The following is a 72089-nucleotide window of genomic DNA, read 5'->3' on the forward strand; positions in this document are numbered from 1 at the left end:
CCAAGAATAAGAAAAGATGATTTAAGAAAGGAAAGGGAAAAGGAAAGGAGGCTAGTGTTGTTGCTGTTAAAAACCAAATCAAGAAGAAAGGAAAGAGATATGGACAAAGACCTATGAGCAAGTTGACTTGCTTCAATTGTGGCAAGAAGGGCCATTTTGCTCAGGAGTGTGTTGAGCCTAAAAAGGTAGATCCAACTTTGTCTTCTTTCCACAAACAATATGTTGCAAGTACAGTGTTGTTAGCTGATTCGTATCCTTTGTGGATTGTAGATTTAGGAGCAACGAACCACGTAGCACGTGATCGAGCTACATATGTGGAGTACCGTCGGGTACCAGCTGGCAACAAATGGATATATGTAGGAAACAATGCAAGAATTGAAGTCAAAGGAATTTACACTTGCAAGCTCAACCTACGTGGTGGATGCACCTTATTTCTACATGATGTCCAGTATGCTCTTGAGATTCGACGAAATCTGGTTTATGTCATTTGTCTTCTTGATTTAGGTTATAATGTAAATTTTTATAGCCGTTGTGTGGAACTTCGAATTAACTCTGTGTTAATTGGGTATGGTTATGTAACAAATAGTTTTATAGTTCTTGATGTAGAACCAAATAATAATAATGAATGTTTTTCAAACATTGCTCTTACTAGTAATGCTGATGTTAATGATGAAATTTGGCATGCTAGGCTAGGACATATAGGACAAGAACGAATGAATATATTAGCTAAGGAGGGCCTTTTAGGCACTCATACTAAGATTAACTTGTCTATATGTGAGCATTGTCTTGTTGGAAAGACGACTAGAAAACCATTTGGTAAGACTATTAGAGCTAAATCACCATTGCAATTAATTCATTCGGATATTTATGGTCCGATGAATATGAAAGCTAGAAATGAGAGTTCTTATTTCATTACATTTATTGATGTCTTCACGCATTTTGGTCATGTGTATTTGATTTCTCACAAATCTGAAACATTGGATTACTTTATTCGTTACTTGAACGAAGTTGAGAATCAATTGGAACGTAAGGTTAAAACCTTGCGCACTGACCGTGGAGGTGAATATTTGTCTGATCAGTTCAAGACAATGTGTAATGAGAAAGGGATTATTAGACTGCTAACTATCCTTGGAACTCCACAGCAAAATGGGGTTGCTGAAAGAAGAAATAAGACTTTTCTTGAAATGGTTAGGTCTATGATGGCGCAGGCTAATTTGCCAATCTCCTATTGGGGAGATGTATTATTAGTTGCGACCTATATATTTAACAAAGTGTCTTCAAAGTTAGTTCCATCTACCCCATATGAATGTTGGACATGCAGAAAGCCGGATTTAAGTAATCTGAGACCTTGGGGGTCAACTGCCTACGTTCATGATAAGACTCACGAACATGAAAAATTAGGATCCAGAGTTAAGAAGTGTATCTTTATAAGGTACTCTAAGACTTCTAAGGGTTATGTGTTTTATTAGTGAGCGACAAGATGGAACTATCTCTGAAATAGAATCAAGAGATGTTACTTTTCTTGAAATTGAGTTCCCAACACGAGGTGAAGTTGATAAAATAATTCCTCTATATGAGATAGAGGAGAAGGATAATGTTCCTTTATCAACATATCAGGAGATGCCTGAATCTAGTCAATCGAGTGAGAGTAATTTGCCACTAAATGAGTCAGTTTCTCAGCAGTATAACCTTCAAAGAAGTAGTCGTCAGATTATTTCTCGGAGAATGTTTGATATTGAGAATGAGGCATTGATGGTTCTCCCAGTTGATGATAAGGAACCTCGAACAGTTGAGGAAGTTTTGAGAAGCTCAATTAGAAAAGAATGGAAAATTACAATGGATGAAGAAATGGAGTCAATGAGAAAGAATCAAGTTTGGGATTTAGTCAATCTACCTTCAGGCCAAAGGGTTATTGAGAATAAGTGAATTTTCAAAGTAAAGAGGAAAGCAGATGGATCGATTAATCGATACAAAGCTCGATTAATTGCAAAAGGATATACCCAAATAGAGGGTATTGACTTTGAAGAAACATTCTCCCCAGTTATGAAGTTTGTGTCAATACGTGTCATCCTAGTTATAGTAGCACAATATGACATGGAATTACATCAGATGGATGTAAAAATGACTTTCCTTAATGGTAATCTTGATGAAGAAATCTATATGGTACAACCAGAAGGTTATGTTGCTGAAGGCCAAGAGAAAAGAGTATGTAGACTTCGGAAGTCTATATATGGGCTAAAGCAAGCATCAAGACAATGGAATATAAGATTCAATGAAGTAATATTGTCTTATGGTTTCAAAATGGTCAATGAGGATCATTGTGTTTACCTAAGAAAGGAGAAAGGAAAGTTTGTCATTTTATCATTATATGTTGATGATATGCTAATAGCTGGAAGCGACATAAAGTGTGTGATAGAAGTCAAAAGTTGGCTTTCATCACAATTTGACATAATAGATATGGGAGAAGCAGAGTACATCTTAGGAGTGAAGATCGTTAGAGACCAATCAAAAATACTTTTAGGTTTGTCTCAAAAAGCTTATATCACTAAGATGCTACGACACTTCAATATATCATATTGCAACATTGAACAGACGTCTATAGCGAAAGGTACTGTTTTAAGCAAAAGTATGTATCCCAAGACTCCTGAGGAAATAGCCGAAATGAAGAAGAAACCATATGTCAGTGCTATTGGTAGTTTGATATACACTATGTTGTGCACTCGTCCTGATATAAGCTATGCTGTTGGCTTAGTTAGTCGTTTCCAGTTAAATCCAGGATTGAGACACTGGAAAGCAGTGAAGAGGATATTTAGATATCTCAAAGGAACAACGGATTATTGCCTCTGCTTCTAAGGATCAGAAATGAGCCTAAGTGGCTACACATATGCAGATTGGACAGGGGACCTTGATGATAGAAAATCCACATCTAGCTATGTCTTCTTGCTGAATGGTAGCGCCATCTCATGGAACAGCAAGAAGCAGGCTTGTGTAGCCTTGTCGACAATGGAAGATGAGTATGTGGCTTGTGCAGCGGCTATGCAAGAGGCTGTTTGGCTAAGAAGGTTCTTGAAGCATCTGAAGATTGTTGAGGATAATGAGAGTCCTATTACAGTGTACTGTGACAGTCAAGCTGCAACAGCTTTTTCCAAGGATCCCAAATATCACAGCAAAGGCAAGCATATAGAAATTAAGTATAATTTTGTAAGGGATATTGTTGACAATAAAAAGATAATTCTTGAGTACAATCCTACATGGAATATGTTTGCTGATCCTTTTACTAAGCCATTGACTAAATAGTCATTTCATGGACATGTGAAGTCTTTAGGACTTCGAATAATGTAACTAATTGTAAAGACATTTTGATAAATGAAAAATGTCATGATCTATTCAGTGTATATGTCTTTGTTACATTCGAATAAAAGTCTCGATAAGCATGTTGGCAGATTGAGATTGGTTCACTCACATGGACAATCATCTTTATTTGTTAAGTACAAATAGAGGTAAGGCCGTTGCTTATGGGATAGCTTATGTAGCTGTGAATAGAGACATACCCATAAGTTAAGGCCACCTTGATAATTGTGTTAAGATGAGATCATTTGTGTTAAGATGAGATCATTTCTGTAATGGTTGGAGTAAATGCACCCACCATTTACTGAATCTGCTTAAAGGCCAGATTAGAATTCATATGTTGAATTCAGGATTAGACATTAGGTATGTCTAGATCAAAATATGTATGATGTTAAATTTGGAAAAAACATGTGCTCTTTTTAGTAAAGAGGATAACATCGTAGCATGTTATTCATACCACATGTGTTATGGCGACAAGAAGGGTAGTAGAAGAATGGATCCCTACTTCTCTACTATGTGAGACCCTTGAGATTATAAGTTAATCTCAATCTTATCTTAAGTGACTATTTAGCTGTCTACTTGAAGTTTTGATCAGTGTCTGCTACTTTAGCATGTTTCCTATTGGTTATGGATGATTCGGTCTATAGAGCATAACTAGGAAAGCGACTGATCATAATGAATAGATTCTAGCTAAAAAGGAAGATTAAGATTGATTTACATCTATAACATTTATTCACTGGTACCAGTTACATTTTTAGTTCAGTACATAAAATGTAATTGTGAATAATTTGTTTGATTGGAGATGTTGAACATGCTCTTGACATATAGTCAATATGAGGGATTAGAGATGTTCATAATGATGTAAATAATTTAATCTGGGATAAAGACAAGTCATTTATGTCTATGATTCATCCTATGGACATTTATGTCTCTGATTCGTTATATGGAGCAGCTAAGTAAGGTGTGACAATCTTCTTAGCAGTTGAATGCTCAGTGTGCTTGCTGTCGCACGAACCATTTTCCCTAATGTATGGAATGGATGTTCTTATTTGGTCTTTGTGACTAATTAATTTTGCTCTGATCTTCGTGACATGATCACCTTGTAGTCTATGTGACTGACATGGTATATGTGACCATATAACCTTATGGATTGACTTAGACGAGTGGGAGATGTTGGATGTTACAGGAGATGAAGGGAAACGAAGTCCTTTCGTCTCTCTCGTTGCTGCAAACTGCTGCAAACGCCAAGGAGACGAAGGGGCGTCATTTCCCCTTCGTCTTCCTTAGTCTTCTTATAAAGGTGCGTCCAAGCCTTTGAGAAGAGGGCGAGGGTGCAAAGGTTTTGAAAGGTGATTAAAGAGGAGCGCAGCGAAGTGTGAGGTGATCAGCGAGCAAAGGTGAACGTCTAGAGGTTGGGATTTGGCTCGTGAGCTTTGAAGTGTTTTCCGGTTGCCCCGTGATCGTGCTTCCGACAGCGGCAACCTCTTCGTTGGCCGACGTCTTCAGTTGCAATTTCTTCGGGAGATCATTGTGAGTGATTACCGCTTTCGTTTCATTTTATTTCATGCTCTCAAAAAGATACAACATTTCAATAGTTTGGTTTCAGCAATAGCCAACTAAAGAGTTTTTATTCAACTAGAGTCGAGTGACAGTTTTTTCCCACCATTAGTCTTAAATGTCCATATTTGAGTTATCCAATCAATTAGAGTAGGGTTTCCAATTGATCAGAGGTCTAGTCATTTCAAATGTGCACGTTAACATTGGGCCATATATATATTGTTAGGTTGATGGTTGTAAATAAAATTTTATATTTTGAATATAACAAAAGATGATGTACTTAACAAAAAGATATTTTTATTGATATAAATTTTTTTTAATAAAATTTAAAAAAAAAATCATTAAGATTTATGTTATCTTTATGGAAATATTTAAATTGTTTTTATTCTAATAATTAGCATAGAGTCCGGACTACTAGAATGATTAACTATCGACTACGCATAAGAGAGACGACCAAACACCAGACAGAGAAGTCCTAATTGTAGCTATAGGCAACAAGTCCTAGTAGGTCGGCTGAGGGGTAGGAAAATCCTGGTAGGTCAAGGATTAAATGATATCAAGCGGGTAGGCTTAAGTGGACGACCCTTTGTTTGAAGAGAGATTGTTGGGTTGTAATGGTTGCAAATAAAATCCCACGTTAAAAATATATAAAAAGGATCATGAACTTATAAGAGAAAGATATCTCTATTAGTATGAGACATTTTTAGTAGAGTCTAAAAATAAAATCACAAAGGATTAAATTCAAAGTGAACAATATCATATAATTATCGAGATATCTATATATATTTTGATCCTAACATATATAAGCTCTTTGTATTTGTTGTACTCAAGTTGATTGAGTATCCAAAGTAATCTAAGATCTTTCTCTTAGTAATATCCCTTGGACAAGGTTAGAAGGCTTCAACTTTATTAATCTCTTGGTATATCTTCTCCTGCTTTCACTTCTGTCTTTTAAGGAGAGGTAAGAGTTGTTGTATTGAGAAAAATCACACTTAGGTTAAATCTTGCTAATTGTTTGTGGAAATTCCATTAATTAGGTTAAGGTAGCTTGCGACTCGTAGAGGTTTGCCCCACTGCATCTTGTGAAGGGGTGTATTAGTGGAATCCTCGCAAGCAGTGATGCATCACATTCATCCTAGGCAAGAGAGTAAGTAGATGAGTGAATCTAAGACGAGAAGTTCAAAGCGGATAAATGGGCAAAGGTAATCTTAAAGTGTGGATTTAATTTCTAAAGGAGGAATTGAGCAAGGTTAGGGACTTCATGGATGCAAAGGATCTTTGGAATAAAGCCGTGAATCTTCATGACAAACCTTTGCAAGAATAAGTTGAAGTTGTTAAAGTTGATGAACCCAAAGAATTACAAGTTGAGATAGAGAAATTGAAGACCAATGCTCAATCGTGAGCTTATAGAATAATAAAAATTAGAGACTATCCTCCCCTTTGATTTCTTGTACAGTGAAGACTTCTTCACATAATTTAGGGATAGAATAATCATCTTTGCTATAATTGTACACATGAAGAAAAAAAATGCCTTCAACCTCTACAACATTAAATTGTGTAAAAAGATCTAAGAAAAATGTGACAAGTTTTACTAGTAAGAAGAATGGATACCAAGAACAAATTCAAACCTCAAGAAGGGAAAAAAAAGAAATCAACAATGAAAAATATCGTCATGGAAAGGGAAGAATATGGAGAAATGAAGAAAATGAAAGTAAACAAATAAAGATAAAACGAAAAGGAATCCACATAGGCTACCACTAGTTATTCACCAAATGACGACTAACTATGCCTCTCCATGAGCGAGAAATACATGAAAAAAGAATGAGTTTATTAGTATGAGATCATTTAAGTAGAGCTTAAAAATAAATTCATAAGGATTTATATCAAAAGTGAATAATATCATATCATTATGTAGATATACGAATTTTTTTGTCTCAATCGTGCAGGACCAGACAAAAAAAATAAAATGCATCCATTTATTGATGTTTATATAAATAAAAAAAACTTGGCTCTTGTATCATAAAGAAAAATAAAGATAAAATAATAATAATAATAATAATAGTAATAATAATAATAATCTTACTCTACTATTTAATTAAGAATGCAGATCCTTTAAAAATTAATTTTAGTGAAGGCCAAAATTAAATAACGTTAGTGTCTTTTTTTCATACTAAAATAAATTTTAATACTTATTAATAATTTTCTCTAATTATTTTTTATAAAAATATGTAATGTCATGATTTTCTTTAGTCTCATATTTTAGGATAGACAACACTGTGAAAGAGAAGATTCTATAAGTATCTTAGGCCGGTGACATTAGAAAGAGTATATTTTTTTTGATCTTTTGGTTAAGATCAAATATAGTATATGCTATTATCAGTATAATATATTCTAAGGGAGAGTTAGTTACAATGACTTGTTATTGGAGTTCTCGAGCGTCACCCTTACATTGCACTACTGCATGGGCATGATGCACCTTTACCAAGTTTAATATAACACATTGAACGTGTGTGCACGATGACTAATAATAAAAAGAAAAGGGAGAAGTTTATTCCGATGATAAACAAATGAAATGACATTTAGGGTATTGATAAAATTAAAGGACTACAATAGTAATATTACACTATATTTTGATAAATTGGCGGATTATGATAGACCTCATCTTATTACGTATCAGAGGATTATCCATTGATCGTAATTAGTGGGGTATGATGGACCCCATCTGTTTAAGTGATGGGGTAAAATGGATCAATCTATAAAGTGGATCATCATTTGGTTCATGAATTACAGACAAGAAGATTCGTACTCAAATTTATTATCATATAGATTTCTGATAGGTATAAATACTATTTTAAATTATCCTTTGTCCCCTATTTAGGAAGGTCGTTTGACTAAAGTTAAATAAGTTTCGGTAATTTATTTTCTTTCTGCGTGTTAGGAGTCACTCTGAAAAAACGCTAAGACGATGACATCACCAACAGGAGAACTAGGACTGTAAATGAACCAAGTGCTTGTGAATAAGCTTGGTGTTCGGTTTGGTAAGAGCTTGTTTATGTTCGTTCAATATACATAAGATTAATTAAACAAACAAGCTTGAACAACTCGTTAAGCTAAACAAACAAGCTTGAACACATATGCGTTCAGCTCGTTAACGTTCGTGAACAACATTCGTGAACAGCGTTCATGAACAATGTTCATGAACCATATTCATTAATAAAACTCTTTTTAATATGCTAAATAAACAATAAAATAAAATAAATAAATAAATTTAAATTATCAAGCTCAATAATCAATCAAACAATTAAAAGTTTCAAACAATCAAACAAGTTTGAATTGAGAGTTTGATAACATTTAAATGAATCAAGCTCGAATCAAGTTCAAGTCAAGCTCAAGCCAAGTTTGAATTGAGAGCTTGATAACATCTAAATGAACAAACCTCAAACCAAACTTCAAACAAGCTCAAGTTCATAAAAAATAAACTAAGCCAAGCTTGAACACTCATTTCAAAAGTTTGATTCATTTTAAATTCAACTTGACTCGATTTGGTTATCTTATCAAACAAATTTGAACACCTTAAAATTTAACTCGATTTGACTTGTTTACCGCCCTAGGGAGAACAAGATGTAAGCTGTAGATTAGATAGATAAATTTAAACGTTTATATACAATCAAAAAATTAAAGTCCTTTTCTGACGATAATATAAGAGAAAAAGATATTCATTCGCTTTGACGACTCTATTTAAAGTAACTTGGTTTTAATTTTCGTCTAAATATAAATGCCCCAGGTGAAAAAAAAGACGTTTTTTCTACTTCTTTATGTAGCAAATCTATCTCATCCCCGTTCAGGAACAGTTCGTGGGATTAGCAGACCACATCGCTGTCCTCTGCTGCCGAATTAACGTCTTTGAAATGCATGAGCTTTCTGTTTTGGAACAGCAGAACAGGCAAAAGTATAGAGCGGACAGGAAGAGGAACTACAGGTTGCGGCAGCTCAGCTGGAGGAGCCCAGAAAGAGGAATTAGGAGAGGGCGGGAATAATGCTGCCGGTTCCGTTTTGAAAGCGTCCAGAAAAACCGTGCCATCCTTGTAAACCGCGCAGATAAAGCTGAAAAGTGTGCCCAAGGAGGCGACTTTCCTTTCCTGTTCACATGCGTAGGCAGCCTCAGGAAGAAGGTGGTAGTTTTGTAGGTTTATCGATAGATTGGGTGGCTTTTCCAACCTTGGCATGCGAAAAAGATGAGAATTTTGCGAGGAAACCGGAGTGACAACGACAAACTCACGCCGATTTCGTGTCCTCTCGCATTCCGTCCATTTGGTGTGAATGATGACGGCTTTTTCAGCGGCGTCCTTGGAGTGACGCGAAGAAGTACTTGATCCGAGTTGCGCTTTCCTTTCTGTTTCTTTTTTGGGGGGATGTTGCATCTTGATGTTAGTAGTCGGAAAAGATGGAACTGAGGGGGAAAAGGTGGAGTTTTATATGACCGTAAGCTTCTCTTCGACTTTGTTTTCTGGATCTTGTGATGAAATTTTCATTTGGTTTCAGTTGCCTTCTCTTGTCTTTTATTCCGATCTTTGATCGGCGCTCTTTTTTTCGTAGGCATTTTGTGTGCTGGCCAGGTGTGAATTTTTTGGGCTTTCGACTGCGGCGGAAAAAGGAAGGTGGCGTCGGAAAATTGCTGCTGCTTCATTTGATGATTGACATCTCAAGATGGACCGCCGGAGTTGGTTGTGGAGGCGCAAGTCATCAGAGAAGAGCCCCGGTGAGACAGAGAGTTCGGGATCGGTATCCTCTCAGTCCGAAAGATACTCAGATGACCAGGTTAGTACTTTACTCATTTTGGTTTTATGCCAACTCTTTTTTTTTCTTCTTGTTTTGGATTTTGGAAGCGATCGAGTTTTGCAGCACGGTACTTTCATGGTGAATCTATGGAATGTACAAAGCTCAGTAAAAAGTTTGAAATTGTTCTTATTTATGTGGGTATTGAGTTGTTCATCTCTGGTGGCTATTGGCTGGCTATCATGTTGCATCAGGAGTTTCCTTTGTCTGAGCTGCAATTTGGATGGGACATTTTTCATTATTTCTGATGATATCACATGTTTGAGTAATTAGAGTTTGTAGATCTTTTGCTGAGATTAAATTAGGATTAACATTTAGAGAGTACTTCATGCGAGACATTTTTCCTACACTGCATTTCACATTATGTCTTTTCATCATGAGATCTCTGCTATGCCCCTGAAGTTTCAATAATGGTAAATTAGAAGTATCTAAAACATATTAACAAACAACCTGTGCAACTGTGATCCGATGGTCTGATGTTGGAGGAGTTGTTGTTACTTCAAGTTTGTTTATTGTTGAGTGTTTGCTCTTGATTTTATAGTCAGAACAATAACCAAGAGCTGATTTTTGTTCCTGGTCCTTCTCATACAGTCATTCTATTTAGTTGCATAAAAGTAATTGATTGGATCTATAACTTACTTGCATGCTCAGTGAAACAAATTGCTATAGGGCGCACCAATATCTCAAGAGTGGCACTTGTTAATTGAAATCTATGATATAGATAACAAGACAGCTCTCTTGAGGGATTCAAGTATTTTCCTTTCTCTAAATTCCTCATCCACTTCTGTATTCTTACTGAGGAAATACACCCATACTTCAATGTGATCATTTTTGTTGTTTGCTCAAAAATAGGTTACAAATAAACAATATTTCTTTAGAACCTTGAAATATCAAAGTCACAAAATCAAAGTATGTGTATGGGTTCTTTTAGCTTCCATTGTTAGGAGACAAGTCTCCTTGGATTTGTTATGAGAAGAAATATCAGATCTTCTTGAGAAAGTTGTTTAAGATAAACTTGATTTTGTAGTGCTGTAAATTTATTACATTTATATAAAACTTACAGTGATTTTTAACTAATTTAAAATTATATCTGCAAGATTCATTAGTTGGATTACTAATAAAATACATCCATTCAAGTGGGTTGTTTTTTTGGTCTTTTTAGCTTTCAGATGGAGTGTTGGAAGCATAGATGTTTTTTCTATCTTACTGTATTAAAGACTTATGATCTTCTTTGATTATCTGGATCACTAATATGTATGGACCTCATATGAGTCATGAGAGGAGAAATTCACTAATGGCCATTTTATCAGTGGACTTGGGGATAGATTATGGCTAGTGGGGAAATTTCAACTGCACTTCAAATCCTAATGACTGGTTGAATTCTCTGACAATAGAGTGTCATCTTATTTATTTAATAGATGAATAAATTGATATGCCTTTAATTGGGCATGCCTCACTTGGAGTTGCTTTTATGAGGGTTGCCTATGTTTTGCTACGATCCATTGCATTTGTCCAAATGCAGTGGAAGTTGTTGTTTTCCATGGAAGTAGGGTTGTGGGTCTCATGGTGACTCTTCCTGATCATATTCCCTTAATCTTCAATGTTGGCAGTTTATATACTTTTAGGCAGATGGAGGCAAATTTGAAAGTTGTTGGATCCGTTGGTAGGATTTTTATGCCAAGCTCTGTTCTTGTTGATTAAAGTTAGGCAAGGCACTAGCTCCACGAGCTATGACACTAGCTGAAGGGATGGGTAAGTAGGGTCTGTGTCCATCAGAAGAGATTTCTAAGATATGAACAGGAAAACATTTATGATTAGCAGAGTTTCACCTACCTATTGAAGCTATTTTGGTGGTGAGGTGCCTTCGAAGTTGATGGACTTCTACTAGTAAAGGTTAGCATCGTGCTAAGGTACATTGAATTCAAGATAAAGGTGAATAACTGTAAATACTTTCAATGTGTTGCTACCGAGAGCAAGTGTGGAAGCTCTATTGTTTTTTGATGCATCCACGTTTTGTGATTCGAGGAGAGTCCAAGTTTTATAAGGTTTCTTGGATCACTTTAGGTGTCATATCAATGGGAGGCGCTCATAAAATTTTGTATGGCTTCGCTCCACATTGTTCCCTATTAGTTTGAGCTCTCAAATGGGTTGGTTTCACCATCTTTTGGAACTTGGGACATAGTAAAATTAACTTCTCTTGAATTTTTATTGATTCTAGGAGGATTGAGCTCATTCAAATTCCTTAAACTACTTCTACTCTCCTCTCATTCTAAAGCTAGAGAGTTCTTGTAGTGTTGGTGACTTCAGGCCAATTGCTTTGAACATTTTTTAGTAAAGCTAGTCTGCAAGATATTGGATCTCAATTTTAGAAGATATGGTGGCAAAAGGCGATTCGCTTGCCCCGGCGCCTCCGCCAACCCGTCCCTAGGCCAAACTTTAGAAGATAATGCTTTCATGAAGGGATGGAGCACGAGGATGTGGCTATTATTGTCTACAATTTGGGGGTTGTAGATTGACCCCACTGGAGGGTGAAGGATGTTTGCATGGGAAGGCAACTATGTTTCGACCGCAAGGTTGCAAAAATGAGTAAGGCAAGTCAGAGAGGTGAGGAATGAGAGTGTCAACAAGCAACGAGAATACAAACAACAACGATCAACGACAGATGAGATCACCAAAACACTGACATTAATTTTCTCAAGAATTTGAACCTTTTCAAGGCTATGCTCACCCTTAATTATCATCCAAAGAGAAAAGTAATCTTTTATTTGTGTCAAATGTTTTACCCCACAAAAATAAATTTCTAGCTACCTCATTGGTAGACATCTTCGGTTGACGATTTCCCTACAAAGGAAGGAAAAAGCTAGGGAATGAAAAAGATAGAGGAAATGCTCATAGGAAAAATAGTAAAATATTGTCCATTTGACTCTTGGAGGGAAAGAAAAAGGAAGGTAAACTTAAATTTCAAATATTTATTGATTAAAATATAAATAATTAATAAAAAAAACTTTTTAAAGTTTGGATTTGGTTCCATTTCACATGAAAGTGGCAAATATTTCGCCCAAATCGCAATTTAGTGGAAAACTCTCTCATTTCTGCCAAAGGAAACAAAGGGAAAGTTAATGGTTGGGCTAGTGTGTGGTTTTCACGTGGGAAGGTTTGAGATAGGGAAATTCTCTCTTTTTATCCTTTTTACTAATGTTCTTCATAGAATTCTCATGAAAGGATATTATTTTGGGGTTTCATTATGGAGTGGTAACGGACTTTATACTCCAGGGAATGTCATATAGAATTTTCAATTTGCCTTGCTTTTTGAGAAGGTGAAGGCCTTCAATATGTGCAATCTTTGCATCCTCATTTTATCTTCAATTGTCTTTTTTGGTCTTTTAATTAATTTTTTGAAGTCCTTTTCATATAGTGGTGCAAATTCCTATAATTTAAATGCGGTTTTTAGATATTTTCAATTTCTTACTTGGGGTTTCAACTTGGTGTTCTCGGCCTTTGAAAGAGGATTGAGAAAAAAACTCATTTCCAGCTCCTCATGGCACTTTTTCTCCATCAGCATTGAATGGTGAAATGCGTGAAATTTGTGACTCTTTCTCCATGCCTTTTTCTCCATCAAACATTCACTCCTACGAATGGTGAAATGTGCGACTTTTTCTTCATCAACATTGATTAGTGTAGTAGTGTCCCCATAGCTTGGTTTTATTTGCTTTTTCTCCAGGCCTTTCGAGCAGTCACGGGAACATGCGTTTAACAGTCGTGCCATTGCCAAGAGAGGGTGTAGGATGAATTTAGATGCTTTAATCTACAGTGGGCTGATTCTTCCCTGCCTGCAGCTTGAAGGACTGGGTTTGAAACTTTATACAAGAATCTGACTTATATCATAGCATAAACTTGTTTTTTTTCAATATGAATTCATAATGTTGTGTTTGAAGGTTGCCGCCAAAATGCTAGGACACATGGGTAATGATTGGCTGCAGTTGTTATACTGTTGACACTCTTGTTTTGCAAAGGGTGCTATGCTCTTATATGGGACTATTCTACATCTTGTACGGTTTCTTGATGTCATTGGTTGAAGTTTGGAATTGTTTGGACTTGCCTTTTTTAGAAATCTTAGATGTCTCTTGATGTCTTGGCCTTTGGAAGGGTCACTTTTGTCGAATGTTTGATCTTGTATCATGTAAGACATGGTTAGGATAACTATTACCCACGACAAACAGATTAGTAAAATCCATGGTTTGAAATCTCTGAGGCACGGTCGAAGCTACCAAAGCTCGATACTTGTCAACACAAGCAATATCTCTCCAACAGCTATGATAATCATGTCAATGAGTATCATGGCATGCTGACGCTTACCTCTTGACATAGTACAACACACATCAAGATGAATTGGGTCAATGCTATTTTTTTTATAGCTTGTGTATATAAATATAATGTGAAAATTGTGTCTTTCTAGATTGAATATAAAGTTTGAACCTAAGTATTTGTCTCTTATCTTCTTTTTCTTCTCCATTTCCTTCCTCTTAGCATCTCAAATTTGTCACTGACACCATAGATTGGAACATTAGCACACTATCAAAACAATATTGTTCTAGTCAAAAATCAAAACTCTGGTTTGACATGGCTCAAGATTTTGAACCTTGGTACAATCATATTAATCTGGTGACCTCTTCCTGTAACCAAAATATAATAACTTGTGATGTGTTATTATCTTTTAGATCCTGCAGTTTCTATGGATGGTTTGTTCACATCCTGTAGTTTTTACAGCCATGTTAATCATCAATAGTTGTTATGCTCTACATGTTTGTTTTCTTCACTGTTATACACTAATTTAATTGTCGGGTTAGTTCATTAACGTTTACATATCAACTTTCTTTAACAACAACAAGCAACAATTTTCAATAACTGAGTCCCAACTGTTTGCATAATTCCAATAGTACAGGGAAAAACTTCACCATGACATTGCGGCCTAAGGAAATAATCCTTCAAGTGTTTTATATTCCTTCACCGACATGTTGCATCACATGCTGTACCCATATGTTTGATAACATTTTACCATAGTTGGTGTTCATAACATAAAAAGGGAAATGCATATTTTCTCATGTTGAATCTTTTCTTAACAAATTTTAATATCTTGTAGAGATGTCTCGTCTTTTGATCTTCCTACTTCAAGGCAAATAACTGAAGTTATATTCTAGACTGCTACTATAATTATGGATTTCAGACAGATGATTCATTTTCATGTATCTCCAAATTTTGAAGTGACTTTCTTGTCGCAAGGAGAATCTGTTATTTCGTAATATAAATAAAATGTGAACTAGAAGGGAAACTCAACTAATACATAAGCTGTATTCAAGAACAATGCAACTAGATACTCAATGCGTGATATGAGTATCTGTTAGTGGCTAAGATGAAATGTTTTGGCTGTGCTCACCTTTACCAGCGGGCACTTGAAACAATGCTATATCGTAAGAATGATTATGGATGTTCTTTCTAAAACAGGAAGCGACGAAGGCTTCTCCAAATGATACTTCAACTAGCCATGCACAATCACCAGAGGTTGCATCCAACACTTGTGATTCTGAAGTTGATGAAACTGTGAAGAGATTGACCCAGAAACTATCGGCTGCTCTTCTCAACATCAGTGCCAAAGAGGAACTTGTCAAGCAGCATGCTAAAGTTGCAGAAGATGCTGTCTCAGGTAATCTGCCTCGGTTATGCGAATCACTATCTTAAACATTGCCTGCAGTTTCTTTGCTACTACTCATTTATTAATTTCTCACATCGCATTTTAATCTACTCTTAAATTTGATAGGCTGGGAACAGGCTGAAGCTGAGGTTGTAACACTCAAGCAGCAGCTTGAAACTGCCGTCGAAAAGAACACTTCCCTTGAAGATAGAATTAACCAACTTGAAAGGACTCTCGAGGAACGTGTCAGCCAACGCCATCGATTCAGGGAGGACCAAGAGGGTAAAGTTCATGATTTGGCCACCGATAAGGGATGCAAGTGGGAATCTGAGAAGCACGAATTTGAAAAACAACTTGCGGAAACCAAACCACATCTTGATGCTGCAAAAATTGAATTGAAAGCACTTGATCATGGACTTCAGGCACGACTAGAAACTGTTGAGAAAGAAAACACAGCTCTGAAGAGTGAAGTCCATTCACTGTTCAAAGATCTCCATGTTTTATTACTAGAGAGGGAGCTAAGTAACAAAGCAGCTGAGACGGCTAGTAAGCAACACTTGGAGAGCATAAAGAAGATCACCAAACTTGAAGCCGAATGTCGTCGGCTACACCATATAAATTATAAGCTATCATCCACCAGTGATCCCAAAGTAATTGGAAGCTCAATCTGTGTGGAATCTTTCACAGATAGTAAATCAGATAGCGGAGATAGGTTGACTTGTGTAGATATTGAACTTGGATGCTCAGATTCATGGGCATCTGCTTTAATTGCTGAGCTTGATCAGTTTAAGGGTGAGAAACCAACTTCAAAAAATATTGATGCTTCTGACGAGATTGAGCTTATGGATGATTTTCTTGAGATGGAGAGACTCGTTGCCTTGCCTGAGACAGATCCTGGGATCATTCAGCTGGAAGACAACTCCTGCCAGGTTATTAACGACAATTTGCATATCAAAAATGAAATCAAGGACCATAAATTGATTGAGTTAGAAGAGAAGGTTGAGAAGCTTGAACATGAGAAAGAAGAAATGAGGATAGCTCTGGCAGAATCACATCGCCAGCTCGAGGTCTCTTGCAATCTGCTGATGGAAGCCGAAAATAAAATAGTTGAAATGCAGACAAAGATGGACTTGTCCAATGAATTGAAAGCGAGGACAGTTGTGGATTTGGAGGGTATGTGGAAGGAGCTCGAGACTCAGCTAGAGTTATCATACTCGGAAAATAGAAAGCTTTATGAGGAGGTATCTTTATTAGAAGGAAGGCTCAAGGCTGATCGAGTCATGTCTGCTGAATATCAAGCTGAATTAGAGATTGCTGTGGTTGCTCGACAGGAATTGGATTCCCAGCTGAAGTCAGCTCATCAAGAAGTTGGTACTCTCAATGAAAAAATTGGAGTCTTGGAATGCCACTTAAAGGAGGGAAGGGCACTGTCTTCAGAATTAGAAGCAAAAGTCAATGCTTTAGAAGCAACAAATAAGGCATTGGAAACTCGGCTTGATCATGCAAATTCAGAAGTTGGGAAGATAAAGAAGAAGGTTAATTTCTGGGAATTGAAAGCTGACGAGGAGACTAAATTATCTGCAGAATATGCAATTAAACTAGAAGCTGCAGAGGCAGCAATTATGAAACTGGAACTTGATCTCGAGTCAGCTAAGGAATTTGCTAATAAAATAGAGGCTACAGAGGCAGCAAAACTGTCGGTGGAAATTCAGCTTGAATTAGCACATTTAGAAGTTCAGAAGCTGAGTGATAAGGCGAGTTTTCTAGAAAGGAGAGTAGACGAGGAGAGAGCACTGTCTGCAGAATATGCAGCTCAGTGTCATAAATTTGAAGGTGAGTTCTTAAGGATTAGCCGAGAAGCTGATCTTTATAGAACTTCAAGATCCAATCGAGAATTTAAAATTAAACAGGTGAACCTTCTTACTATCAATCTGCCTTCGCCATCAATCTGTCAAATCTTATGTTTCAGTGACTTACTAATATTTTCCCTTGTACCATAATAGTTCAGTGCTTCAGAATGCTGTTTCTCATCTTCTAAATTTCTCATTAATAGGCATTCTACATTAGATGGAGTTTCAGTACCATACTTAGTCAAGTTCAACATGTTTGTTTTGTTTCAGGAAAGAGAACTTGTTGTGGCTGCTGGAAAATTGGAAGAATGTCAGAAGACGATAGCCTCTCTAAATCGACAGTTGAAATCGTTGACGACTTTGGATGCTGACATCCTTGAAGCTGAGATGCTAGAACACCGTGTAAGCATTCAAGATCACGATGGTAGTAATGCATTCAATGGGTTCCTTTGCAATAATCCATTGGAGGTAGTAGGAAGTTACAAATTTTCAAACGGCAGCGAGAAAGGTTCGGTAGAGTCTTCTTCAGCATCTTTGCTTTCTTCTGCTTCTTCCCCTAATTCATCTGCAATTACTAGAACATTATTATCTCGTAGTAGGAGTACCACTTGTTAGAAACAATAGGAAATAGAAATTCACCTAAAACCACTTTGGTGGTTGATATATTGTGAATTTACATCCAGAGATTGACTGTTGGTTGCAATTCACCCTAAAGAGAAATGACGATGCAAAATTGTTCTTTGAATGATTTGTTTCTTGACAGGTTTTGCTGATAATATTTGAGTTAAAGTTGTGTTATGACTCGAAGAAAGCGTCATTTGAACCAATATGAAGAGCTTTCTAAGAATTTTTTAAGCTCAAGCTAAAGTAGAGGGAAGTCAAAATATTGTTAATATGCCAAGATGATCTAGTTTGTTTAATGAAATGTGGTTGTTCTCTAGCTCTTGTCAATTTCAATTAAATTTATATCAAAACCTATTCACTAAATGACCTATTTGTTTGGATAAATGAGCCAAAGAATGAATGGAAGAGTAGGTAGATGGATTTATATGCCCATTCTTTTGACTGTTCAGTTGGAAAGATAGATCGATAAAGAAGCATCTAAATTTGGTGAACCGAGGTAAAGATGAATCATATTATTCTTTAAAACTATTTGTCTTTAGAATGTTTTGTAGTGTACTTAGGACCATTTGATTCCTATGCTTGTGCCTTCTTTTTAGTTTAATTAAGTTTTGCATTGTGTTTTCCTTGGTAAGGTTTTAAATGAGTTAAGTTGAGTCAAACTTTGTGTTTAAGTTTGTTGATAAGGTAACCGAGTCAAGTTTAAAATGAATTAAGCTGTTGAAATGGTTGTTCAAGTTTGACTTGGTTTCTTTTTTATGAGCTTGAACTTGGTTAAAATTTGACTTAAGCTTAGTCTATTTATATGTAATTAAACTCTCAATTGGAGCTTGTTTGAAACTTTTTACATTTTAAAACTTATTTGGTTGGTTTAGGAGCTTAATATTACAAACTTATCTGTTTGTCTATTTACCTGTTTAATAAGAGCTCTATTGATGAATATAATTTACAATTTTTTTCATGAATATTATTCATAAATAATTCATAATTTTTCTTTATGAACATTAACAAGTTGAACGTATGTGTTTAAGCTTATTCATATAGTTTAATAAGTTGCTCAAGCTTATTCATTTAATTGACATTTTGTATATTGAACTAACATAAATAAAATGTTATCAAGTTAAATATCAAATTTGTTGACCAATGTTTGATTCACTTACAACCCTACTCCTTGTGCTTGCATACCCCATGTATTTTTCTTAGAAGATCAAATAATAATGATTAACTCGTGTCTCTTCTCCTTGATTGATTACTCATGCCATGCAAAAAAAAAAAAAAACAAGCATCTAGAGGGGATTGTTAAGGAAAGTGAACATCCATAAACATCAACAAGAAAGGAAATTTACTTTGAAATAGGCGTGGACCTTAATTTATTTTCCACAAAATTATATATTCAGCTTAAGATTTAAGAAAGGGCTAAAGGAATACCCTTTGGTATTTAACAAAAGGAGTACCCTTATTTTGATGTTTTGGAATTTAGGAGTGTCCATCTTCAATGCTAGCCAACCTCACAAGCCCTTGCACTCACAATCACTTCGCCGTAGCTTCCTGCCCTAATGTTATTTGTGAGCATTGACCTCAGTTGGTTGGGCTAGTTAGGGAGAGCATAACCAATACTTTAGAGGAGTTGGATTGGCCTAATGGGTTGGTTGGGTTGGTCGAGTTGGGCAGGAAGGGCATGCCAGCTAAGCCAAACAATATAGTTGGTGAATGTTAAGGTGAAATAGCATAAATTTACTTTGCTTTAAATTTAAGTATGAAAGCATATGCGAGTTTGTGTGATCTCCAATAGTACATTGATAGCGTTACACTTGTCTCCTTGAGATGGTCTAGTGATTAGCACATGAGGTACTGTCAACTTAAGGTTGGATTCGAATCTTGACATAGTCGAAGTAAATGCTTCCCTCATGCGTTAGCACTATTCCAAGAGTTAGTAGTCATCTACCTCCTCTGTGTTAGTCCTGAGATGGATTGACAGGTGCGCTGAGGTGAGCGCAATCGTCTTTTGCCAACTTGATAGCGTGACACTTGTATTATGGCTTGTGATGGTTCATCAAGTAAAATATGCAAGATCCATGTAAATAGTTGGTAATATGGTCCTAAAACAACAAATTCTCATATATATATACACGAACAATTTAAGAGTTAGTTGTTGGATGGTGCTCGTGTGCGCGTTTGATTGTTGTGTCTAGCTGTATGCATACTAGTATTCTAACAATACAATGCAAACACAACAATTTAGTAGGGTTCATAGCTCCTTGCTCCTAATCCACCACCAATTGACTCATATAATGCATCAACTAGCCCCCACGGGCGGGATCAACCGGTTATGACATGGATTCTTGCAGCATGAGTCGAGAGGTCGAGGGTCTGCGACAGCAAATGCGATAACATCAATATCTGTCCGTGCTAAACACCTGAGACCACCATGTCATAGCCGGGCCCGTATTCACCGTGATTTACTCCCTCTCATACTTGTGGGGCCGGGTTGAGGGGGCCGCTGGGTTGGTGGTTCCAACCTTTTGCAGCATATAATGCATCAACTAGCTCCTAAGGCGTGGCTAAGTTGGTACTCAAATGATACACTTACATCAATGGGCAAGTGTTCGTAGCTATGGTAAATAATCCTCCCACTTAAGGAATCACTCAGTACTTGATTTACCATCCTTCATTTTATTGTGGGGTTGATGATGAGGAATGTTTGGCATGAGCGTTATCACGTTTTACATCAATCAAATGCATCAACCAAATGGATAATGAAATATAAAGCTTAGATGACTAGGGATAACCAAGGACTTGCGTTAAAAGCATTCAAGTTTGATTAAAAACCCTTGAAGAGTTTAAGCATCTTGATCATTTGTTCACAAGAGAATTAAAGATGTTTTTGAGCAAATTTGTTGGCTTTAAACTCCCCAAGTGTTTATATAATAATAGCTCCAACAAACACATTTTGTTCACCTTTAGTCAGCTAGAATAGCTCCCAATGAGTTGCCAAAACTATATTGACGATCGATTAGATTTCTATTCCACTCGATTGCTAAAGCCTCCAATTCACTAAAAGTCATCTATGCATCTTTTGCTTGAACAAAATGTTCTATTTATCAATTCCTTGCATTCAGTTGACCCTGAATTGTTCCATATGATTGAATTATTATTTAATCAATTGAATTTAGTTGATGATCCCTTCGCTTGACTTTCACACCTATAGGCCTATCTGATCTCTCAAGATAGAGGTAAGTCACACGCTACAACTTGAAACCAATACTTGTTTGAAGACCGTAAACAAAAAAAAATGATTAACCGTATCATCGAACCTGGGAAGACAAGTTCGGCCCCACAAAAATTTTTTACCGGTCGGCAGGATAAATAAGAAAGCACTCAAGATGGATGACTAGAAGCCACTAGATAACCTACCTCTATCTAGCTAAATGAAATCATATTGCTCAAAGCAATAGCTCAAGATTACAAATTACTTTCATAATTTGTCAAGCTTTCATGCCTCTAATTCTTAAACCTCATCGATACCCTATGCCCTTGAGTCCAAAATGGATTGGATTCATTGGACTCACATGACTTGACTAGATTTGTCGATAGACTTGGAGAAGAGGAAGACATTTTCCCCTTCATATGCTAAACAAACATATTCAAACAAAAAAAAAACAAACATATTCAAACAAAAAAAACATGATTTATTTTAATTAAATTTATCTTTCTTAAGTAATATTTTACATAAATTAATTATTTTCGTTCTAACAAACAAGAGAATACAAGTATAATCTTTTTATGTCTAACAAAGAGTTTTAAGCCAAACCTTTTTTTCCTCTCATTTCCTTTCACTAAATTGAATGCCACGAGACTTGGAAGTTTCAACTCTTTCATTCTCTAGCAAGTGAACTTCATACTTAAGCATTATGAAACTCTTTTATAGTTTAGCAATTCATTCAAAATTTAGAAAGTGAACTTTCTAAGTAATCCGTTATTTCTATTTCAACTCAATTTGTGAAATGAAAAGATAGTATGAATTGGATGAGTTTAAATCAGATTGAAAATCGATTATCAAAAGAATTCCCAACCTAAACTTGCATTCAATCTAAAAACCCTAAACCCGAATAATCCGCACAACCTATTTTTTTTTTTTTATTATTTTTCTATAATTTTTCATTTTTATCTCAATATTTTATCATTATTATACTATATTATATTATTTATATACATAAAACATCTTAACTTTTAAAATAAAAATTAATTTAATAAAAAAACCTCTAAATTTTAAATTTAAGTCAACCCGAACCTGAAATTAAACCAATCCAAAAATCCCCAACTCCAACCCAAACATAATCATGATTTTTTTTTTTGATAGACTCAAATTAGATTGACAGGTCAGGTTTATTTTTGACACCCCTAATTTAATGATAAGCTAGGGATGTTACTCCACAAATACATAGAAAATTTAGCCACATCAAAATTTTGTTACAACTTAAAGAACATCTTCCTTTGAAATTTACAGGAAATTAATATTGAAAGCATTCGGAAATAAACCCATGCGACAAGGATGAATGAATCGAGTTGGAACATGTTTACCCAAGTGGCAAAGCATTCAGATGTATTTCCCTCAACGGTTCAACTACTGTTGTGCAAAAATACATGAATCGCACACACACCTAAGACATTCCTAATAGCTCATATAAGCAACGAAGAGAATTAAGTACAGTAGTAACATGATAGAAGAATGCTGTAGAATCAGTAGAAGAAAAATAAATACTCATGGACACGCAAATAATTAAGGTATTCATAAGTACTGAAAAAAAAAACAGAACAAATGCGCTATTCGTAACCATCACTTGTAATTCTTTGGTCGCCAAATGATGGAGGAACAAACAAAATTCATGTGGCTGATATAGTAATAGATGGACTAAATACCATGTGGGGACTGCGGTGAATTGCATTCAAGCAATATGCTTCGACTGCAGTAGGATCTCGAAGTGCTTGATGAAGATTGAAGACATCTAGCATCTCCACTGAAAGCAATGATCTCATTCACCGGCTGCTTCTCAATGAATAATCTTCCACCACCATAACATCTTTCATCTTGCACAGCCTTTGCAAAGCCGATATATAAGGGATCCAACTGCTCATACAGCATCCTCAGAACTTGTTTGATTGACGGCCGTTCTCTGCTTTCCTTCTGAGTACACATATTTGCTATCTGTAGAACCACATGGAGCTGCTCCAGATTGACGGTATCTGCAATTGCTGGGTCCGCCAATTCAGTTAGTCCAGTGTCGGCTAGATCTTGAAACCACTGGACAAGACTACTGTTATCAAATGCCTGCTTTCCAGACACAAGTTCTAGCAGCAGTACCCCAAAGCTGTATACATCACTCTTGTTAGTCATTTTCTGGGAAACCATATACTCTGGATCCAGATACCCTACACAACAATCCATAAAATTCTCCAGTGGTATAGGATATTATAGTAAAAAAGGAATCATAATATCTGCTTAGCTGAATAATAAATTAAACATCCATTCACCATGAGATCAAAGCCATTTAATTGTCATATCTCCCAGAAGATGCATGCTTTAAAGCTGTAAAGAATTGTTTGATATGATACATTCATTTCCTTTATATTAGTACTGTGTAGTTCTTCACAAAATTGACACAGGTGTGACTATGGATCTTTATGCTTGTTTATTCAATTTCGCTGTTACACTTTCTATCAATTACACTTAGATGGTTATAGTATCATGGTCTATGGCATTCCTATTCCATGAGTATCTGTTGGCATTCTTATCTAGAAAATACATAGAGCTACTATAGTAAGACTCTATCACGACTTGGATTAGACTTAAAGCTCACAAAGACTACTAAAGTTGGGTTCAACTCAAGTTAGGCCTGCGCATAGCCTGCTACTGCAGTCCAGACGCAGACAAATAGCATGGCCTTATACAATGGAGCTGTGCATGCATCCAATCAGCAGTGCATCGTGAACCAATTTTGAATTTCAAACTGTTTGAGTCCTAATCCCTCTTTAATTCAAGGTGAACATAATACTTAGAACCTATTTAACCTAGGGATACATGCATAGGGCAGTGAGCTATGATGACATATTGGTACCCAGGCAATGATTATTGAAGATCAGTGATTAGAGGGAAGAGAATTTTCTTCATGAAGAGTGCCATTGGGATCCTAAGTGTGTGAAAGGTGAGAGTTTGTTTATTTTCTTTCTTCAGTGTTCAGAAAAGATTCTAACGAGATTGATTTGCAATATGATCTCCCATTTCATACATGCTTGAACTTTCTGTGTGGTTTTATGCTCAAGTCGAACCACAATAAAACATTTGTGCTATTTATTCTTGCGTGTTTCTATTTGTTATCTTTTGGGTTGAAGGAGTTATTCTCATTAACACACAAACATTTTAGAGCATTATTTATATTATAAGAGAAAAATATTTTAGATGCATGACTTTCTCTTCTAAGAGCTTTGGTATTGATCTACGTGCCCCTGGCTATGGTGCAACAGTGGGATATTCAGGTTGTCAGCCAGACACCCACGGTTTTGTTGTAAGATGATTACGCTAACACAGTAATCTAATATATAATTGCACCTATAAATGACGAGCATGCAATAAACGATAATAAGAGTAAGGTTAAGAATTTGTGCATCTCCGGTTGAAGCGTCGGGCTTGCCGACTGTCTTTAGAGAATTTATTGCCGCCCACGGTGCAGAGGCTCTCCGGCAAAATCCTCCCAAGATCCGACAACCGCTCGCGCCGTCCGTAGGTGCACTCCAAGACGAACGCCGCACTCGGACTCAACCTCAGATCGCAGAAACCAAGCCTCAGAACTCGAACTCGGGAAGAAGAAAGGAGAAAGCAGAGAGCAGAGGAATGCTTTGCTTTGGAGTGAGTTGAGAAGGAAGTGAGGCAGTGTATTTATACACTTGAAGCAGTGCACAAGAACCAAAGTGTACGTCGATTCGAAGAAGTGCGTTGCTTCTGCTTTCTCACGTGGAGACCAGCCAAGTGCGTCTCTTGGCTTCGCTTTCTCATATGCGGACAGATACCATCAGGTGCGAACCAAACCGGACTCAGGTAGCCAAATCAGACTGGCAAAAACAAACCGGGCCGCCCGTAAGCGCGAGGCCCACGAGCTGGCCCCCCCCTGCGCGCGATGTTCGCGTGCATCGTGCCCGATTTATGGATTTCCGGTTCGAACCCCCTGAAACCACCTGATTTGGGCTCAGCCCGCGCATGCGTGTAGGTCCCCTTAATTTTGCTAAGCATGGATGGAAGGACTCCATATATAAAACCTTCCAACCTTTCTTTTCTTAGCAATGTGGGACTAAAAGCTTACACATATGCATTACCAAAAGCAAGGGGAATAATGTGAATTAAAACTCAACAATCCCCCACTAATTCAAATTATTTTAGTCGAAAACAAAGATATGTTCTGAGGCTTGGTTGCAATGAGCTTTCAGTGAAAATACCTTCCGGTTTGAATTTTCAACTAAGTACACCAATCTTATTCACATAGGTTTGAAGAGAACTGAGTCTTGATCTTAAACCTTTTATATGTGAAGATCAATTGGTAACAACTCATCACTGGCGACGGTTGAATCCTTCTGGGTTGGTGCATTACGGCTATGCCACCGAATCTTGTTTCATAAGTGCTAAGGAGAGTTGTCTAGACCCCCCACACTGCGGCCCCACAGTTACACTTACATAGGTGAGTTCTCCAAGGATGTACTGCAAGCATCCTGTCATTAAGACCTTGAACTCATTAAGAGCTCCTAAGCTCATCCTTACTAGCAGTCAATCATCTATCCAGGGAAGAGACTATGAGATTACATCTCAATCAATTTGATGCTTACGGTTCACCCTTATAACTTGTTTGTACCACATTGAACCTACTTCTTGGGATCTCCAATCAGATAGGTTGGGTTGCCGTTATAGGTGAAACCAGGATAGGCCTCAGTCCCATTCCCTTACTGGATCTCTTGATTTTCTCAGAATCAAGTCCTTTAGTGAGTGGATCAGCAATATTGTCTTTTGAACTTACAAAGTCCAATGACACCACTCCAAGAGACACTAACTCACGAATAGACTTTAATCGTATTCGTACATGTTTCTTTTGTTTCTGGTTATACTTGGAGCTTCTAATTTGAACTATTGTTGTTTGATTATCACAGTGTACTGAAATAGAAGGTATTGACTTCATCATCAAGGGAATTTCAGAAAGAAGACCCTTCAGCCAATCAACTTCAGTTACTGTGGTATCCAAAGCACACAATTCTGCCTCAGATGTAGAACGGGTTATAATCGTCTGTTTAACAGACCTCCAAGCAACTGCAAGTGTAAAGACATAACCAGTAACGCCTTTACACTCAGCAGTGTCCGCTATCCAACTAGCATCACTATATCCCTTCAGGACTGCAGGGAATCTCCCATACCACAAGCCCAAGGATATAGTGCCTTTTAGGTATCTGAGTACTCTGTCTAATGCATCCCAATGCGTTCTGTCCGGACAGCTGGTAAACCTGCTCAATTTCGATATAGCAAAAGAAATATCAGGTCTAGAACAATTTGCTAAATACATTAGACTACATATTATTTGTGAGTATCTTAATTGAGACACTGCCACACCACTCTTATTCTTGTGGAGAGTTTTTGAAGGATCATACGGTGTGACTACAGATTTAACTTGGCTATAGCCATATTTCTCTAATACTCTCTCAATATAGAGTGACTGAGAAATTGCTATTCCATCAGTTGATCGAGTCAACTTCAGCCCTAAAATCATGTCAGCACAACCCATATCCTTCATATCAAACTTACCACTTAAGAGGGCCTTAGTCTCATTAATAATAGAAAGGTTAGAACCAAAAAGTAGAATATCATCTACATATAAACATAAGATAATACAACTATCACCTTTCATTTTAGCATACACACATTTATCAGAGTCATTCATTTCAAAGCCAAACAATAGCATAACACTATCAAATTTTTCGTGCCACTGCTTTGGGGCTCGCTTCAAACCATAAAGAGATTTAACTAACCTACAGACTTTATTCTCATTTCCAGAAACTACATGTCCCTCCGGCTGATCCATATATATCTCTTCTTCAAGATCTCCATTAAGGAATGCCGTTTTGACATCCATTTGATGAACCTCAAGATGATATATGGATGCCAATGCTATCAACACTCGGATTGTAGTAATTCTAGTAACAGGAGAATAAGTATCAAAATAGTCAATCCCTTCTTTCTGTTTAAATCCCTTAGCAACTAGGCGGGCTTTGAATTTATCTACTGACCCATCAGGTTTTAATTTTCTCTTAAACACCCATTTACATCCTATAGTGTTACACCCAGGAGGTAAATCTACCAACTCCCAAGTGGCATTAGAGATAATAGAGTCCATTTCATTTTTAATGACCTCTTTCCAGTGCTTAGCTTCAGGAGAAGCCATAGCATCTCTATATGTCACAGGGTCACCTTCTATATTATAGGTGATAAAGTCCTGGCCTAAATCCGTAGACACACGTTGCCTCTTGCTTCTCCTCAGTTCTGTACACTCACTAGATTCATCTAGTCTAGAGTGACTTGAGGAAGGTATACCTTCTATGGATAATGGGGCCTCTTCGGAAGCAGACTTATCTCTAGTAGGAATACTAGATATAGACTGAGGTGTTTTTGTCTTCATAGGAAATATATCCTCAAAAAATGTAGCATCACGAAGTTCTACAATAGTATTTGCATCTATTCCATATATTTCAGATTTAATAATCAGAAACCTATATGCAATACTATTTTGAGCATAACCCAAGAAGATACCATCTATGGTCTTTGGACCAAGTTTTTTTCTTCTGTGTTCAGGTACTAGTATATTTGCAAGGCACCCCCACACTTTAAGGTATTTCAAACTTGTCCTCCGGCTTTTCCAAAGCTCATATGAGATTTTATCCCTAGACCTCATGGGGACTCTATTTAACACATGACATGCAGTGTATAGAGCTTCCCCCACATGAAGTTGGGTAACCCAAAACTGCCTAACATGGAATTAATCATATCTTCAAGGGTTCGATTTTTCCGTTCTGCTATACCGTTGGATTGAGGACTATATGGAGCAGTTACTTTGTGAATTATACCTGTATCTTGACAAAAATTTTGAAACAGGTTCGAGGTAAACTCTCTACCCCTATCAGACCTTAACCTCTTAACAGATTTATTTGTTTGATTCTCAGCTTCAGATTTAAAAATCATAAATTTATCTAAAGCTTCATCCTTGGTTTTCAGCAAATAAACATAACAATAACGAGAATAATAATCAATGAAGGTGATGAAATACCTTTTATGATCTCTCGTTATTACACCGTTAAACTCACAACAGTCAGTATGGATCAATTCTAAAATATCATAATTTCTCTCAACTGATTTGAAGGGTTTTCGAGTTTGTTTATATTGCACACAAACTTCACATTTTTTTCTTATCATTTATAACATGCTTAGGAATCATGTCTAGGTTCATCATTCTTTTCACGGTATTAAAATTGTCATGTCCTAATCTATCATGTCATATATCATAAGACTCAATGTTATATGAACAACCAATATCAGTAGATTTATTTAAGGTAGCATTTTCTACATTGAGTTTAAATAAACCTTCATTAAGGTAACCTTTTCCAATAAAGGTTCCTAAATGTAATATTACAACTTTATTACATTTAAAGTTCAACTCATAACCAGCACGGGCTAACTTTGATCCGCTAATCAAATTTCGACGGACCGCTGGAACATGATGCACCTCATGCAGTGACAGGACTTTTCCAGAGGTGAACCTCAGGTCAACTTGTCCTATCCCAAACACCCTGGCTGCAGAATGGTTCCCCATGGTCACGGAAGTGCCTTTAATTACCTGATAAGTAAGGAAGGCAGAGCGATCAGCACAACAGTGCACATGTATCAACTAACCATTCATTAGGTTGATAGATCAAGTTTAGTTCGGGTTTGAAGGTAACAAACCTATTGCTGGTGTCGTCACTAGCAGTCACGACATTTGCTTGTGCCTTGATGTTGGATGTATTGCTTTGGTTTTTCTCCTTGTCCTTCCGCTTAGGGCAGAATTTGACATAATATCCAATTTGTCCACATGCCCAGCACAGCTTGGTTACATTTTTCTTTTGAACCTTTGGTTTGAGTTTCATCTTGTTCTTCATTTTCTGATTTTTGAATTTCTTCTTATCAGATGAGACTACTACATTTGCCTTTGGAATAAAATCCATAAGCATTCTTGTATCATCAATTTTATGTTGCTTCCGATGTTTTTCTTCGATATTTAAGGCAATCATCAAATCTTCTAGAGAGATTTTACCTCTCCGATGTTTAAGAGTCATGCCAAAATCTTCCCAACTCGAAGGCAATTTTTCGATGATTGATAAGACCTGAAATTTTTCGGGTAATGCCATATCTCCTTCGGCAAGACCATGAATTTGAACTTGGAATTCATGTGTCTGCTCAATTACAGATTTGCCTTCAACCATTTTGAAGTTTAGGAATTTTGCCACAGTGTACTTTTCTAAACCAGAATCTTCGGAGTTGTATTTTTTATCCAAAGATTTCCACAGCTCTTTAGCTAAAGAGGTTGAACAGTACACATCAAATAGTGCGTCTGAGAGGGCAGACAGGATCCTCCCATAGCAGAGATAATCTCTTTGCTTAAACCTCTGTAATCCTCTTCATTAGGTGAAGGAGGATCTGTTTCTATAACGGAGAATAGCCCTAGCGTAGTAAGCCAAAATTTCATTCGTTGTTGCCAACGTTTGAAGTTTTGCCCGAAAAATCTTTCGGGTTGGGCGCTAGCCTCATCAGACCCCATTACCCTATCATTCATCATGTCTATTGATGCTACAATAAATTCTCTAAAATTGTTGTAAGATGATTACGCTAACACAGTAATCTAATATATAATTGCACCAATAAATGACGAGCATGCAATAAACGATAATAAGAGTAAAGTTAAGAATTTGTGTATCTCCGGTTGAAGCGTCGAGCTTGCCGACTATCTTTAGAGAATTTATTGCCGCCCACGGTGCAGAGGCTCTCGGCAAAATTCTCCCAAGATCCGACAACCGCTCGCGCCGTCCGTAGGTGCACTCCAAGACGAACGCCGCACTCGGACTCAAACTTCAGATCGGAGAAACCAAGCCTCAGAACTCGAACTCAGGAAGAAGAAAGGAGAAAGCAGAGAGCAGAGGAATGCTTTGCTTTGGAGTGAGTTGAGAAGGAAGTGAGGCAGTGTATTTATACACTTGAAGCGGTGCACAGGAACCAAAGTGTACGTCAGTTCGAAGAAGTGCGTTGCTTCTGCTTTCTCACGTGGAGACCAGCCAGGTGCGTCTCTTCGCTTCGCTTTCTCAGATGCGGACCAAATCATGCGGACAGATACCATCAGGTGCGAACCAAACCGGACTCAGGTAGCCAAATCAGACTGGCAAAAACAAACCGGGCCGCCCGTAAGCGCGAGGCCCACGAGCTGGGGATTTGCACCCCCCCCCTGCGCGCGATGTTCGCGTGCATCGCGCCCGATTTATGGATTTCCGGTTCGAACCCCCTGAAACCACCTGATTTGGGCTCAGCCCGCGCATGCGTGTAGGTCCCCTTAATTTTGCTAAGCATGGATGGAAGGACTCTATATATAAAACCTTCCAACCTTTATTTTCTTAGCAATGTGGGACTAAAAGCTTACACTTATGCATTACCAAAAGCAAAGGGAATAATGTGAATTAAAACTCAACAGGTTTGATCCCCAGCTATGGCGCATTTGTAAGAATTTTTCCTCCAAATGAGGCGTACAACCAAAGGATACTGGGATTCTTGGCCGCTCGCCGCCAGTGGAAAAAATCCGTGGGGTCGGGCCGATCACCCCAGGGCTAGTCAATGAGGCTAACTAGGTTTATTTTTTTTAATATTGATCTATGAGCCATCGAGGCTATGGTGCAGCGATAAGGACGTTGTTGTCTCCCAGGCACCCACGGTTCGATTCTTAGCTACGGCCTATTTGCAAGGAATTTTTCTCCAAATGGGATTTGCAACTAAGGGATGCTGGGCTTCTGGACCGGCCGCCGCAGATATTTCCTGATTTACCCTAGTGGTCGCTAGGAAACTTCGAGCAGGGCCGATCACCCCAGGCTTGACATTACCTAGCCTGGTTAATCAATTTTTTTTTTCTAGTATTGATCTATGAGCCCCCAGGGCATGGTATAGCGACAAGACATCCAAGTTCACCTAGACACCCGCGGTTCGATCCCCAGCTATGATGCATTTGTAGGAATTTTTTCTCCAAATGGGGCGCGCAACCAAGGGATGCTGGGCCGCCCGCCAAGAGCGCTTCCTGATTTATCCTGGTGGATGGTGAAAAAATTCTATTGGGTCGGGTCGGTCACCCCAGGGCTAGCTGAGTTTATCTGGTATTGATCTATGAGCTCCCCCGGGGCAGGGATTTTTCTCTTTAATGGGTAGTGGATCTGGCAATACTAGCTATCAGGATGGGTCTCCATGTACACTTCCCCAATTTATCCAAGGCGACCGGTGGAAAACTTTCGTGGGGCTGGGTCGGTCATTCTAGGTAACGTCAAGTTAATCATTGTTGATCCTGTTGGTGGTTTATCGATATTGTTATTCCCAACAAGTGTTGGTAAAGTGATCTTCAAACACAAGATACAAATGATACCCTTAATTTTCAGTTAAAATTCAGTTCACAAGATGACAAATTAAAAGGACTAGGGGAAGTGAACATTTTTGAGCCATCCAGTCAATCGTAACCAGAACATGGCATGCTGAGTTGCATTTATAAATCACTTAACTTGATTAACTGACTAATGAGTTCATGTTTCGAAAATGAGCTAAGCTACTCAACAATGAAATTAAGTTAAAGGTGTCATGTAGTGAAATTTCTATTAGCAAGTTATAACCTCGCTCATGAAAGATTGGTCAAAACCAAGTAACAAAATGTTCTCACAATCAATTTTCATTATTAGATTGTTGTGTTTATATCAGCTAACGAAACCTGACAAGTCAAAAAGGAAAATAGCAATTTTTTTCCATCATTTATTTAGCTTACTCCATAATCTTATTTTCAGGATGAGAAAACATATTGAACTTAAGGAAGTACGTACTTGCAATGTGTTGATCCTTAAAAAGATTCCCAGTATACTTTGCCACTATATTACTAGGACTCGAGTATATTCCACACGGATGTGGATCAAATGTGTGACACAGGTATTTCTAAAAACTTCTAAATGTAATCAATAAGAATGTATCAGTTTAGAGTGTCAGTGTCCAACATGGGTACAATGAGGATATATGAATTGTCCAAGTATGAAAACTTTGCAACACCAATCAGTAACAATCACAAAGTATAATTATTTACAGAATAAACTGAACCAAACACATCAAATGACAATTTCCCACAGTTTCAACTAGTGATTAAAATGTCTATCAAGCCAACATGAGGAATTTCAGGATAGCAGAGCAAACAATTGTTTTCAATTTTAATCAAATTAGTTAAGTAAAATTTGTTGAGGAATTTGCCGTTGCTTTACTCAATGTGGCTATGAGCACCGAGCAAAAATGCCACAAAACCCATGTCATAAAGTGACAATACTTTTCCTACCTATTTGCGAAATGTTAACAAAAAATCAGTATAATACTAGAACAAGTGTCAGTTTTAAAAGAAACTAACCTGAAGCTCCCAAGGCATTCTCATTATGATCTAAGAATCTTTTAGCATTTGTTGTAGAATGTTCCAAACCAAAATATGCAACCTATATAAGGTCACTAATTATCAACCCTAAGAACAAATGCAAGCATTGATAAATTCACATTTGAGCACAATAAGAACCTTTGCTAAGAAGTTCTTATCCAAAAGGACATTGCTTGGCCTTAGGTCCCCATGACAAATAGGGGTATCACAATAAAAGTGAAGGTACTCCTGCATTATCAGTATAATGAATCTTAGATCTACTACCCATAAATGGAATTATTAGAAACATGACGAATTACTTTGCAACTACTGGAGCAAAGAAGGATAAAGAAAATGTAAGGCGACTTTGTTTTAAATGATAAATGACATAAAATGTCCTTTGATATAACTGGATATGCAGTCAGACAACTACTGGGAAAAATCACTATAACTGAACCAAATAGTTTGGTCAAGCTAGTGATGTCAACCTATATTAACATGCAATACATCTCAGCATGGATCAGATGAACCCAAGTTGCAAACCAAATTTTGAAGTCTCACTTCTATGATTTTTTTCCAGTTGCCTTACTTCAAAAATAAGAAATACATCGATCTCATATTCACTTGAATCAAAATTATGTAGAAACAACTTTAGAAAGTTATTACTAAATATAAATATTCTATATTATACATGTAAGATTGTTCTATTGAGAGAGAATAATCACATGATCTACTCAAGATTTGGAGTGGTATAATTATATGCCATATTAAAAGTTCAACAAAAGTGTACACACATTCATGAACCATTGAACGTTATTCCAGCTGACCCAAGATCAAATAATGTTAATCGTGAGTAGGTGGTATTCATTTGAACAAAGACTATCTTGATAAACAATGTCTCACTAATTAGCTTGATTGGGAACTTACAATCTTGAATTCTACCCACTTAGCTACTGGTCTTCCTTATTGGTAGCGCCTATAACATCATAGGCACATATGAAAAACCAAGATAGATGAACTCATGTTGCAACTTAATGATGTCCGGTGCAGTTGTTGCCCGATACTACACTTGCCAAGACCCAACTAAAATAACCATGTGAGAAGATATAGTAAATAATAATGAATGGGTGGAAACATATTATCTGAATTTTAAACCAATAGCAATGTTGTCTTGCCATATTTGAGAACAATTGCATAATATCTTGGCAGCATGTTGTCAACCATGACAGTCCTTTTTTCTTTCCCAAAAGCAAGCAGAGTGCTGAACTCCTCCACAAGGCCCTAAGTTGCTTCAAAATGACCTTCGTTTATTTTGGATGTGTTAAATTGTGAGAACCACACTCATATCACACAGAAGACATCTTCTTGCTCATTGTCATTGACATATATCAGCAATGATTGTTTTAATTATTCTGAAATATTCAATGCTGAAGATACAAATAGAACTTCTAATATCAACACTCAGAGCCCACTTGAAAGCTAGAATAAAATGAACAATTTTTTTGGACAGAGAATGAAACAAATCATATATTTTCAGTGAACTCATCGCATTTTTAATACCTAATGGAGTTACTTTGTTAAACAAAAAAAAAAAAAAAGAGTTTAGCGAGATGTTCAGCAGAAGCACAAAATAAACTGATCTAGCAGTCAGCAAAGCAATATCCTTAGTTATAGGATAACTGAACCTAGATGGTAGACTTGCAGGTAAACACTTGATGTATGATTTGATCACTTACAAACAGATGGATGAACAGTATGGAGAGTGATTTACCCATTTGGGATGAGATGTTAGAATTAATTAGAGAATAGCATAATTACCTTCAAAGATTTCTTTTAATTTAATTAGAATAACATGATGTTTACTATCATAGGCATTCCAAGACAAAGATAACAAGTTTGATGCACTTGATACTGAATTATAATAGCAGGTCCAGTCTCAAGATTACCAGAGCATTGGCAACATCAACAGCAATTTGAACTCTAGTTTTCCATGCTAATTGAGTTCTCCCAGATGAAGCTGTAGGCAAAAAGAAGAAATTACCAAAAATTAAACACATGAGACTAAAGTAAGAATCAAAATTGAGGTATAATAGAGCTTACAATGAAGTTGATGTTTTAGGCTTCCATTTTCCATAAATTCATAAACCATGAACCTGAAAGAAAAAGAAACTGAAGTACATATGCCTACATAGCAGTTGTGTCACTTTAGTATTGCACAATGATACAACTACCTTTCCTGCCTAGAATAACAAATCCCTTTTAGTGTCAAAATATGACGGTGATGCAATCTGCCAAGGAATTCCATTTCTTGAGAAAACTCTTGCTCACTTAGTTCTGAGAGATTATTATTCAGTTTCACAGCAGCAGGGAATCCATTATCAAATTGTGCCTTGTACAGCATTCCAAATCTATCTTGTCCTATAATTGTACTAAAATTTCCAGTCGCCTTCTTTATTTCTTTGTAACTGTACCTACAGCATATGGGTGACGTGCCTGTAAAAGATTCAGGTAAAATTGTGTTATCCTCAAGGGTTTGTTAACTTTGTGTTGAAAATTGGACCAACAAACAAGTAGATAAATTACTTGTCTTACACTAACAATAACAACACTACAACACCCTTTTTGTGGATCACTCACAATTCTAAGACAAAGAAGAAAAACAAAAAAACTTTGACTCACAAATTGATACTTGATTGATCAATGAAACTAAATACAAGGTAGAGTATTTATAGTACTCTTCATACAATCTGGACCGTTCAATTAAATTAAATCCTAGCCATTGAAATTCTAATTCTTATCCATGAAATGAGAAAAACACTCTTGACCATATATTTAATTTTATCTTTTACCAAGTCGTCATCTTTATCTATTAGAAAAATAAATAATTAAATAGCAAATCTTATCTATAACTCTTATCTTTTATTGGATAAGTTTTATCCTTTATTTGGGTTGGAGTTGATATTTAACACTCCCCCTCAACACCAACCCTTTGTACTATGCCGAGTTGATCACGAAACCTTTTGAATTTGTTGGCGCTCAAGCCTTTTGTGAACAAATCTGCAACTTGATCATCTGTACTGATTTGTCTCATCTCAATTTCTTCTTGGAGAACTTTTTCTCTGATAAAATGATAGTGCACTTCAACATGTTTAGTTCTTGCATGAAAGATCGGATTTTCCGTCAAACGAATTGCCGATTGATTGTCACAATATATTGGAACTGCATAATCAACTGGTTGATGTAGGTTATTTAATAGTTGAATCAACCATGTGCTTTCTTGAGCTGCCATTGCTGCTGCTCGATACTCAACTTCAGTGCTTGATAATGATACAGTTGGTTGTCTCTTGCTGCACCAAGAAATTGCTCCAGAACCAAGCTTAAATAAGTAACCAGTTGTTGACCTTCTGGTGTCATGATCTCCTAGCTGTGTCAGTCTGGACATCTCACTCTCGATCTCTGAGATCCGTATCCCCCTCTCAGCGGCTACATGCTCCAGGTTTTGCAGCTCCGAGCTCTTCTTGGAGACTTCTTCTTTGAGACTCACAATTGCAGCCTCAAGCTGTGAAATTTCAATTGCGATTTCGTAATTCCGTTGCTCAACCTGTTCCCTGGCTTGATCCCTAGCCTTCGAGGCGGCGTCAATCTGCTTCATAAGCTCCTCGGAGATCTCATGCGCTCGCTTGATAACGCCATAGGCCACGGAGGGAAGACCGGTGTACTTCTGGGAAGTCAGTAGACCACCGGAGGCGGAGAAGTTCTTGTACCCGCTGACCTTGCTGGAGATCTTGCCGATGCCGGAAAGGAGCATCTGCGCGGCAGTCTCCATCTCGGACCGTAGCGAGTCCTTGTGCTTCATGGACTCGTCTCTGAGTCGGATCGCATCGGCGAGCTCCGCTGCGGTGCGTTCGGCGGATCGCGATGCCTCATCCCTTTCGTGGAGGGCCTCGTCGCGCCTCCTGACGGCCTCGTCCCTTTCGCGGAGCGCATCATCGCGCTGACGGATTGCGTCATGAGCCATGGACTTGAGGCGGCTGAAGGTGCCCTCGACGGCCTTCCTGGCACTGCGTTCCTTCTGGAGCTCGGCGAGGAGGTCACGGATGCGCTGCTCCGAGGCCGAGGAAGAACTGGCGGAGGAAGAATGGAGGACAATAGGGAGAGGATCATCGTCGCCCTCGACGGCTGAGGACCGCGGATTTGTCATCTTCGTAGGCCATCAAAGCTTCAGCATCCCAATGATCTTCGCTATTCTCTTTAGAATTGGAAGTAGCCGTGTTGCTTTGAACGAACCTTTTCTTGGACCAACAATCTTTTGCCATGTGGCCCACCTTCCCACAATTGTAGCACTCGCCAGAAAATTTTTTACGATCACCATAATTCTTCGAGGCTCCCCCTGGACGAGAGCCTCCATTCCCATGATAGATTTTTCCTTTGTCGCCATCCTTTTTAGATCTACCAGTGTGTCGTTTGAAGTTGCCTTTATTTTTGTTGGTGTAGAGCGCTTCTTCATCTTTTAGTGAGAGTCCTCCCATTTGCTTAGCCATAGCTTCTTGACCTGCAAGTAAATTTTCAAATTCAAGAAGCGATGGCTGTGTTGGCCATCCTTGTATAGCAGCAATAAATCCTCGATATTCTGACCTCAAACCATGAATAATTATTCTTTTTATCCTTGCTTCCCCAATAGGAGCTGATGGATCTAGCTCTGAAATTTCGCGACATATAAACTTCACCTTGTGGAAGTATTGGGCAATCGTCTTGTCACATTGCGCTATTGACAATAGCTCGTTCTCCAGAAGTTGCAATCTTGTATCATTCTTCTTTGAAAAAAGTGTAGCAAAGATATCCCACACTTCCTTTAGTGTTTTGGCATCTCGGATGTGCTCCAACATTTTTTCTTCAATTGTGATCTTTAAGGCAAACATTGCTTTACCTGCCTTAATCTTCCATTTTCGCAAAATGCCATTGGCGTCTTCTGTCGGCTGCGTAGCTTCACTACCACCAACAACCTCCCAAAGATCTTGACCTTGTAGGTAAGACTCCATGCATGTTGCCCACGTGTTGTAGTTTTTGTTGTTGAGCTTCTTGATACCTCCTACTACTTGAAGGTCCCCCATCACGTCGAAAAGCTTTGATTATACCAAACAAGTTTGATTAAAAAACTTGTAAAGCATAAAACTCCTCACAATCTAAGATAGCTCCACCAAGAATAATCCCTGATTAACTTGGCTCTGATACCAATTGTTGAAAATTGGACCAACAAACAAGTAAATAAATTACTTGTCTTACACTAACAATAACAACACTACAACACCCTTTTTGTGGATCACTCACAATTCTAAGACAAAGAAGAAAAACAAAAAAACTTTGACTCACAAATTGATACTTGATTGATCAATGAAACTAAATACAAGGTAGAGTATTTATAGTACTCTTCATACAATCTGGACCGTTCAATTAAATTAAATCTTAGCCATTGAAATTCTAATTCTTATCCATGAAATGAGAAAAACACTCTTGACCACATATTTAATTTTATCTTTTACCAAGTCGTCATCTTTATCTATTAGAAAAATAAATAATTAAATAGCAAATCTTATCTATAACTCTTATCTTTTATTGGATAAGTTTTATCCTTTATTTGGGTTGGAGTTGATATTTAACACTTTGCAACAAAAAAAAAGGGAAGCAAAGGGACGGAGAAGGAAAAGTGGAAGAAAATATACTTTCTATGTTCACTTGGAAGGAAAAGTAGAGGATGACTTTATTTTTGAAAATTTACCTCCCAAATCGGGCAGAAAAGGGAGAAGGAAAAAAAAAAAACTGAAATAAGCATATTGGTATGTGATTGGTTGGCAAATCCTGTCAATACTTATCTTCCCACTAATTGAAGACATATTTATAAACTTTCCCTCTTCTCAGAAAACACGAGGAAGGACATTTCCCATGTGGATCATCCAAAGTAAATGTATCTAAGGAAATTATACATAATGAATTTGAGGTCACAAAAGATTCAACGACATGCACAATCAGCAATATTTGAGTTACAAACTATTTCTTTCAACTCAAAAAACCATAAGTAATCATCAAACTCAGCATTCATGAATATTCAGAAGATAAAGGTAAGAACATCATTATCATAAGTGGTGTAACAAAAATGACAAAATTTTGAACTGATTTACAATTTCTTAATAATAGCCATTTAACCCTTTTAAAGCAAACAAGATACACTCAGATAATGTAATCTACTTCCTCAATATTTTAAGATCAGACCTTGTCAAGTGGATGCATTTCCAATGGTGACATAATATGATTGCCAAATTATGCACAGTAGGACATGAAATTAATGTACCTTTCTTGTTCTTCCAGACATGTTGGGAAGAGGAGGCATACAATGTGCTTTGGTCTGGACTGTTGGCACCTTTTAACTGTCTATTTTTCCTTTGAATAAGTATTATAATGATAACGAGCAACAAAATTGCCACTCCAATAATTATAATACCAATTCCTGGAATTAAAGTGAGCTGGTATGCACGGTGATGTTCTTTAAATGGTGTAACAAAAAGGTCATGAACAGGAATTGGGGATGAAGCCGGTGAAGATGCTGGGGCAAGATACAAAAATGAAGACTCTGAAGAATTCACTGCAGCAACATTTGAGTTCATAAATAGTCATAACTAAGGCTACAAAAACAAAACACAGAGAAGTATAGTGAGGTGTGAAGCAACATGAACTAGATTAAAACTTGTTCAGTAACAAAAAGGGAAACATAGCAGTAAAATAGAATATAGTCAAACATAACAACTGAAGGCTTTAGAAGCAAGCCTAGATGATACTTACTGCTAATAGCCAATTCATGCAAATCAAAGTGGACCCTTCCTATGTAACAAGTAACACACAGTGTAACAAACTGTTGTGTTGGAGAAGAAACATACATCACATATATCATAGAACAGAAACAATGGTTAAGCAAAACAATGGTAACAACTTTATCAGTTGTTCTATAAGCCACAAAACTTTCAAAATTATTAATACAATAGCACAAACAGCAATTTCTCAATCACAAAAGTTGAGCATGAAAGTACAATGTGAAAATCAGAACTACTGAAGGATTGTATAAACTAAATGAAACTCTTAAGCAAACAATAATTGACCAAAACAATATTGGAGCGACTTTATGATGATCAAGCTAGAAAATTGAAACCAATCATTTTATCAATTTTATTACCATTTACTTATTTCTTTCATGCATGGGTAGTATAGCAGCAAATGACTACATTTACTCAAGGCAAATAGAAAGTATACACAGTATCATTCTATGCCAAAATTTTGATCTCTGATAGGAACAATACAATTTGAGTACCGTGCTCTGCCAACACTCAGCACACTTCAAAGGGTGTCGTGTCCATACTAGGCACACTTTAAAACATGATGAGATCAGCTCCAATGAGTTTAATTCTATAATCTTCTTCTACTTAGCCAATATGCAATGTAACTCTATATCAATTTCAAAGTGGAATAAGTAAAAAAAATACAATAAGTATCTCAACTAATGACGATGGACTAATACCAAAATGTTTGTAGTGCATCAAATGAGAACATTACTTCTATGACACTTGTTTAAATTGATTTCTCCTCAATCATGACTATGTCTTGGTCCATCACTGTGTACATGGACATTGGACTTGGATTCACTAAATTGGAATTGAAATGGACACAGAGAAACACAATATGGATAAATCTTGGTTTCTAGAACTTTAACATGTCTTTGTTGCCACTAGTGCTTTGCTTGGTGCTTCTCATCTTCCGCCCCCCTCTTTTATGATGTTTCATCTCCGCTTAGACAAAATTAAAGGATAAGTCAAGGGAAAAGAACCTTTATATTTCATTTCAACCACTATCAAATGGTACTAGCCTGAATAGGCCTGTTTCAGTCACCACCAACCAAACTTTGCTTGTGTTGATACAATATCAATATTGATCAATAGCTGGACCAATATATTTAAATGAGCTAGCCAATACCAATTGACATTTAAAACAATGTTACATGGAAATATGTTTGAATTGTTTAGCACTACAAAGAATAATACCCACCATCCACTAAGTGCTTTAGTATATCTCAAAAGATATCACACAAGTGGCAATCATTTCCTATGCACAACTATTAAGCATTAACAAGTTAACAATAGATGTTGCCCCTTTATATATTGCAGCAAGGTCTGAAAATCTAGTATTGTCAGTATGCTGAGCTTGATACATGAGCAACTTAGACAGCGATGTAAACAAGCAAGCTTTGACAACTGATGATCTCATGTGGGAGTTTGAGGTCTTTAACATGTCACAACCATCGACAGATCAAGAGGTAGTGGAAATAGAGGAAGAATATGAAATGAGGGGAATCAACAAGTCAAGGGAGAGGCTACGCCGACAAGTACCAATGTGGCATTAAACCCACTACAATAATAACTAATAACTCTAATGCCCTTAACCATTGTATTAAAAAAGATACTCTTTCATGCAAGTAAACTTTGGAAAATTTTGATTGAAATTATTCAAATGTTAGTTTCCTCCATAAACAAAATGAGCTAAAAAGTGTTTCAACCATGTTTGATGTAGTTTGAAGCATAAACAAATCCACTACTAAAACATATCATTCCCTTCTTGTATTAAATATCAGGGGAAAAAATAGGAAGCAAATAACTAAATAAAGCACACCTTGATAAATGCTCAGCACTTTGACACTAAAAAAACAACTTGCGAGATCAATAACTGATGAGTTGTCCCCTTGGTTTGCAATTGCTACAAAAGCTGCATCATGGCATGTATTCAAGGTAACATTATCTTGTTCTCCCACAAGGTGTCGAAGATATGATAAGCCAGAGGTTAAACACATCCTACAACTATTATCTAGTGACAGTGCAAGCTTGCAATTTTTATTAAATTCATCAAAATTTGGGGACTGCAGCATATCTGAGATAGTTCCTCTTCCTGCACATTGATAGGAGACACGAATTTTAAGCCCCAATCCACAAAGCATTATTGCATTAGAAGGCATTCCACTTGATATCAAGGTTTCATTGATAGAACTGTAACAAACATCCGATAACTCTGGTGGAACTCCCAACATTCCTGTTGAATTTGCATAATGAGCAACAGAAACTGCAATAAAGGCATTGATATAGCGGCAACATTTAGCTCGCTCATTTTGATTTGAACATACAGAATTTGCTGCAGTTAAATTCCACCAACTCATATCCAAGGGACAACCTACATGAGTATGGTTGTTATCAGAAACAAGAATACTGCTAAGGGGATAGAGTGCCAATGCAGAAAAAACTATAAAGAAGACTATCCATATGAATTCTTTTACAGGATGAAGAACACATGAAACCAAGATTTATTGAAAAACACAATTAACAGAAAATGCTGTGTTTTTCAAGTTGGCTACACCCCATTTGTCAAAAACTTTTCTCAAGCTTTCTTATCCAACTTTGTTTCGGTTTATGAATCAACCAAGAAAGTGTATGGAACCATTAAGAAAACTGGAAGACTAAAATGATATTCACTTACACATAATTGGAATTAAATAAACCAACTATTCAGACCATAGTTTGAGGATCTCTATATATAGTCATTTACTCATTACTTTTCTTTCTTAAGTTAATCACAGATATAGAGGCTCTATGATAGACATGTTGGATTATATTCCACAATCTATCAAAAATTGTTGCCGGAATTACAAGGGAATTTGTTTAATTGAAATTACAGAAAACAACTCAGAGATGACTTGAGCTGATAATTTCAAGTTGCCAGGCAGAATAGAAAAAGATGAGCTGCTTGGGATAGTCAAGCTGTCTTGTATGGCCAAGCTGCAAAGTTGGCTAAGCTACCAAGATACAAAGCTGACTGAGCTGTTGTATCGACCAAGCTGTTGTGTTGGTTGAGTTGCAGAGTCACCAAGTTGTTGTGTCGGCCGAACTGTCAAGTCCTGTGTCAGCCGAGCCGCCGTGTTGCCAAGTGACCAAGCGGGAGGTTGAGATCGAGTGGGAAGAGACACTGAGGCATGCATTTGATGTAGTTTCCTTAAAACATATTCATCCCCTCCGTCTGTGCTTTGAGGTTACGATGGACGTCTGTTTCCCAAGATACAATGAAAAAACAATGTACACAACCAAGCACGGGTTGTTTGTGGTGAACTGAGTGAGTACTCCAACACTATCACGAGTAGATCTGTTAAACGAAATGCACTACAAAGAGGAAGAACGAGAGAATGAAGGTGTAAGAATTCAGCATCTCTTGCTTATCCGTCTGCTTATTTTCTACTAAGGTCATGGTCTTCTTATATAGGAGTTCCACCCCTCCGCCGCATTGAATGACTGAGTAATGACCATTCATTGTCTTCAACAGCTCAACCATCAATAGTTGATCGTTTCAAATCGTGGATTACGAATTCTCCATTAATCGCACATTAATAAATTTGTTGCACTTGAGTAGCAAGCAAAAGAATGATTTGGGTGGCCAAACGTTAATTGATTTGCTTGAGCAAATATTGCCCGCTTGGCCTGACATTCAACGCACGCAGTTCGTGCTTATACACCAGTTATTATGATTTAGTGTAATTCGGACCCTGAACGCGAGCGTGCGTGAGAGAGAACCTCTCCCTATGCATATGTTCACAACTTTAATGTTTGTGATACATTAAAACCAACTATAATGTCATAAAACTCTCAATGTGGGACTAAACTCCCACACACACCGGAATCTCCTCCCTTTCTACTATTTTTCCATTCACATTTCCAACAAGTCACCACTTAATCCGCATGAATGAAAACAGGGTATGTAATAAAATTCAATAGTTGAGTCCGGTATAGGATAAGTAAGTTTTATCCTTTAAACCTTCCTTTATAAAGACTTTCTTATTAGCTGACAGTGAACTGCTCGTTTCTGTAAGCATTTACATGTTTCACCCCATGACTCTCCCTGATACATCTCATTTCTCATGAGTGTGTACGCGTTCTTGGCCATAAACACGTCTGGTTTTGTGAGAAATTCTAAGAATTGCGCCTTTCAATTCTATTTGAAGCGACCCCACTCCTTGCTTACATAGGTGATCTTTCAAGAGTATTCCATCCTACTCTAATGGTATATGGCTCTGTGCCCGACTAATTGCTGAGTGACTAGCACAATGTATGTAAATTGCTAACATAGATTTCGGTCATCTAGGTACATATTCTAAGAATTATTGTAGTCATTCAGCTTCTTCACCATATTTGTGAAGAGCTACAAACTCAGATTCTATCGTGTATCTGGTTAGTACGGTTTGCTTAGAAGATTTAATAGTTGTACCTCCCAAAGTGAATAAATATTCACTAGCAGACTTAGAGTTTTTCATATCTAATATCTAATTAGCATTATTGTATCCTTCGATCACAACAGGATATCTCATATAGTACAATCCATAATCACAAGTATACCTTAAGTATCTCAGTACTCTTGTTCATGTCAATTCAACACCAAAATTACTCATGTATCTATTTAGTTTACTCACCGTGTACAACTCATTAAGTACATCAGACTTCTAATCACGGTAAAGTACCCTATATAAAAGACACTCTTCGATTTTTCGATAGATGTTAACCGGTATCTTTTGGAATTCGTGCCAATGCAATATCACCCTTGGTGAACTTCTCAAGAATCTTCCTTTTGATATTCTAAGAATTTTGATTTCTAAAAGCAGATCAAGTAGGCGCATGTCTTTCATTTCAAATCTTGAATTCAACATATTTTCAGTAGATTTGATTATCTTATTATTGCTCCCAATGATAAGCATGTCATCTATATAAAGACATAAGATGACATAATCAACCTCCGTATTTTTAACATAGATACATTTATCACATTCATTGATCTTAAATCCACTCTCTTTTATGACATTATTAAATTCTTCATGTCACTGCTAACACTGCTTTAGAGTTTGTTTTTTTGTTTCAAGTCTTATAATAACTTCATCCATCTACAAACCTTGTTTTCTTACCCTAGCACAGAAAACCCTTCAAGTTGTTCTATGTAAATTTCCTCTTCTAAATTCTCGTTTAGAAAATCCATTTTTACATTCATTTGATGTATTTTCAAATTTCATAAAGCGAGAATAACCAATAACACTTAAATGGAAATTATTCTCGATACTGAAAAATACGTATCAAAATAATCAAGGTCTTTCGTTGTCAATAACCTTTAATTATCAATTTAGTCTTGTACTTATTAAATGTACCATCTGATTTCATTTTTTTTCTTGAAAATCAATTTGTAACTCAGTGATTTACTTCCCGAAGGAAGATCCAAAAGTTCTCACTTGTGATTTGCAAGACAGAGTTAATTTCATATGCAATTGACACTTTCTATTGTGGTCCCTTAGAAGAGCTTAGAGCTTCTAGTAACTTTGGGATCACTTTCTAACAGGAAAGTGATAAAATTCATTCTCAAGGATCTTTTCACCCGAGTTCTTTTACTTCGTCTAAGCTCAACCTGTTCATTTGCTTCTTCTTCTTCTTCTTCTTCTTATGGTTCATATGCTCGTTTTGAGGAACCTCTTGAATCTTATATGGAACACATGTTCAAAGAACGAGATATTTCTTAATTTAATAATCGAATTCTTATGTATCTCTAGTATTTGAGACTCATACACAAGGAGTCGGTAGGTATTGCTATAAATGCATATCCAATAAATATGTAATAACAGTATCCTATCTTAATCTTTTTTGGATCAAATACCAAAACTTTAGAAAGACACCTCACATTCGTAAATATATGTAGGATGGTTGTCTTCATTCCACAACTCATAAGGGTTCTTATCTATTTTCTTTTGGGGTACCTTATTTAATTAGTTATTAACACAAATCCCCATATGTACTGTGGTAGTCTAGAGCTCAATAAAAGAGCATTTATCATCTCGAGTGTGATTCTTTCGCCCAACATCATCATTTTGTTGAAGAGTATAAAGAGTTGTTGTTTTGTGTTTGATCACATGTTCAACACAACTCAACAAACGATGATACATATTTATTGCCTTGGTCACTTCGAACCACCTTAATCCTTTTATTAAGTTGGTCTTCAACTTCATTCTTATAGAGAGCAAATTTTTCTATAACTTCATCCTTATTTTTGAGAATGTACACATAATAATATGTTGTGCTAAATTATCTCTTAACCTCACTATGTTAGGTTCTTTAACCATTGTTATAGCTCACCATATATATTTCATGCCTCCCTATCCATACCTAGCTATTGACTATGGTACACAATTTTGTTGTTCACCCATCACATGTGGATCGGTGGGTTACATATAGTTGGTGTTGTTGCACATGCAATAATTTTAATGGTAAGAGATTACAATCAAACTACTCAATATAATGATCTATTAGATCATGTCCTTAGACACCGCGATGCAATCATATCACATTTTAACTGGGTTTCTACAAAAGTGATGAAGTACTTATTTCCACCATGTGCCAGCATACTCTTTAAGTCGCACACGTCGGTGTGAATTAGGCCGAGTGGTTCAATATTTTTTTCAAAATGTTGGAAGAATGATGTTGTCATCTTCACTTCAATACAAGTCTCACAGTTGTGTTTTAGATGGAGGTGGAATGTATGTTAATTAATTTACACAACACATTGTAGTTAACAACCCATCAGTTACATAGCTCTTTCCTACAAACATTCCATTTTTGGACAAAACAACTTTGTCCGACTCAAAAATAATGCGGAAGCAGTGCTTGCTAAGAAGTGATCATGATATTAGATTCTTTTGAATTTCTGGAATATACAGTATATTGTTCAAAGTTAGCTCTTTGCCCGAGGTCATCTTCAATACCACTTTTCCTTGACCGTTGTCAAGTTCCCCATGAACAACTTGTCCCCATCTTCAACTTCTTCAAAGTTGTGGAGTAATTCCTTGTTGCAGTACACGTTTGCTGACACCGGTATCGATCTACCATTGCCACAGGTTTGAGCCAACTAGTTCGTAGACTACAGCGTAGAGATCGTCCATGTCTAGTCCCTCATTTAGATTAGCCTCTTGTTCTTCTTCAGTGGTCACAGTTGTAGCACTTCCAAAGAATTTCTTTTTGCTTATGCCTCCTTTGGGTCCCACTTTGGAAGATTTGAGATTCTTCTATTTCGAGCTTTGATCGTGCTCAACCATGTTGACTTTAATAGTAGCTTGAGAGAATAATTTCCTTTTGTTGTCTTTCTCAATGCGAAATCTAACAACGAGTTCCTCGATATTCATCTCTTCCGCTTATGCTTTAGCTAGTTCTTGAAATCCTTTCAATCGGGTGATAACTTCTCAATGATAGCAACCACCTAGGTCACTCAACACCATGTCCTCCGAGGAACTCCCACAATTCGTTTGTCGTTCTTTTCATGCTATACACAACGTACAACGAGTTGACAAGGCAATTGAGGATGTAATTTCGATATAGAAACTCTGAATGGTTTCATGCCATCAGTAGCATCCTCAATTGACTTGGGAGGTTTCTTTATAAAAGATTGAGCCAGGTTTAACGTGATTTGGTAGAAGAGTATCTTTTGCCACTGCTTGAAGTTTAACCCATCAAACTTTTCTAGCTTTTTGGTTGATTGAAACATTTCCAATCGAGGCGGAGGGAGCCTTCGCGTATTGAGCCTCTTGCATCTCAATATTTTTTTTGGTCATCTCAACAGAACGAATCTGTTTTAAGGCTTTTGGATTATTCTACAATTTATTGGAGATTGTTGCGAAGTTACAAAGGAATTTGTTGAATTGAAATTACAGAAAGACTTATTTGTCGAGATGATATGAGTTAATAATCTCAAGATACCAAGTAGGGAAGGATGAGTTGCTTGGGATGACTGAGCTGCCTTGTATGGCCGAGCTACTGTGTTAGTCGAGTTGTAGAGTCGCTGAGCTACCTAGCTGATGTGTCAGTAAAACTGGCGAGAGCTATCGTGCTGCCGAGTTATCGAGTAGGAGGTTAAGACTGAGTGGGAAGAGACACCAAGGCTTGCGTTTGACACAGTTTCCCTAAAACAATTCATCCCCTCCATTTGTGCTTCAAGGTAATGTTGGATGTCTATTTCCAGGATATAACGAGAAAACTACGTCACAACAAGCATTGGTTGTTTGTGGAGAACTGAGTACCCGAATGGGTAGATTTGTCAAGTGGAATGTACGACACAAGCAACAAAGGTGGAAGAATTTGGCATCTCTTGCTTATGTGTTTGCTTATTTTCTGCTAAGGTCATGGTCTCCTTATATATGAGCTTCATCCCTCTGCTGCATTGAATAGCCAAGGAATGGTCATTCATTGCATTCAGTTGCTCGGCCATCAATAGTTGACTGTTTCAAATCGACGGTAATGAATTCTCGATTAATCACACATTAATGCATTCGTTACACTTGAGCAGCAAGCAAAAAAAATAATTCGGATGGCAAAACGTTGATTGATTCGCTTGGATAAATATTACCCCGATCGATACGACATTCGACACGTGTAGGTCGTGCTCGCACATAAATCATCTTTAATTCAATGCAATATTAGAAAACTTTACATTATATTCAAAATCTAAAATATGTCCATGTAAACATAAATTAAAAGCATAACAGATATATATGACATAGCATAATGATTTTATAACAAAAAAGTTTTATATGTGGGGAAATCACAATGTTTTTGTTTGTGTTTTTTTTTTTTTTTTTTGCTTATTGACAAGTAGGAATAATACATACTTCTAAAATAAAGAAGCATATTGTCAATCCAACAATTTCTTTATGAAATTAGTTACGAAGAATCCCTATAGGAATATCATAAGAGAATTATTTAAGATTACTTCGTCAACTTAAATTATTATCCTAGAATAAAACAATTATTAAAATAGATAAATTTATGTTTAGGAATCAATATTGTTGACTAGGCAATATAATATGTCTATAAATACCTTTTGGCAAGTTAATTAAGATAATTATTTATCTCTTTATTTTTTTCGACTTCTCTATTTTTCTTTGTTACCTTTATTCCTCATAATTTTACATGGTATGAGAGCCATAATTTTTTTCCTCTCCACCCAACTAGGGTTATATCATATGCAACTTCTACATCATGTGGCCCTTCCATCCAACAATGCCCTTCCTACAACATCATAACGAGCACTATCCTCTTGATTCTTGAACCTATTGGGAGCTCCCTACAACAACAAGAATGTTGTAGTGAGAGCCGACGACAATCTTCTCTCCCCCATTAGCAACCGCATCTTCTCAATCAACCTTCTCAAGTCCCAATCTAAGTTTTTTTCTCTTTTCTTTCCTATCCAAATCTCACTTTTTTCCCTATTCATCTTGAATACCACACCACCATAATTTATTATTTTCTTTGTTTTCTTTTTCTCTCTTCGTTGTCCCACACACACTAACTCCTCTATTTTTCTCTCCTAGTTGTTCTATTTTCCTCTATAATTAAAGTAATTAGTCCATCTATTTTTTTTCTTTTCTTTTCTGTTTTATCTATTTCTCTTTCCTTTGTCTCTTTTCTATTTACAACTTCTCTATCTTTCAAATCTCTAGTACTTGCTCCATTGTTGTTTTGCTTAGCCATACTTAAGCTTACCATTCAACTACAATTTTATTTCCTCTAGAAGCCCCTTGCCTCTGCTAAACTTTCAGCCTCTTTTATGTTTGCTTCACTTATGTTTACCTCAACCATCAATGCCATAATTCTCCTTGTGATGACAATGGTGAGCACCACATAAACCAACAAAAAAAGATGTTTACTACCTTCAATTGATTCTTTTTTTCTTTTTTTATAAGAAAAAGAGACATCATCTATTCTGACTACAATCCTGTCTTTGTCTTTATATGTGTTATCGAGGTGGTCAACGAGATCATTAGGATGATGTCAAATCTACCTCGCCATTGGATATATGTCTTCGTTGTCCCAAGAAATGCGACTCAAATTTTGTAGCGGTTTACATAGTCGTAAAAAATGTCAAATTTGTCTCACTATTGGACAAATTGGTCTTCAAAGTCTCAAGAGATATGACTCAAGCTTTGTTGGTGGTCTTGCATTCTTAAGGCAACAAACCGCTCTACAAATCTACCTAGAAGCATTCTCATCCATAGCCACTCTACTCTTCCTATAAAACCACTAAAATCTTTAACTACAAGAAGATATCTTGATACTAGTTTAACTCATCATATACGCCAGAATACATCCTTGCAAAAACAATGTCCTACCATGCATTTGATAAGTTGTGAGTGAGTAATCTTGATAAGAATGTTTTTGCTGAATTTCACCCTAATCATTACCTTGAGAAACAACCATTATTTTACTCCATGGAGAGATAACAATGCTCAATACTATCTTCAATGTTCTTCCATTAAAGCCCTTACCAATTAAGGCACAAACAAACGGACTTGTCATGCTCCACATGATCATCCTTTTCTTTATATTGTTCATACAATCATTCATCGATATAGTCTATCCACTTCATTTATCTCCTCATCTTATTCATGTAGGGTCTACATGGAGGCTGAGAATCATAGTTTACCTTTTTTCCCCATCTAATCATGTTTCAAACTCTCCACTTGAAATTATTGATTCTAATGTTTGGACTTTGGAATCTTGCACCTATCTTGTCTAATCAAGGTTTCTTTTTCTGTTATGTCACACTCGTTAACCACTTTAGAAAATTCAATTGACTTTTTCCATTAAAAAGTAATGATCTATTTGATAAATTTTGTCGCTTTTAAAACCAAATTGAATGCTAGTGTAGTTGCAATAGTCACTCTTTGTTATGATTGGGAAGGAGAATATCAAGCTCTTCATCATGTTACCTCCTCGTCTCTTGCCTTCACACTCTTGAGCAAAATAACTGTGCAAAGAGAAAACATTGTCATATAATAAAAAACTACTTTAGCTCTTTCTAAACATGCATCAATCCCTTTGTAAATTTTGGGATAAAATGTCGACACCATAGTTTACCACATAAATCCATATCCAACTCCATTACACTATCAAAAAATGTTACCTCAAAAAACATTATAACCAACCTACTATCTCCTAACTACACTTTCCTTCAAATTGTTAGTTATGAATATTGTCCTTGGTTACCCCCCATACTCTAAACATAAACTAGACTTTGTATTTTCCTTTGATTACACTAATTTAGATATATATATATATATATATATATATATATATATATATAGCTGTCAGACGAGTTAACCCGTGGCGGGACGGGTCGGCCCGTCGCGGGCCAACCATTTGGCGAGGCAAGGCAAGCCGACCCGTCAACTTGGCGGGTTGGGAAATTTCCAACTCAACACAATCCAAGGCGGGTTGCAGGTTTGGCGAGCCAACCCGCGGGCCCATTAATTTTTTAAAAAAAAAATTAAAAAATATTTCATATTTTCAACCTTTTACTTCGAAAAGATTTCATCAATCAAATATATCCATAAACATGTATTTTAAATAAAAATGGTCGCAAACGAGTACTTATGTGGAATGAAAAGTACTTTTTTTATTTTGAAATTATAACAAAGAAAGATAATAAATTGGCATAAAACTTAGCTTGTATATGTTTCTCAACCCGCGGGCCAATCCAAGCCAGTCGTGGGCCGACCCACAAAGGTCACGAGCCTAGGCAGGTCGGCTGGCGGCGGGCTTGGGTTGATAAAATTCCAACCCAACCCGCTTAAATTATTTGACAGGGCGGACCCAACCCAAATTGACGGCTCTAGATATATATTTCTCAAAATATTATTTTTAGCGAGTCTTTGTCCCCTTTTGCAGCGGCTACCTTAGCTTCCTCTTCAAGGAATAATGGTGCCTTTTCTAAAACCACCTAATGTTACACCAAAATCCCCACAAGTTGTTAATTTAACAAGGCACTCTAGGTATCCAAAAGAAGATGACATTCTCAGTCCTGCTCCATTTTCAATGATCTAACCTCACTTATTGAAGATGGCCCACTCTCTAGTCGTATACCTCAAATAATGTAAATTCACCATTCCATCACCCTTTCATCCTACTCACTCATCGCCATCAATAAGTGTTTTTGACAATGATGCTTCACATCACATGATGTCCACCGGTGGCCATTCGATAACCTTTTTCCATATGCTCTAATGGGCTCTTTGAAATCTACTGAACCAACCTACTCTTTACAAGCATACAAGGATCCAAACTGGTGTATTACAATGATTGCAGAATTTGATACTCTCCTATGTAGTGAAACATGGAGCTTAGTTCTTCACACTTCTTCCATGAATATTATAGGCTCCATATGGGCTTTCGCCTCAAGTATCGAGTTAATAGCTCTCTTGAATGTTACAAACTTGACTTATGAATAAAGGATTCAATCCAAAGCCATATATTTACTATAATGACACATTGGTCATTAAATTACATACCTCAATTTATTGTTATCAATAGCTATGAGTTAAAATTGGTCGTTATGGCAATTGGGCATTTGCCTTTCTTTTAGATTATCTTGAGGAAATCATATTTATAGGGCAGCCACCTGGGTTCATTTGCTTGCAACTTCCAACATATGTTTGCCAACTCAAGAAACCTATATATGGTCTTCAACAAGTCCCTCGTGCATGATTTCATTGTTTGTCTAATTGACTATATTCTCAAGGGATTTAACTAGTTTTTATTCTACAAATGCAATGGTAGATCAATAAGGCATCACAACTCCTTAATTAGGTATTTCCTACTCGAGATATGGGCAATCCTCGATATTGAGCTTCTTCCACATACTAAAAGTTATTTCCTCTCCTAAAGCAAATGCATTGTTGGGCTTCTCAAACAAGTTAAAATGGTTGGTGCACATCCTATCTCTAAACTAATTGTTATAATTGAAAACTATACACCTTCATCCTCCCTTATCTCCTACCATGACTAATCCCTAGATCTACCAAATTATATGTTAACATAACACGGCCTATACACCATGTCTGTCATATTATGTATGCTTCCATTAAACAAATTAGGAAGATGTGAAAAGTAATAGTGTTGGGAATACCACATCGAACATATGTTTTGATGTATGGTTAAGTTTAAAGTTAAATTTGTTTGTGATCTAACAAAGTTGCCAAGTTTGCAGGTCTAAGTAACTTGACAAGATGCAAAGAACCAGGTAGTGACAAAGACCTAGTGGGACTGGGCAGTATAATGAAGATTAGGTGAAGTCCTAGTGAGACTAGGCAGCAATAGAAGACCTGGTCGAGAACCCAGCAATGGAAGTGCAAGAAAGTTAATTGGGAGTTGAGGTCCGACAATAGAAGTCTAGATGAGTCAGTTGGGAGTTGAACATTCAACAAAGATTAAACATCTAGTAAAGGTTAAAGTCCTAGAGGTACCAGGCAAACGTAAGTTAAGTTTCAAGCAACAAGTGTTATTCAGAAATGAGTATTTGCATTACTACTCTTTTGCACTAACTATTTATCGTAGGAAGCTACTTGATGATTCCAAGATACTAGATGGGATCCGAGCAACCGACAAGTACAAGTTTTGGCTAATAGAGTCGTGAACTTCCGGGCGACTTGAACGAGGTGCAGACGACCAGAGCAGCTTCCAAGCGATCGACGTAGATGTGGTCAGCGATTCGGAAGAAACGGTCAAGATAGGTGTCGCTCATGCTTCAAACGCTAGGAGGGAGTCTAGACAACCCGAGTTTGCTAAACGATTATCAATATAGATAAAATTTGCAACCAATTCAGCATGCTTCAGGCGACCGGAAGGATTCCAACTACTGGAAGAGTGTCAGGTTAACGTTCGACTGAGCTCTATAAAAGAAGGCTCGAAGCACTTATTTTTACCATCAATTATTCGTTCTCTTCTAAAGTGCTCCTCTTCATCTTGTGTTGATGCTCTATGCTTGTGCTTGTGCTTAAAGTTCAACGACAACCTAGGGCTTGTAACTTTTCTTACTCTTTTAGTTGTCATATATTTTTTTTTATATATTTGTATGAATGCTTAATTGTTGAGATTCTTGTTAAAAGGTTTCTCCACCTCTAGAGACTTTCTGGAAAGGAGATATTTAATAAGAATCTTATTTTTATTTAACTAGGATCTTGCATGCTAATTTTTTCTAAGTGTTCTATTAGATCTTGCATGCTAATCTTGCTAAGTGTTCTATTAGATCTTGCATGCTAATCTTGGTTTAGTTAATTGGTTTAGTTATTAGAAGCTCTACTATTGGGTATGCAACATTTTATGAACAAAACCCAATTTTGTGGAATTCTGAAAAAAATAACCTACTCTATCTAAAATCATTTAGCTTCAATTTCTCCTTTCAAAACTACATCTTCCCATAAATATTGCACTTAAAATTATGTGACAATATTGAGGCGACATATTTTGCAACAAATTAATTTTTCATGCTCACACAAAACATATAGATTTATTTTCACTTTGTCCAAGAATATATAGCGGCTCAACAACTGTCATGTTTCTATGTCTCCATTAGGGTTGCAAATGAACCAAGTTGAGACCAGATTCAAGCTTTTTTGATAAGGTAATCGAGCCAAGTCAACCCAAGTTTAAAATGAACCAAGCCATTGAAAAGAGTCTTCAAGCTTAGCTTGATTTTTGTTTTACGAGTTTAAGCTTGGTTTAAGCTTAGGTTGAGCTTGGTTTATTTAGATGTTATCAAGCTCTCAATTCAAGCTTATTTGCTTGTATGAAACTTTTAATATTTTTAAGCTTCTTTGGTTGGTTAGTAAGCTTGATATTCCAATTTAATTTGTTCATTATGAGAGTTTTTTTCTCTATTTACATGTTTGGAGTTTTATTGATGAACATGGTTTTGTGGACATTGTTTATGAATATTATTCAGGAACAATTATATTAATAAGATGAACACATGTGTATTCAAGCTTGTTCATTTAGTTTAATAAGTTGTTCATTGATCTTGTATATTGAATGAGCATAAACAAGCTCTTGGCAAGTCGAACACCAAGCTTCCTCACTGACATTTGGTATATTTGCAGCGCTAGTATCCAAGGAGAATTATCTAGCTGACATTTTCACCAAGTCGTTATCTAGATAGTGTTTCAATAGGGTGGCAATCAAACTCTTAATGTCTGACACCTTCATTTGTTGGGTTTGTTAGTGGTAAAAGAGAATTGTTCAAGATTACTGATCACCTTAAATTAATATTCCTAAAATAAGTCAATTATTAGAATACCTAAATTTCTATTAATTAGGAATTAATATTATTGACCCGTCAAAATGATGCCTATAAATAATGTATTCTTTTGGCAAATTAATTAAGACAATTATTTCCCTTTATTTCTTTCCTCTTCTCTATTTTTCTTTGTTGCCTCTGTTCTTCTCTGCTAAATTTTACAATTAAAAGGAAACGTTGTCACATAAGTTAAATAAAAAGGTACGGAAAAACTTTGAATTCATTCAGCTGAGACCAAAAAATTGTGCATAAAAGAACAAAGGCATGGAATTGAGACAGTTTATAGGGGGTAGGCAGTGAAGAAGACAAAACATAATAATGAAGAACTATTTCTCAGAAACACTGCGACAGGCAAGAATGCAACAACAACTTTGGAAGCTAACGATCCAGTGATCATGGAAAGGGAGTAAGCAAAGATTAAAGACAAACCTTTAATTAACAGAAACGGAAAGTAGTAATTTCCTGTGATTAAATTAGTAAGGGGCCAAAATACTTAGTGTTTTCTCTAGTTCGCCACGTTATTCCTTCTGCTATATCAAAGAGTAGACAATGACTGAAGTACGAAAGCAACTCGTTCACAACCTCAACTTTGCTAATAAAATGTAAAGAAACCCACAGTAGTTTTAGCTCATAAAAAAGCCTCCATTTTGATCATCAAAAAAGAATCGAGTAAACTGATGACGAGCTAGCTCCAAAATCGAGGAACCATAAAAAAAACCACGCGCACACAGACACACGAGAGAAGAACGAACAAGCAAAGCAGGAAAGGTAAATCCACGGGAACGGAAGCAATCGCACACGTCGACAAAAGGGAAATCACAAGAAAAATCGGCAGCGGCCCGATTCACCAAAAGAGCGCGAGGAAGAGGAGCCACCAGTGGACGCGGAGCAGAAGCTGGGCGGCGCTGCAAGCACCAATGCGGCCGCGAAGGAAAAGCGGAGGAGAGACGACCGCATTTGGGATCGCAGAGAAGGCGGCGAGCGAAGTGGACGAAGCGAGGAAGCGACAGCGAGGAGTGTCGTCGTTGTGCCCCCAACCCACCCGAGTCCAGGAGTCCAGGTAATTTGGTCCCGCAGCTCACCGGAACGCGACGCGAAGAACCAGGGCACGTGGGGCCGTGGCCACTATGATGACGTGGTCCCCACTGAGGCCGAAAGGATATCGTGCGGCGCGAGGAGAGGTATATTGTTGGGGTAACGTCTTGGGTTATTCCTTTTAATTTTTCAGGACTCGTTAAAAGTTTTTGAGTTCTTTAGGACTTCGTTTTTGTCTCAAGTAAAGCACGTGACGGCCCACTGTAGAGTCGTAAATTTTAGAGAATATAGGTTCGATTTGATAAAATTTAGGATAAATTATTTGTTTTCTGTTTATTTTTGATCCTCTAAATTTGTTTTTAAATAAATTAATTATTCAACTTTTTTTTTTAGCTGATCATTTATGATCTATACGTCAAATTTTTTTAAAAATATTGATAGAAACTACAAAGCATGTCTCCTACGTGTCTTTTAGAGGGGTAAAAACATCATACTATGAGTTTTTTTTTATTCACCTCACTCTTTTCTATCGCAATCAATCATTTTTCTAACTTCTAAAAAAAGCCCTCCTTTCTAATTGCTCTTGACCTACGATTGAAAAAAAAACGCTAAATATTACAGGGAAAATTGACGTTTTAAGGATACAGTATGACGTTTTTACTCCTCTAAAAGACACGCAGGAGGCACGTTTTGTAGTCTTTGTCAATCTTTCTAAAAAATTTGACGGAGGGGCCACAAGTGATCAATTAAAAAAATTGAATGATTGATTTATTCAGGAAAAAGTTAGAGGATCAAAAGTAAGCAATTGAAAAAGTTTAAGGGTCATATAAGTAATTTGCCCTAAAATTTATATAGAAAAAAACATAAATTGAAAACATAACTCATTCTACTGTTTATAAGTACGGTTCATAATTACTATCAACAAGTACTATTTATAATTACTACTAGGAATTACTATTCACAATTAATGTCCATCAACATTACTCACAATTATTATCAATAATTAATGTTCACAATACTGTCAACAACTACTATTCACAATAACTATTCACATACTTCCAAGATGCCCAAGAAACAAATTCTACTCCATCATGGGATTCTATTAGTGAGCAAAACTAGCCAACATGATGGAACCATAGAGACCCACCCTATTATCCTTCTCAACTCCACTACTCTCAGTGGAAATTATCCTTCTCCATTTTACAATTATTCCTTCTCATCTTCCACCGTAGTACTTTCACTGGACTCGTCCTTCTATACTTTCTATCTATTTTTTCTCATCCTAAATGAATCTTTTCCTCCTTTGACCAAGCCACACTATGCAATGGGTTCTTTCTCCACTAATGAACTTATTTTATGCATACAAATTGTCAGATTTTAGTAATTTTGGGCGGAACTTTGGGCCTCATGTCCTGTTGTATAAGTATTTGCATATTGTTCTTGGATTATATATTGTTGTAACCTGACTAGCGATGCTCTATATGCTCTGGAAGATAGAGCAGAACTTGCCAGTCGTTTCGTGGCCCATCTGTCAGCCTTTCTTTAGTAGTGTTGGAGTAAGGTTGAATGTTGTGTTGTAAAAGAGAAAGGAAAAAAATCTAGTGCCCATGTCTTTGGGCCAGTATATTTTCTGTGTATGTTTCTCCTGCTAGGAGGTACTTATTTGGGTCTTCTAGTTTATCTCATGACCATTTAGCTCCTTGAACCGAAGCTCTCTAATGTTTTAGTTGGTCTGGAAAAGGTGAGAATGCTTCCCACTCTATGTCAAAATCAGAAGTATCGTCATCAGATTCTAGTTGGCGGCCATTGAGTTCGTCAATGTCTATTTTAATGAGGTGTCAAACAGACTCTATTTTTAACCCGACCCATTCTGGAAGTGAACTTTCGAAAGTATAGATGATAAATGTTTCTTCTTCTTTTAGGGCTAAAGAGATGATTTGTCCAAGTTTCTTTGGAAAGTCATGGAGGGAGTCTGGATCATGTACCTATAGTTTGTAGAGCAAGTCATAGTCCATTAAAATGAACGAAGTAATTTCTCTTCCTTCGATTGTTGGCGATTCATATGTGTCTATGTTTAATGTACTTTTCAGAAGGCATATAATAGGTTGCATTGGCACCATATTTTTCTGAAGTTTCACAAGTCTTGTTACATTTGTGGCATTTAAGCTTGGGGTTGCTTTCTTCTTCATAAATGATTGTCATCCCTTTTGGGACCTTTTATTGGTGTAAAATCTTTAAAGGTTTGCATAATTCAGCAAAGATTTGAAAAGTAGAATCTTCTACTAGGTGTCTCATATACATAGCAATATCATCGGGAATACTATTGGGAAGGCCAAATAAAACTGCTTCTGAATGCCTTTGGATAGATGTGGCTGCAGCGTTGGTTTTTAATTGCCCTAACGTTAAATAATTGGGCCATGTACCCACGGTTCTATATTATTTGGAGAAGTTGTAATAGCTTGTGCATATGCTTTTTGAGTTATTTCTTGGGCTTTCTCTAATTGTTCTGTTTCCATAGGTGCTTTGCCTCTTATTTTTAGTTGGGTACTAATAAAGAAATTATGCCTAATGGTTGATCTAGCTAAAGCAAAGGCATCTTCTAATGAGTAGAATCCTCAGAATGAAGGATTTGCACAACCTTAAATAGTTATAGTAACTTCTTCCCAATCATAGTATACTCTTAGGAACCAAAGTAGACTATATAATAGGAGAACTTCTTTCCAGCTGATTTTAGTATTGTTGTCTAGAAATGATTAGTCATAGCATTTATTATGGGTATCTTGTATTTAGTTCCTCTAGGAATTGTTGGAATATCCCAGACGTTGTCAAGAAGATATGTCTATATGTGATCTAATTTTTCTCTTGCTATAAAATGAAATTGTTCTTCATAACAAGTAAATTGTTAAAGTTCTTAATTTTCGAATCACGTGATTTTCATTATAAAAGTGTTGATTTTCTTTTATTTATCCATGTCTACAAGAAGTATGTCAAAGTTTATTGTAATAATCGAGATAATGTATTTGCTAGGGAATTGTTGCTTCCCTTAATGTGTTCTCATTGGATAGTTAAACTTTGTTAAAAATGGTATCTATAAATTTTAGTCTGTTGGATCGAGATGCGCTAAGGGGGGAGGGGGGGGGGGGGGGAATAGCGCTCGTGGCTTTCACATGATTCAGACTCGGAAATCGTTCGAGTAGATGCAACGAAAATAGAAAGAAAAACAACACACGAACACAAGTTATTTACTTGGTTCGGAGCCTAGGGCAACTCCTACTCCAAGATCCGCGATCGTTAATCGCTTTCTGTGGCCAACAACTATATCGCGCAAATTCAGTTACAAAAGTATTACAGTTTAACAGTTTAAACGTTGTACCGACAACTAAAATTGAAGATTTGAAGCTCTGGGTCGTCGGACACTTGTAGCAGTACTTCTGGGTCGTCTTGTTCGCAGCACACAAGAGAAGATTGCTTTTGAATTCGTTGTGTCAACCTGCTGCTCGAATACCCCTTTTAAACAGTGCTGGAGGCGCCTCAAAGCCCTTCCGAGGCGCCTCAAAGCAGCCCAGTTAGCCGCGTGGATCAGCGCTGAAATCTTCTCCTCTGATCCACTTGAAGGCGCCTCCAAGCTGGTCCAAGGCGTCTCCAAGCTGTGGTCTAAAGCGCCTCTAGCTCTGTCGCGCAGACTTTAGCTCCTTTGCACCTGAGGCGCCTCCAAGTTCCATGGAGGCGCCTCGAACACTGTTCATCCGAGGCTGGCCTTGCTCATTTGTCCCTGTAAAGCATGTTAGTTCACAAAACACATACATACTCTGCAAGACAAAGTTAGCACATATAAAATATAGTAAAAGCAGTATTTGACAGTCGTCGGACTGTCCGGGTCTGACTTCGGATCTCCGACCGGAAACCCTAGGTTGACCCGACGCCTACTGTTCCCTCTACGGGGAACGCGTCCTCACCTACTCCCCTGAGGAGAGATTACCTTATATCAGTCCGGTCCTCCAGACCGACTGGACTTTCTGCCTAGGGTTACCACCCCCTAGGATCTAGGGTTACCACCCCCTAGAATTTTTCTCCACCTAGGGTTACCACCCCCTAGGACCTAAGGTTACCCCCCTTAGGATTTTCCTCCACCTAGGGTTACCGCCCCCTAGGACCTAAGGTTACCCCCCCCCCCCTTAGGATTTTTCTCCATCTAGGGTTATCACCCCCTAGGACCTAGGGTTACCACCCCCTAGGGGTTTTCACCTGCCTAACCGCAGTTAGGACTTTCCTGAAACCTCATTTAAGCACGTTAGATAACAAGGAATCCTAACTTTGAATCTCTTTACCATTATCAAAACTTGGGTTCGATCGTCGGATGCTTCCCGCACCAACATAGTCATCTTTTTGTACTAAGGCCTTTTGTTTATTGGACATATTTTACTGTAGCTTCACAGTCTGTTTTGACTATGATCTCTTGTTTGCTACAAATAAAAAGTTTGAAAGCATCAAGACAGTAAATTATAGTTAAAATTTTATACTCTAAAGAAGTTAGCCGACATTCTTTATATTAGCATGAAGCATACCTGCATAGTGCTTCTATACGTTTAGGATCATATTTATTGGATTTTCTGTAGAGGACTTCTCCTCATCCTGTTTCACAATCATCTATTTATATAATCAGATAATTTGAATCAAGTGGTAGTGTATAGGTAGTTCTCTTATCATATCTTTTATTTGTCTGACTAGATCTAAATCTTATTGGTTAAAATATTTTTATTCTCTTTGTGATGTTTTATTATACAAAGGTCCACTAATTTTTCTTATATCCTTTAGATATTATCTAGCATAATTTAAAAGATGTAGAAAAGATCTATGGATTTTCGTATCTTCCATCTTATCAGGAAAATTTTGGATTTTGGTAGTAGTATGTGGTTGTAGAGATATTTTTCCTTGTCCAATTTCTGCTCTTAGGAATTCTATATGTTTGACAGCCAGTTTCATTTTACTTTGGGAAATAATTAAACTATGAGTTTCAAATAAGTTAAAGATAAGATGTAAATATGCATAATGTTCTTCTTTTGTTTTAGAAAATACTAATACATTATATATGTATACGCATGTACAGTTGGCTATATTTCTAAATATATTATTCATTTTTCTTTGCAAGATTTATGGTGCTAATTTTAAACCAAATGTCATTATCAACCATTCAAAATGTCCTTCTGGACAGGAAAAAGCAGTCTATTCTATAGAGTTTAGATGCATTTTGACTTGCCAAAATCTAGATTTTATGTCAAACTTTGATTACCACTTTGAATTTTGTATTTATTCAATAACTAATCTTTGTCTTGAATTTTATATCAATCTTCTTGGCAATTGCCATTAAGTATTTTATAATTGATGTCATTCGGGATTGTCCTCTTTTTTGTTCAGCTCCTTTGTTTACTATGAAAGCTGGACTCTTATGTCTAGAGGTAGAGTGTTGGATAGCTCCAAGTTTTAGGAGTTGTTGAATGTGAGTTTTACATTCTTTTGTCTCCTAGTTTGTATATTGAAAGTCTTATGCTTTTATGGTTAAATCTGAATTTATTATTGATAAGTGACAATATGTATTTTCTTTATCCCAATATTTGGTGGGGTTGTCTCTTATAATTTCTAACTTTTCTAGTTTAGAAATTATATCATATGAATAAGCTTTCGTTGAGATAAGTTGGAGTAATGTTGTTGGTGCTAAAAAATCCTTTGGCAGTTCTAGAGAACTAAAAAGATCTTTGTTATGCAATTCTTCCATTAAGTCATCAAAAATGTTATTTTCCTGAAGTTCTTGAAGAGCTAAGTTATTGGAAATGGGTTGTCTATATACTTGGTAAGAGCGTCTACAAGTAATTTGGTCTTTACAGTTGTAATTTCTTCTTGGGCTAGAGGGGTACTATGTACCGTGGGCAGTACTACTTTAGATGGAGGTAGTACTAATAGAGCCAGAATATTTTAAGGGGCAACTCCATGCTTTTGTACCGACACCCAATAGTCAGAGACAATAGGGGATATAATAGGGGTAGAGAGAAAAAGAACATAATCCTTGGTGAGAAGAAGGGCACAGTCTGGTTGGATAAGAAAGTTGAGTCTAAGAATTAAGTGGATAGAGTGTAGTAAAGGTTTTATCCAGAGTTTGGATAGTGACAGGGGTGGACTGAAAGTGTCACAATTATTGTAAAAATGAAGGTGTATGTTTGTAACAAACTTTGTACTGATTAGAGTTTGACCATTAAACTGGGTACTCACCATAGGATGAGTAGCAGTTTTGATGAATGTAGGAGGTAAGATTGCTAAAGGGGCCTTCTCAGCTATTGTGGAGTTAGTAGCTCCATTATCCAAAAATGCATGTAGAGTGAATTCATGGTCATGGATATTGGCCAGGCAATGGACATGAATGTCCATGGAGAGACCAGTATTACAAACACTAGGTATTTTAATAAAGACCATGTCCAAGTCTTATTGAGGTTCAGAGATGACTATCTCTTTTCCTTTATTAGCTTGATGAAGCTTAGGTACCTGAGCTATTGGTCTGAGTAGTTTTATTTTATCCTCTAGGTTGTTAAGTCTAGTTTCTAAAATTGCAATTCTTATTTCGAGAAGTAGGTTTCTTGGGGGTCTTGAAGTTATAGGCATTGGTATGGAAAATGCCAAAACTTTGTTCTAGGCAAAGTGTGCAACATTGTTGTCAGCACAAGGTACACCTTCCTCATTTGTCTATAGAAGCATACTAACCACAGATAAAGTAAGGAACATTAGTAGTTCCTGATTTTGAGATCTACCGGTGTGGACATTCGGAGTATGTATCCAGGGTATCCCATTGTTCCTCTAATTCATTTATATCATCTTGTAATATATCTGTAGGAAAACCATATTTGTTAATTTGTCTTGGTGGTTGTAGAAAAGAATTGATTAGTGTATAGTCTGAGGAAGAAGGGACCTTTTCTAGGTCGTCAATGGATACTATTGAGTATATTGAGGATGTGTCCGAGACATCTAGTTGGATTTCAACTAAATCCATGTTTGTGTTGTTTATTAGTTGGACTTCTATTATGTAAAAGTTTTTCTTTGTAGAACAAGTCGAAGAAAGATGTCTTGGCTCATGACAAGTGAAACATGTAATAGTGTTTGCATACATTTTCTTAGGTTTATATTTCCTTACATGTTTATCTTTATTTAAGTAAGGCTTCATTTCCTTATTTTTTTTGGACAAAACATGTTTTCTTTGGTTTTCCCTTGTGTCGTGGTTGTATATAATAGGTCTAGGAGGTTGTCGTCCTCTTCTTTTGTATTGTTTATATTCATTGACTCCATATTATTGTGGAGTATTGATAATCATGATTTTACTATATTATTTTGATTCATACATGCATGATTTGATGTTGTTTTCATAGATGAAACTTATATTTACATCACATTTCATACATTGCCTTTATTCTTAGACTTAATTGCAAATTATCTTATTCTTTGTGTTATTTGATGCTAATATTTGATTGTTATTTTGTAAGCATCAAAGGATCTTGGATTTGAATTAATTTGAACCAAATTTGTACTCGAATCGGAGTTTAAACGAGAAGATCAAGCTTTGGAACATTATGGACTGTTCATCAAAGATTGGAGAGATCTGAACCGTCCATTGAAGATCTGGTCCATCCAACCTAAGGAAGAGTAGATCCAGACCATTGATCAAGATCAATACCTTCGGATCGGATTCTAAGCGATTTTTCACCGTTGATCAAGATCCAAATCATTCACAGTCGTCCATCATAGATCTAAGATCTAATTTAAATTGAGAAGCTACAATAGCTTCGTTTCTTCGTCGAATTCTCCACAGCACAGTGTTCGCGTCAAAACAGCGAGGAGGCGCGAGTTCTCCGGTGATTTTCGACCCCAATTCCTTCTCCGATCAACTTCTCGAGCGACGACGTTAGTGAGGGAGCTTCTCCGATCATCTAGAACCGTCGGCGAGTGTTCTTTCCGGCGCATTTTCTGCTTTCGACGATTCTCTATTTTCCCAAAGATTTGGCGGGCATTCCCTTCAATCTGTGATTTTCCTCCCATTAGCGACATTTGGCAGCGTTCCTCCGGTTTTACTAAGCTCCATCCGACGATCATCCACCATCCGTAGCCTTCATTTCAGAATCAGAGATTAATGCTTGTAGAATTCCAGATTTTCGGTCATTTATAGGTTCCGGGTTGTTTCTAGCTTGTCGGAGGCGTTCCTCTGGTACTGCTGAGCAATCCTGGAACTGAGACGCAGCTGAGGTTCTTCACTGACAACCGGAGTTGGGCGTTCTCGTCTCCGGCTTCTTGTGTGACGACAAGAAGTGTTGTCTTGTGTAGATTGGTTGTGAGTTGGATCGATTTATTTCACTTTGTTACTATTTTTATAGCTAGATCAGATTTCTTTAGATGTTTATTATGTTCTTATTAAGTAATATAGCATTTCTTTATCTTGTTGAAGTTTAATTCATGTTAAGTAGTTAGAATTTCATTGATGCAAATTAGTTTAAGACTTGTTTAAGCTTGGTTAATTGTTAGGTTGCTAAGTTTTAAGTTAGGGTTTAAATTTGTGCTTTAGATCAGATTTATCTTATGGCTTGTTATGTCATTCCCTATTTTATTCAATGCTTTAAATTAGATTTTATTTGAGTCTTGTTATTTCATTGCTTAGTTTAATTGTGTTGATGGTGAAATCCATAGTGTAGAGTGACAATGCATTGTGGATAAACTATTGGCACTTAGTTAGATTTTATTTCAGCATTAGCTTAGTTTCCTACTTATTCTGCTTTTCATTCGTTGGATTTTAAACCAAACAACCCCTAATTCCATATTAAAAATCCAAAAGCAATAACAAATCAATCCTAAGATATCATCCTATCGTTGCGTTCGTTAGAGATGACTCGAGTCATTTCTATGTTACATTAGTGTAGAAAGAGGTTCGGTACTAAATTCTTTTGATCTCGTAACACGATAAAAAACTAGCTTATCAAGTATAAATCTAACTACAAAAATCATAGTGTCAATTTTTAAGTTATTTTCATATTTGTATATATGTATATTTTTCTTTTAGTACTGCTATAATGTGTTGTATTCTTATCCCTATGTTGTCATATTGTGGGGGTACTTTCATGTCTGCCCATGCTTTATGAATTTCTTTGCTTAAATCGCCTAGTAATTTACTAAATAGTCTTTCCCCTAATTCAGGGTTGTAATAATTTCCAGAGATTGTTGTTAGGCTAAAAAGTCATTACAAAATAGTTTGATCCAATTCCAGCTAAGGAGATGTACTTGCTCTAAGTCTCTTATTGCCTCTTACTGTCTTAGGTTTAAGTCTGGTTAGCATCTTTAGCTGTTAATATGCGGTGTATAGTATAACAAAAATTTAGAATATTATTTCCTTGAGCTGGTATTCTAACAATGTCTTCTGGGAACTTTTGTTTATATGCTTCTCATGCTGTTCTAGCTACATCTCCTAAGTAATTTTCTCTTATATGCATCATAGCTTCTCTAGATTCAATATCAAGTTCATGTTTGATTTGGCAGTCCCTTTGGACTGAAACAATCCATTATTCTAAATATGTGTCATACATTTGGGGATCATCACATTCTGCTATATTTCATAGTACTGAGTTTTTTTTCCCAAAATAAGTAATTTCTGGTGACCTTTGTTTTTCTATTATTCTAAGTTAAGGATTGTTATTGGTGTACGGAGCAATTCCTGTTCTAGGAGGATGTCCTTGGTCATAGTCTCTTGTTCCCATGGAACTTTTAGGATAACGTGTGGTTATTGGAGGTATATTTAAGGGTATTATTCTGAATAATCTAGATGTTCCTATTGATTCTGATAGATTCATAAGGTTTACTTGTGGGAGTTGTTTCCTAGCAATGATGTTTTGATCATCATCAAAATAGAATTCCTAGTCATGTTCTAGTCTGTGTAATTATTTTTCATTTTTTTTTGAATTCCAACAATTCTTCTATATTTGTATAGGATGTTATTTCTACTTGGCTATACATATATTCGTCTAAGTCATCATAAAAGCCCTAGAATTCTTGGTCCTAGTTTTCTTCTGGTAGGCTTTCAATATTCATTAAGTTAAAATTTTCTTCCTCTTTATCTTTTTCATTCTAAGAAGTAGAGGGTTGATAGTAATTAAATCTGACTATCATTTTCCCTTGTCTATTTTTGTACTTAATAGATTATTTTGATCTTAATGTATGTTGTTGTGTGTTGAGGTCTAGATTTAAACTCCAATCTAGTCTTGGTTTCAGAAGAAAATCCTTTGGTTCCAAAAAGGATATACCTTTTGATGTTAAGACTTTAATGATAGAGTTTATTTGAACTTTATAACCATTATTAATTTATGTCATTATTTTTCCCAAAAAGACTATATCAATCTGGATGTTATCTTTTAGAAAATTTCCATAACCTTTAGCTTGGACATTTATTTTAATATGTTTAATAAAATCTTCAATAGTCATATTAAAATTTGGACAAAAGTATGATAATTCCAAGATTATTTTTCATGTCTACTTCTAGAAGTTCAATGATTGCCTACTCTGTTTTTGAGAAACGAGAATCGTAAAGGACTAGAAACACTTTAGCTCCTTATTTTTTCTTGTTAGTCCTCTAAGTCCTATTACCAGTAGTCCTAGGTGGATATAGTTAAATCTTTGTGAGAGTGCTCTTGCATATTCAATTGTCATGAGAGCTAAGTGTTCTTCTCTTCCATCTGGTAAGTGTAGCGGTTGTGTCCTATGATGCCTATAAAGTACCGTTGAAAAGTTTAGTAATCCTTGATTATAAATTTATCTTAGATTTAATATTGTTAATTATCTATCTGAGAAAGTAACCATATTACTTTCAACATCTATTAAGTCTTCTAATTGATATATATTTGTTGAGGTACTATTTCTTCCTTGTGTTATGATAGTATCTAACCAGAAAGTAGTATTTGTTTCAGTTTGTTCTCTTATTATTTGTGGGAGACCTAAAAAAGGTTCAGTTCTGATTCATGTTTGACTCATTATATGTTAAAAATTTATATTTTTTCTAGTTGCTTTCTAGGGATTATAGCTTCTGTGAAGAGTTTACTTAAATCTTTTATTATAGTGTTGATACTTTTGTATAAATATGTGGCTTAAGGATTATTTTTTATTTGAGCTTCTAGTTGCAGTAATTTGTTATCTATTATTGTGAGTATATGATGGAGAGATGTGAGTAAGGCTAATTGAAGGGCGCTACTCAAAATACCGTTATGTTTTCCTTGTACAAAAATTTGTACAAGCACAGAACGTTTCCTAGCAACCCATGTGCTCTTCAGAAGTTAAACTTGGATTGGAAATGAAACTTAACATTTTTACTCCAAGTTCGTTCTTCAAAGTTAAACTTGGATTGAAAACGAAACAACATTTTTACTCCAAGTTCAACCCTTGTATTCTTCAGAAGTTAAACCATATTACAGAAGTTGATTAAATATTTATTTCAAGGATTGACTTCCAGGTCGTTGGCGAGGCACTAGGCCTTCTTGGTTATGAGATCATCCACCACTTCCTTCTCGGTCGTGAGCTACTATTTATAATTTATAAGGAATTGATAACATGATCTTCTGTGTGGCACCACACACCATGTTATCTACAATATAAATTAAATGGGCAACTGCATTAACATGCAATATTTGACCAGAGTGATTCTCATTTCAAAATATAAATGTTCATACAAAAGCTAGGCTTTTAGTATACATCCTAACACTTATATAGTATTATTTTATTGGATAAGGACTTGATCTCCTATTCCTACAACTTCAAGTTTACAATAACATGCTTCTATTGTTGTAGCAAATTGTTTGGAAAAGTCTAAAGTTTCTTCATAGTAATTATTTTCAAAGTGCAATTTATTCATTTATATTTAACAACCTCAAGTGTTGTGGTTAATTATCTAGTATATTTGTGAGTTGAACTTTGTTGGCTATGAGTAACTCTTTAAGTTGTATTAGTGTGTCTCTTGGTTCACAACTACTTAGTTCAGTGTTCCTTAAATGTCTCTTAAGTAAGGAGTCTTGAGATTCTTTTAAAAAATCTAAGTTTTGTCTAATACTATCTATCTATTAATTTTGTTGTTTTACTTATTGAGTTATTGTTTCAAGATGTAACTGTTATTGTCCTAGCTGCTCTTGAAGTTTTAAGAGTAAATTTTTAATGATGTCTAATTTTGGACAAGAATTGTCTACTAGAGGATATTTTTATATGAGTTGGTTTCTGTTAGGCATAAAAAGTCTTTACAAATTTTTTAGGCTCTGATACCAATTTTAGATTTTAAATTTATTATTTTATGCATAAAAATTTTAGATTTCAGTAATTGTATGAACAATAACTGTGAACAATAATTGTGAACAGTAAAAGTGAATTGTACTTATGAATAGAAAGTTATGTGTGTGTGTGTGTGTATATATATATATATGTTGCAGAACATATTTTGGGTGCCTATGTGCGCCTAGTGATCTAGGCACCAGGATTCCATTTTTTAAAATCAATATTTCTTTAAAAAAATAACATTATAACCCGTGAGATCTATTTTTTTATCTTGAACACTATAACCCAAGAGAGAAGTTTGAACCCTAGAGAGAAAATCTTATTAACTTAAACTCATAACCCAACCTCTAAATCCTAAAATCTTAAACCCTAAATACATATAATATACTCCATAAGTATCTAAAATTTTTAATCTTGAAGACTATAATCCAAGAGGGAATCCTGAACCCTAGAGGAAAAATCTTATTGGATATAACCTATTATAATTCAGCTTCTAAATCCTAAAATTTTGAACCCTAAATAAATATAACATACCCCCCAAAAAAATTAAAAAAAAAACTTGTGATTGAATCTCGCACTTGGATTCAACCTAGGACATCTAGATTCAATCCACATGTCCTAAGTTTACACAGTCGTATGGTGTATGAAAGTTTAAATGCTAATGAATTCGATTCATTAATGTTTATAAATTAAAGTTTAAACATAAATTTATCTTTTAGTTTTTTTATTTAAATATATTCAAAAAATATAGTGATTTATACTTTTTTAATAAATTTTAATTATTTATAATATATTAAAAATAAGAAAATAATATAAGTTAATTTATTAGATAAATATTTAATATAATTTACAAGAATAAGAATATTGCTAATTGAGACCATAGTTTTAATCTAATTTACTCGTGATCGTCGTGAGCGACCGTGCGTGGAAGCTCACAAGCAATTCATCATTTGCACTCTTGGTCATTGCGGATGTTCACCACCATCGCTCATGAGACGGCCGCTGCTAGACTATGAAGGTGTTAGTAATTAGCCCTAAGAGCCAATTATGAGATGATTAAGCTTTTTGCGTTATTCATTGAGTTAGACTCAAATGGAACCACTCATTGGATTGAGTCTAATCCGAATTAGACACATTGGATTAATGAGTTAGACTCAATGGGTTAGACTTATTGGGTTATTGGATTAATGGTTAATCCAATATAATAATCCAACCCATTAAAAGGAATACAAAGAGACAAAAGACCCCTGGTATTCATGGGATGAATATAAATAGTTTTTTTTGGAATGAAATTTTCATTAGATGAGAAAGAGATGAAAAGTGTGACTCTTAATCTTCCTCCTCCTTCCTCCTTGGGTGATTTTTTGCTCTTAGCCGAACCTCCATGAATGGCTAGCACCATGAAGGTGGTTCTTCTCCGAAGGCTTCGTTTGCGTGACGAACGAAGGATGTGTTCGTGTGGATACCGTAGAGGCACGGACGCTTGATCGCACTGAGATCTGCATCCAAAGAAAAAATTACTGTCGGGATTGCGAAGGGCACGCAACAAAGGTATACCTCTCATGTAAAACTTAGTATATGATTGTTTTCTCCTTCGCATGAATCTTCAGGAGAGGATCTAGTTAATTTGCCACTACGCTTTCACGTATTTAGCACGCTAGATCCCAACAGTTGTATCAGAATCACTTGGGAAGGCATATACTAAGTTGTTAGATTTTATATATGATATAGAAATTGCATGAGATATTTACTATGGTTTGCAAGATTATGAGTCTTTTGTTTTGTTGGGATCGAAATAAAGTTGTTGTGAATAAACTAGGTCTCGACCATACAAAGTTTTCGGCCAAACTATGTCTCGGCTATCCAAACATATCTCTGACATTGTCGCTTGGGTCACATAAATGAGAGTTGCATATCCCAACTCCATAAGGATGAACTTTTGGACTCATTTGATTTTGAATTATATGAGGTATGCGAATCTTATCTTCAAGGCAAGATGACTAAGATTCCATTTAGTGGATACAACGAAAGGGCTAATAAAATAGCACTCAACTTTCTCGTCACTTGGGTAGCAATGATAAATTGCTAGATTCCACTCATTACTTATGTATCGCAAATGTTGATTTGGATATATTGCCAACGTTACGAGAGCCTATTGGATCACACACAAACAACATGTTGATTTGGAGATGAGTATTTTAGTTTGACTAAAATATTAAGGATATTAAGAATAATGGGTAAATCCAAAGTGTTGGTGTCATCTTAGTGGTGATTAACACTAGTGCTAGTGGGAAATTGTTAGTAATTAGTCTTAAGAGTCAATTATGAGATGATTTGGCTTTTTGGGTTACTTATTGAGTTAGACTCAAATGAACCCACTCATTGGATTGAGTCCAATCCGAATTAGATATATTGGATTAATGGGTTAGACTCAATGGGTTAGACTTATTGGGTTATTGGATTAATGGTTAATTTAATATAATAATTCAACCCATTAAGAGGAATACAAAGAGACAAAAGACCCTTGGTATTCATGGGATGAATATAAATAGGTTTTTTTGGAATGAATTTTTCATTAGATGAGAAAGAGATGAAAAGTGTGATTTTTAATCTTCCCTCTTCTTCCTCCTTGGGAATTTTTTTGTTCTTGGCCGAACCTCCATGAGTGGCTAGCACTATGAAGGTGATTCTTCTCCGAAGGCTTCGTTCGTGTGACGATCGAAGGATGTGTTCGTGTGGATACCGTAGAGGCACGAACGCTTGATCGCGTTGAGATCTGCATCCAAAGAGAAAGTTGCTGTCGGGATTGCGAAGAGCATGCAACAAAGGTATATCTCTCATGTAAAACTTAGTATATGATTGTTTTCTCCTTCGCATGAGTCTTCTGGAGAGGATCTAGTTATTTCCGTTGTGCTTTCGTGTGTTTAGTGCGCTAGATCCCAACAGAAGGGATGTCCATCACTTGCAAGCGACCGTGCGTGGATACCAGCTGCTTGCAATTGTTGCGAGCTGCCATGAGTGGAAGTTTGCGAGTGGTCGTGGGTGGACGCTTGCGAGTGACCGTGCATGTACACCCACTGCTCGTGATCATCGTGAGCGGCCATGCGTGGGCGCTAGTGAGCAGTCGTATAGGGATGTCAGCCGCTTGCAAGTGAACGTGTGCGGACACTTGCCGCTTGCCACGAGCATGAGTGACTATGCTGGACCGATAGTGTAGAGCCATCGGAGCCAACAGAAACTCGAGTGGTTGAGAATAGGGACACACATGACGGAAAGAAAAGGTGTTCCATCTGATTTTGGGTGAATGAATCCGCGGATGGATTTATGAATTCATCCATATATATGATATTCCAAAAATATATATATAAAGGATGAAAAGGATTAATAATTCATTATTCCTTACAAAAATAAACAACTAACAGTTTCCGCTTTGCTCAGTTTTTAACTAAATTCTCTTTGACGTCAGCTTCTTCTCTCTTTAATTTCTAGTGACACATTGTATATAGTAAAAATTTAAAAATCACAATCTCTTCTCATCCTGCAAATCTAGTGATCCTGTCCGAATCAGAAGTCAAAGGACGCTGGGGACGTGGCGCTCCCTGCTGGATCCTCGAGTGCTCTGGTGAACCTGCAACAAAACCGAGCCGGGAGGGGTGTCCCGGCGACGGCCCTCCGACGCTCAAGTCAGGCGAGGAATAACGAAGAGGTGGCTTCAGAGATTCAGACCAGCATACCTCCGGTGAAGAAATGGAGACCTTATATAGACCTCTCGAAGGAGCCTGGGCGCGCCAATCAAAGCAATCACCTGCTTTCGACCATGCCCAGGTATGGGTTTGTCAGAAGGGCATCCATAAG

The 72089-nt window shown here is 36.6% G+C and overlaps 2 protein-coding genes and 1 pseudogene across 5 annotated transcripts; 2 read left to right on the top strand and 1 right to left on the bottom strand.

The window, feature by feature from the left end:
* Window positions 1-7232: 7232 nt before the first annotated feature.
* Window positions 7233-7386, top strand: LOC122007585 (annotated as a pseudogene).
* A 1365-nt stretch (window positions 7387-8751) lies between these two features.
* LOC122006917 (filament-like plant protein 3) lies at window positions 8752-18031 on the top strand. Its single transcript, XM_042562610.1, has 5 exons — window positions 8752-9387; window positions 9502-9723; window positions 15244-15442; window positions 15557-17340; window positions 17551-18031. Exons 2-5 carry the CDS (start codon window positions 9613-9615, stop codon window positions 17893-17895), a joined length of 2439 nt encoding a protein of 812 aa, XP_042418544.1. The 5' UTR covers window positions 8752-9387; window positions 9502-9612; the 3' UTR covers window positions 17896-18031.
* A 4454-nt stretch (window positions 18032-22485) lies between these two features.
* LOC122006918 (probable receptor-like protein kinase At1g49730) lies at window positions 22486-55923 on the bottom strand. 4 transcript variants are annotated; one of them, XM_042562615.1, is made up of 10 exons: window positions 55745-55836; window positions 41860-41906; window positions 41355-41768; window positions 38992-39282; window positions 34877-35138; window positions 34746-34798; window positions 34592-34662; window positions 32805-32894; window positions 32646-32727; window positions 22486-23331 (listed from the first exon to the last, which is right to left on the bottom strand). In XM_042562615.1, the coding sequence occupies exons 3-10, from the start codon at window positions 41764-41766 to the stop codon at window positions 22814-22816; spliced, it is 1779 nt and encodes a 592-aa protein (XP_042418549.1). In that variant the 5' UTR covers window positions 41767-41768; window positions 41860-41906; window positions 55745-55836; the 3' UTR covers window positions 22486-22813. The 4 variants fall into 4 exon arrangements, with proteins under 4 accessions (XP_042418549.1, XP_042418547.1, XP_042418545.1 ...); XM_042562613.1 differs by having other exon boundaries at window positions 41355-41906; window positions 55745-55923; XM_042562611.1 differs by having other exon boundaries at window positions 41355-41906; window positions 55718-55923.
* Between the last annotated feature and the right edge of the window lie 16166 nt (window positions 55924-72089).

Source organism: Zingiber officinale, chromosome 7B, assembly GCF_018446385.1.
Source record: "Zingiber officinale cultivar Zhangliang chromosome 7B, Zo_v1.1, whole genome shotgun sequence".
Lineage (NCBI taxonomy): Eukaryota > Viridiplantae > Streptophyta > Magnoliopsida > Zingiberales > Zingiberaceae > Zingiber > Zingiber officinale.

What these genes read in the sequence shown, in the direction of transcription:
- LOC122006918 (XM_042562611.1), bottom strand. Translation starts at nt 55,826, where the DNA reads ATGCGGTCGTCTCTCCTCCGCTTTTCCTTCGCGGCCGCATTGGTGCTT. An exon ending in AGTGCTGAGCATTTATCAAG is followed by an intron (nt 39,283 to 41,354) that starts GTGTGCTTTATT and finishes ATGTTGCTGCAG; the next exon opens with TGAATTCTTCAGAGTCTTCA. An exon ending in CCTAAAACATCAACTTCATT is followed by an intron (nt 34,663 to 34,745) that starts GTAAGCTCTATT and finishes TTTTGCCTACAG; the next exon opens with CTTCATCTGGGAGAACTCAA.
- LOC122006917 (XM_042562610.1), top strand. Translation starts at nt 9,613, where the DNA reads ATGGACCGCCGGAGTTGGTTGTGGAGGCGCAAGTCATCAGAGAAGAGC. An exon ending in AAAGATACTCAGATGACCAG is followed by an intron (nt 9,724 to 15,243) that starts GTTAGTACTTTA and finishes TTTCTAAAACAG; the next exon opens with GAAGCGACGAAGGCTTCTCC. An exon ending in GAGAATTTAAAATTAAACAG is followed by an intron (nt 17,341 to 17,550) that starts GTGAACCTTCTT and finishes GTTTTGTTTCAG; the next exon opens with GAAAGAGAACTTGTTGTGGC.